This window comes from Halichoerus grypus, chromosome 12, assembly GCF_964656455.1.
Source record: "Halichoerus grypus chromosome 12, mHalGry1.hap1.1, whole genome shotgun sequence".
NCBI lineage: Eukaryota > Metazoa > Chordata > Mammalia > Carnivora > Phocidae > Halichoerus > Halichoerus grypus.
In genome coordinates, this window is record NC_135723.1 from 57,402,092 (window position 1) to 57,474,180 (window position 72,089).

At 43.7% G+C, this 72,089-nt stretch overlaps 1 long non-coding RNA gene, 1 other non-coding gene and 1 pseudogene across 2 annotated transcripts; 1 reads left to right on the plus strand and 2 right to left on the minus strand.

Annotated features, from left to right (window-relative positions):
- The first annotated feature begins 9,189 nt into the window (after positions 1-9,189).
- On the plus strand, positions 9,190-9,292 carry LOC118529404 (U6 spliceosomal RNA). Its single transcript, XR_004914112.1, has one exon. It is a non-coding gene; the product is annotated as a U6 spliceosomal RNA (small nuclear RNA).
- A 2,241-nt stretch (positions 9,293-11,533) lies between these two features.
- LOC118529405 (U6 spliceosomal RNA) lies at positions 11,534-11,602 on the minus strand (annotated as a pseudogene).
- A 15,689-nt stretch (positions 11,603-27,291) lies between these two features.
- LOC118529390 (uncharacterized) lies at positions 27,292-53,975 on the minus strand. The gene is made up of 3 exons (XR_004914095.2): positions 53,822-53,975; positions 28,430-28,498; positions 27,292-27,510 (listed from the first exon to the last, which is right to left on the minus strand). It is a non-coding gene; the product is annotated as an uncharacterized LOC118529390 (long non-coding RNA).
- Between the last annotated feature and the right edge of the window lie 18,114 nt (positions 53,976-72,089).

The following is a 72,089-nucleotide window of genomic DNA, read 5'->3' on the forward strand; positions in this document are numbered from 1 at the left end:
TGGTGGTTCTCAACTCTGGCTGTACCTTCAAATCACCAGAGGAGCTTTGGAGAAATATCAATGTACTAGAATCCATTTGGAAAGGGGACTGGCATCAGAATTGTTTTGAAGTTTCATTTGAAGTTCTGCAGGTGATTCTGATGCAAAATTATTGCTGAAAATACAAGCCTAGACAATCTAAGCTCTGTTTTCTGTGATCATGTATTCATTTTCCTTGGTACCTGTTCAAATTCCCATTACTGCTGTATTCCATAGTATAATCATGCTTGTTTTAATTTAAAACTAACATTTTGGGGCACCTGGGTGGCTCAGTAGGTTAGATGTCTGCCTTCGGCTCAAGTTGTGGTCCTGGGGTCCTGGGATCAAGCCCCGCGTCAGGCTCCCTCCTCTGCGGGGAGCCTGCTTCTCCCTCTCCCTCTGCCTGCCGCTTGGCCTTCTCTCTCTCTTTCTCTCTGCCAAATAAATAAGTAAATAAAATCTTTTAAAAAATTTAAAGCTAACATTTTAAATTTATTATCTAGTAAAAGGACACTCCAGGAAGATGCACCATATTTAATTTGTGTATAACTCATGGCTTTGCACCCTCAGATGTGTAGTAGCCCACTTTGAGAGACCCAGGACTAGACTGAGGATGGTCTTTAAGGACCCTTATTTCTTCAATATTCTTGGTGCCTATGATCTGTCTTCCATAGATCTTTCCACCATATTCATGTGAGAAATGAATTCCTTACGGCCATACTCATGTGAGAAATGAATTCCTTAGATGTGTGTATCCTTCCCTGCTAACATCACCAACCCTGGGCCTTCAAGGAAGTTCAATGTGTATACTAAAGGTCAAAGTCAAAACAGGGAGTGGTTGGTGTAGGCCCAAGGAAAGAATCTGAATTCTCAACTGCTCCAACAAGTTAACAAAAGAGTCTTACCCTTAGTCACATTGGGAAACATCAATACTGTTGAGTAGTTGATACCAACTTAGATCTCTTAGAGCAACCCTGGTATTACTCTAGACAAAAACATGGCAAATGGAAGTTTTTCTCTCATGCTCTTCAGAATCCCTAAAAGTGACCAATATGCTCAGAGTGTATTCTGCCAGCTTAATCAGGCCTGCCCACTAGGGGGTTAGTACATTACATGCCCCAAACCATCTTTCTTCTCTCATATAGCTGCCCTTGGAATAGGATTTGATAAACTAATTCTCACTAAAGTGTCAATGACTGATGCCATGTACTTAGTTCTTTCCAAGTGTAGTATATTACAACAGGGCTGCATTTCCTTAATCCAAAAGAATATGGCTTTAAGGTAGAATTTTACGCATGAATGGCAAGCAAGGAAGGGTATAGTTAGACCTAGACCAGGCTTCCTGGACCTCCTCAAATAACATAGCTCCTCTGGCAGCTGGCCATATGTTTGTCATTTAAGCAACAAATAATGCTATCATCAAGCAAGTCTTTGAACATATGAAAGCATGTATTTAAAAAATCAACCAACCAAATAAATGAAAAACCCAAGGATATCATTTGAATTCCTACTCAAATTGCTCAAAGATGGGAAGATGAATTAAGGGTGCTTCAGGAAAACCTGGCAGATAAACAAGGAGTTTAACATTAACACTGTGAAAATGAGTAAAGAAGAAAAGGGTGGATTGAAGTTAAGAAGGATCTAAGCATAAAAGGCAAATCTCTGGCATTCCCCAAACACTTCGGATCCAAGAAACCAGCTAAGGGAGATAAGTGAAAGATTTAATAGAGAAAGCAGCCAAGGAGCCAGGAGGAAAGGGAGTAGGTGCTGACATGCTGTGCACCCTCCCCCTCACCAGACCCTGGGTACTACTACACACATATGTCCGCCCAAAGGGAGCTCCTTTTTCTCCTTTGTCCATCTGGAGGGAATGGTGCTTTCTGATTGGTCTATCAGAAGAACACTCTCCTAATTTTCACCAAGATTTCCTATAGGCCAGCAGCAACCCTGGAACCAATCCCAGTTAACCTGTTGTCTGTATGCAGAAAATTTAAAAGCAAGAATAGCCAAAGGAAGCAGAATGTCACAAAAATTCAGACCTAGACCCAACAAGGAAGGCATTAAAAAAAAAAAAAAAAAAAGCAAGCAAGCAAAGGAATTGAGATTGGTAGAAGAAACACATTTAATGAGTCTCTGAAATGTTTTCACGAGGTCAACCCCTGCCTGGAAGAAACGAAAAAGAACTGAGGCGACCGACCTAGCTCCCCTTCCTGCCAGGACTGACCTATAATTTGGGAACAACGTAAAAGGCCCGTGCAGAGCTCAAGGCGGTGCCTCTTGAAATCTACAGGCCAAAGAAGTTGCCCTTTTTTATTTTGCTAATTTAATGTGAAAGTGAGATAGGCTCCTTTGCAACTTTGACAGCGAGCTTTCTGGGAAGGTGTCTAATATTGGACATAAAATGGAGACATGAATCGATGAGACTCATTAATATTCATAGACAGCAGATTAAGGTTGGTGGGAAAAATTATTTATGAAACCGGGGTATTGTCTTCCTCTCACCAAAAGGATTTTGTTTGGAGAGAATTGCAACCGGGTGACAGGGCTATGACAGATTAGGTATGAATTTGCAGATTTCTTGGTTTATCTCCCAAGGAAAAGAATCTGAAGCATTTGCAAGCAAAAAATGTGCTGGGCTGAGAGCAGTAAATGCTTCAGCATCGGGCGCGGGTAGGTGTAATGAGGTTCAGACACCGCGGGCATGATGGAAAGTACTTGGAAGGGAACGAAAGAATGGATTGAGAGTGTGGTTATGTAACAAAGGAACAGGCTGAAAGCAGAACAGGGCTCAGCTGATGGCAAGAAAGGTGGGGGGATGAAACATAGCATGTTCCTTTTTTATTATGCATGTGGGGGATGGGTGATAGCACAAACCTGAATAATATAATATGTAATTTACAATCTTTTCTCACATTAAATATGTATTTGTTGTGCCATGAGAAGCCTTTGTGTTGTATCTGACTGTACTTAGTATATGCTGTTTTATAATTTAATAAAGACAAGAGTGAAAGTCAATGAGTTAGGAAGGTGTCTCAGATCCTCAAAGAAACTCTGTTAACAGTACTCTTTACTTACACAGTTTGAGGATTTATTGCCAGTCCCTTATCTCCGTGAGCCCTTTCCTCCTTTATCTTTCTGATCCTTTACAGGCTTGTGGAAGTAAGCTGTAGACATCTGCTGAAATTTTAAAGTGACAGGTGAAATTTCTTTTTTCCAGAATTAAGCATTGAGAGTGGCAGAGTGAGAACCTTAGAATAAGACCTTGAATTGTTCCCTAGGGCGTACAGCATGCCATGGATTTTTTAAAAAGGGGTTTTCTGTTGATTGTGCTTCAAAAAACTTAGTCCCCTACTCATGGGCCAGCCCATCACAATTTGATGGTTACTGTGATGTTGTAAACATAATTGGAGAAGAACAAGTGGCTGTCCACTATAGATTGTTTACCCACAAGGCTTAAATTAAGTAAGGTCTCCAGATCAATTAAAAAAAATTTTTTTTTAGGTGGATACGAACAGATGAAATTTAAAAATGTGTTCCCAGGAATTTGATAGGCCAGTCTTCGAGGACAGGAGACCTGGAGCCAATCTAAGCAGAGCTTTATGCAAAACAGCACAACAGAGGCTACAAAGGGGAACGAAATCAGGGTTTGAGAGCTGGAAGAATTCTCAGCCGTGATCTGCCCTAATATCTTCATTTGGAAAGTGTAGAAATGAAGACTGATAAAGAACTCAGCCAAATGGATAAACAATGCGTGGGACATCCATACGATGGAATATTATTCGGTCATCCAAAGAACGAAGCCTGACACGTGCTACACCATGGGCGAACCCCCAAAATATTATGCGGAACAAAAGAAGCCAGACATCAAAGGTCACTTATCTTATGGCTCCATTTGTAGGCCATGTCCAGACTCGACAAATCCGTGGAGACAGAAAGCAGATTGGTGATTGCAGCATCCAGAGGGAGGGAACGTGGGGGGTGACTACGAACAGGATGGCGCTTCTTTGTGTGGTAATGAAAATGTTCTGACATTATAGGGTAGTAGTGGTTGCATAACCTTGTCAATATGTTAAAAATCCACTGAACTGTACACCTTAATATGGTGAATTTTATGTTCTATGAGTTTAATCTCAACTTTTTTTTCAATTGAGAAAAAAAGACAAAAAGAAAAAAAGAAGAGGGGGCTTGACAAAAACGTTTAGCAAGGACTGGAGCCCAGCCTCCTCATCTGAAAGGAGCATCCTTTCTATTCATAGACCCTCTTCTGGAATCATGTTTTTAGTATATAAAATTAACATATAATAACAAAGACCAATTATATCAAAATGAAATTACCAAAATATTCTTAAAAAAAAAACAAAACCCAAATGTGTGATCTAGTACCGCATGCTTTTCTAGAACGGTACATTAAAGAACAGTAACTAGCAGCTGGTCTGGGCCCTATTGGCATTTCTAAGTTGTGATGAACATATGTGATTCTACACAATGTCCGCAACAACTGCAATGGGGTATGAAATCTGTGATTTCTATTAATGACAAAATCACAGATACTAATGCTGGTTTCTTGCTGACACTCATCATTAAGGAAATGCTAAGTTTCCGTTAGAACGTAGTGAAAATAAAAATACATGTATTTTTTCACATCCGGAATCATAGACCCTCAAATTATACATATGGGTCACTTGGGGGTTTATAGACCCTGTTAAGTATCCCTACATTGCACCCCTTTGGATGGTATCCAGGAAAAAGTGCAAAGGACTCAAAATATTTAATAAGCCCTTCTCGTTTAATTACCTAGGGAGGATGGTTTCCAATCTCGGCCACTGGCGAACAGCAAAAGTAACATCTAAGGAGACTTCTTGTCATTCTTTGAAGAGCGCATAATAAACTACCCGATTTAGTAGGCAGGTAAGTCCCCTAAATGCAAATAGGTTTCATTGTGTTTGTGCCAACTCTCAGGTTGTAGGGAAGGCTAGGGCGCTGTCTGCAGAACAATTCTGGGGTTCTGTTTCCTGCTGGGGTGTTGGTAAATTATGCGATGGATTCATGTGATTACTGATGTCTGCTCCTGAGCCCAGAAAGAGGAGTGGTGACCCCCTGATCCTATTAACTCCCAACCCTAAATGCTGAGCACTTCTTCCTAGACCTGCAGCCTATCTCTTAATGCAATTGGTGCCACCAGGAGCCTGGGTTTAGCAATTCAGTCCTTAGCAATGCTACACCAAACGTGTGATGTTAACACATAAGGTAAATTAGCCATGCAGACGTTCGGCGTGGCTTTTCTTTTTAACAACAAATGCCGTTGTTTATTAGCATGACAATATACTACAATGAAATGACGCTTATTAAGAAGCTATCATTTGGAGAACGATATCAACACGCGGAAGTACTGCAGAAAACATGATACTTCTTATTTAAAATACTGTTAAGCTCTGCTTTTTAATTTACTCAAGCCCTGCCGGTCCTCTCAGAACTAATCGAAACTCACAGTGAAGCTTCCAGGCACCACCAAGAGCCAAGGTTCTGATCTACAGAGTCAGGAGGCTAAGTGCTTCCCCAAGGCTGTGACTTTCCCTCCGACGTGCCCGGGGGTCACAACTTACCATGAAGCGGGTTTCTGGGCATCTGACCAACAGGTGGCTGCCCTCTAATCTTGGGTGATGGTCCTGGTCCTATTGCTTTAGTTAGTGAAGGTAACAGCTACCCGACCCAGACCTGCAAGGGAAGGCGGCTTCTGGAGCTTGATTCTGTACGTTGTTCTCCTCAGTACACCACACAGATGAGGCAAATGTGATGTGTACGCATATGCAAATGTGATGTGTTTGATCTATGTGTAATATATATATCGTGTGTGTGTGTGCGTGTGCGCACGCGCGCGCCTATCTCCACTGTCCTTCTCCCTTTGGAATTGCTTTCCCCCCACTGTTCAGGATGAGAAGGAAAAGAGCATCCAGTGAGCGGATGGGTAGTCATCTCAATTCCCTGACCCTTAACTTTAAGTCAGTTTGACCGGACAACTTAGTTTGGCCTTCTGGCTTCGACTTAACCATTCTTCAGAGACTCTATTCCTCCAAATAACCTCGTTGGCAGTGAATTTGACTCCTGATGCTTCCGAAGCTTGAAATGGTAGTGTGTTTTGAGATTGGCAGGAAGCTTTCCTCCATCCATTTCATCCCCCTCACTTGTGAGTTTGAGGCTCCTTTGATTTTTGACACTTGGACCAGCTTCACGTAAAGTGAGAGCCCCTCCTGGGAGGCAGCAGGAGAGTGGAGATCCAGGGCCTTCCCCCCTTTCTCACTCATCCAGGGCAGACTGCACTAACTGAACACAACACTCTTTCCTGCGAACCTGGGGCTGGCCTCAGAATCCTTCTGAACATGATGGAAGCCAACAGTGGAAGTCAATGTGTAAGGGGAAACCTACTTGCCAACCTGACATTGAACCCACGTCAATGAACAGTGAAGGCATGAGGTTTGCATAACTGATCACTAGCTCATTGTGCAGTGGAAGGCTGTGTCCCCCAGCTAACGCTTGAAGTTCAATGTGTGTGCTTCTTAAGCAAGCAAGTTAGATGCTCCTGTTTAAGGGCTTCTCTTAAACCACAACAAAATATCCACCTTGTCCATTAATCTCTGTGGGAGAGCCTAACGGAGAGGACTGCTGGAGGGTGAGACGTGTCACTCCGCTGTGCACGGGGAGGTGCTCTGTTCCTCAGGCATGTCAAGCAGGTCCTGCCACAGGTCGGCCCCTGTGTCCCTCTTGCTCAGTGCCCTGCCTCCTGGCCCCTGGGGTTTGCCCACCCCAGCCCCAGCGCTAGCTCTTCCATTTTCCCTAGACCTCCCCGGCCTTCTCTGAGCATCATTTGCCCACCTTTGCAAGAACCGAACTCACTCCTATCTCCCGGTTATCTTTGGGAGCAAGCACAGTTTTCTAGCACACCAGGCATTGTGTTAATCATTAGTGGTGTATGATGTTTCACTATCACAAAATCCCCCTTCTCTCTTCACAGCCTCCCTGATCATTATGTCCGCCATTGGCCATTGGAAGGTGTCCCCTTGCTTAGTAGAGATAATCCCCTTGCTGAACAGAGGTACTCATTCATACTTTTGTACCCAATAACCCTCTGTCATAGATGACTCTCCTGGAGCCGGGCTCTTCTCTCCAGTCCAAAACCATGCCTCCGCACAGTCTCCACCCCTGCACCGTTAACCTCTTGATTGTCTGATATTTCAGGCAGCGAAGGGTCAGCCACTGCTGCTGAGAGCAAGTCAGGCAGTGGGTCAGTCCCGTAAACTAACGGCTTCACTTAGCTGCAGCCTTGTCTTCTACACAAAAATCTTCTCTCTCAACGTTGTAGGCTTCTCAGGGTGGGGAAGAGAATAAGGAATTCGTCCTCCCCCTGTCAGCTTTCACCCAGGCAAGGAGGGTATCTGAATGGGAATCTGAATCTTAGCTTCAGTCTTCTGGAACACAGTTTAGGCTGGGGCCTCCTGAGCCTCCTAGCTAGTAAGACTGACTTGGGAATCTGAGAGTCTGTCGGTGGGGTGCGGGAAGTACAATGGTGTGCAGTGTGGGGTGCCACCCTCCCCCCCGCCCCCCCGTCCCTGCCAGCCCAGAGAAGTAAAGTGAGCTCAAAACAATTAGCCAAAGGGATCAACTGTCTGTTTCCCAGACATGGCTTCTGGTTAAAGCTACAGCAAAGTATGAAGGTGCCAGGCACGAAGGAAAACATGGATAATCCCAAATGTTCACATTTCCTCAATTTCGAAGTTTTCATGGTGTCTTTCCCACAGCCGTTGTTCCAATAAGCAGAGGAACTGCTGGGCCATGGAAAGGGCCCTGGCTTTGGAATGAGAAGACCAGGGATGTGTGCTAGCCCCTGCACTTGCTGGTAGTGTGACCTTGACCAAGTCCTGGGCAGAGCAATCTCGTGGAACCAAACTGCCCCACTGGTAAACAGGGAACCATTAGAATGTCTTGTTCTCTGTGGCGTTATGAGGTTCCAATAGCGCGAGGTAGACTTGAACGCCAGTTATGTGCTGCAATTTGCATTACAAAAACAAGGACTTTTTCCTTTTTTCTCCATCATTCAATAGCCCATGATCCTCCCAGGAGCCCCTCTCCCCCAGCTCTCCTGCCTTGCTGTATCCAGCATTTGCCGGGGCCACCCAAGGCCCGGTAAGTGGGGTGCTCAGTGGGGTGGGTGGGGGGTGAATTCATGATGCCTCCATCTCGCCCATGCAGATGGGTAAGGCAGCTGAAATTAATGACATTCCGAGCCACTGCAGTGCTCATCTGCTTAACAATCCAATTTCTAGGACATTTTAGAAGTTGTTAGCTGACTGCCAAAAATGAGGATCATTAAAAATAGATTCACAGCTGTTCAGGAAGCCAGAGATATAATTTTACCTTCATTATGCCTTATTGCAGATGTTATTGATTTAATCTCATTGCATTTTACTGTGTAATATCAATTCACACTGTCTTTGACTTGGAAATTAGGAACTGTATTTATTCTTCTTATTCTCATAGCACGGATATGCTGAGACTGACAGCCACAATGATACCAGGTTCCAAGGTGGTGGCACCATTTGGGCAAAGCCTAATTGTAGGGGTGCGGAGCTAATTCCATGTCATTGCCCACGAGAAAAATCATCTAAAGATGGGGGTCACTGTGCCTTTTAAGAGTGGGTCTACCCACACAAATAATTTAAATAAATGAATCAAAAGAACACTTGGTTTGGCTTGCATGTCACCAAAAAAGTTGGTTCAATAAATCTTTCACTTCTCTGGCAATTCTTTTATCCTGAAAATTTCACATTGAAAATTGCTAGAGAATTTAATCTGAAATAAATTAGTGTACATTAGGACATTGTTTTCCAAGAGGGGTTTCTCAGAACATTTGTCTTGAGATACTCTATGATTTTTTTTTTTGAAAAAAGGTCCAGGGGCCCCTGGGTGGCTCAGTGGGTCAAGCGTCTGCCTTTAGCTCAGGTCGTGATCCCAAGGTCCTAGGATCAAGCCCCACTTCTGGCTCCCTGCTCAGGGGGAAGTCTGCTTCTCCTTCTCTCTCTGCCCCTTCCTCCGCTCATCCTCTCTATCATTCTCTCTCAAATAAATAAATAAAAATCTTTAAAATAAAAATTAAAATAAAAATTTAAAAAAGGTCCAGTGCTTGTTTGGCACACATATACTAAAATTGGAATGATACAGAAATTAGCATGGTCCCCTGTGCAAGGATGACATGCAAATTCATGAAGTGTTCCAAATTTTTATATAAATAAAATAAAATAAAATAGGTCCTAAACCCAAAAAGTCTGGGAAACACTAAATGATAAGTCCTTCTATTAAGGAGTTACAGTATATGTTGGCATATTAAGGTTCCAAGCACGAAAGAAATTTGCTTACTTTGTTTAATCCAGCGTTTTCCGAACTAAAGTGATGCAGAATCGTTTGTTCTCCCCACCCATTTACATCTCTGAGTGCTAGTGTGTGGAGGAATACCATTTGGGAATCACTGCTTTAGGACAGTACTGGAGGAAGGAAGGCCAGCTCATCGCTAGGAAGTCCCACACATTTGTTGACTGCCAGTATGGCCGCCATCTTGAACCTAAATGAGCCATTCCTGATTTACAAAGGTTTGGTTCATGAACTTTTTGACCTGAGTGTCTGCGGCTTCATCTCTCTCTTCCTTTCCCTATTTCACTGTCTCAGCCTCCAGACTCAGGTTCCATCCCATTCACTTCCAATTTCCAGCCTCCCCACCACCCCATCAACTCTGCCCCAAGAAAACTTGCCAAGCTCATCACTCACAGGTGCAGAGGGGTTCAGGGAGGCCCATGCCTACTCTATTTTTACTAGATTCAGCCATTTCCTCAAGTAAGTAGCTCTATACGAGTGAGAAAATTTGTTCATATGGTATGCTCCAAAGCCTATATGACATCAAGTATAAAATGATTCCAAATTTGCCCTATTTTTTTGTAACATGAATATGTTTCATGGCCTTTAGCAACTCATTTAGCCACTCTGTCTTGATGAGTGGTTGGCATAGCACGCCTAAAAATGCACAAGTGTCTGTCTATATTTATAAGGGCTTAGAAAAGAGCCCCATATTGCCAACAATGGCATCTGAAGGGGTTCCATATGCACCACTTGGTTTGATGAGCTCACACTGCAGGTTTTACCAACCGCAGTGGACATCATCAAGGATGGTGTGGCCCAAGGAGTTTTACTCCCTTTCTGCCTACTACCTTGCAGACTTCCAGATGTCACTAGCTTCCAGGCTGCTGAAGGTCTGTGGGGTCCTCATACATTTATGTCTATGTCACTTTCTTTTATTTCATAGAAAATATTATCCCTTTGATCATGACGTCTAACATTTGCTACCAGGTGGCAGAGAATGTTAAGCAACTTCATTACTATCTCTCTCTAGCCCTTCCTTGCTCTTCCCCACCGCAGCTTGGCTGATTTCCCTACACCCAGCCAGTCCCCAGCGGTGACTTAGTATCACTTCTCAGGATGACGACCATGGGCAAATTTTGGGCAGGGTTTAGGCCCAAACCAGGGTTCAGAGCACAGACCTGATCTTATTTGGTACTTATTCCCCACAATTACTAACTCCCCAATAACAGACAACTTGTGCCCCACCCCTGGATTGTGAGCCACACCATGCCTGGCCTTTTACTTCTCCACCTGTCCACAGTGGTGACTAGCACTGAGCTCAATGCCTACTAACTCATTGCTGGTTTAGCCTCTCCCAGCCAGTAAGGGATAGAGCCAGTGTGGGATTCAAAGTCTCTCGATAGGCAGATTCATCACACTGAACCAGTTCGTCCCGAGGTGTGATTCTACAGAGCGGTCAGCTTACTCCTCCGTGGGCCGACTTCATTCTCACAGCAATTCCACTCTAGTAACGTAGGTTGAAAAGCTAGCTGGGGATCATAACTGCATACATTGTTGTGCCACAGAAAATTATCCAGATTTTTTTTTTTTAGCAATATAGCTTATGCATACAGGTTCAAGAATGGTGTTTGGGGCAGGCAGGTGGCACAGCTATATTGACAAACTCATAAGGTCATAGGTGTTCCAACTTGAAAGAGATCGTGGAGGACGTTTAGAGGAATTTCTTATTTTTGTAGTCAGGAATTTGAACTCCAAAGACTGGCACAACACAACTAATTGACTAGGTAATGCTGGAGAATTCCTTTTTACATAAACCCAAATGGGAGAATTCATTTTCCATTCCTTTACTGATACCTATTTTTCTTTCCAGTATTTAAGTTATGTTACATTTTAGTAGCTCTGATGTGGTTCAGAATTATGTCCCTTTTGAAATCAAACTAAAGTGAAATCTCCAAAAAAACTCTAAAGAATCTGAGACAATGACAGACCACAAAGGAAAACTCAATTTGGACCCATACTTGAATGTCCTGAAAATTAATGCAAGAGCAAAATATAACTAATCTGTACACTTGTACAGAAAATAGGTTCAGGACCTACTTTATTTTATTTATATAAAAATATGGAACGCTTCATGAATTTGCATGTCATCCTTGCACAGGGGACCATGCTAATCTCTGGTTTGAAAATTTGTGGTCACTGTGAGCGGTTGAGGTTTAGACTTAGGAGCCAGAAATACAGAGCAAAATATAACTAATCTGTACACTGTACAGAAAATAGTTTTCCTTCCCCTAGCATACTTATATAAGTATATTATATAATCATATACTTATATATGACAGACCCAGACATATTAAGAAAATAATAAAAAATAAAAATGCTTCTTTACAGGACTTAAGCTACTCCATTAACATTGCTACTAAACAAAGGAATAAAAAAATAAGAAATTAAACACAGGCATTAAGAAAACTAGCAGAGCGGCGCCACCTAGTGTCGATAACCTGAAAAAGCATCTGCCCTTCCCTGCGCCCTCCTGTGGTAGAATTTACCATTCTTCGTAGTCAGGAAAGCGAATTTTATAAACATTGGTTTCTTTTCTCCGCTCCAGATGGGAGATGGAAAGAGATAGCATCTCAACACATTTTCTTAGCAAGGTATACCTTCATTCACTATATTTAAGACAAAACTACGGAGATCCAATTTCCCGTTGATCACACAATCGTCTTCCTTTACACATGATTTCAAGTAAACTGTACTCATTAACCTTTAAAATTTGAATAATCTTAAAAGATGTAAGCCCTTCAGTTACCAAGACATTCTGTTCACATGAAATTTTATGAACGTCATCCCTGTATCAACATTTTAGTAACACTTCAAAGCCAAAACAAACTTTAATTTAAAAAAAACTAATTTAGAAGTAAATATGAGAGAATATGAGCCAGAAATAAGATTCATCTTCCTCTGTGCCTCGGTTTACCTATCTGTAATGTGGAAATTGTTCTGACTCCAGTCTACCTACCTTCCTTTAGGAGTGGGGAGAGTTGCCATTGATAGGATTACATGAGATTGTCCATGGATGCTATCAAAGAGTAGAAAGTATATGATTTAGACAAAACTGAGACATTTTGTTATTTTTATTAAGAGTTGAAAATTTTGGTGTTGATCTCTAACATCAGCACTGCCTGAGTGAAGGAAAGAACAGTGAATGAGAGAACTAGATGAACTTTACCAATCCCATGATTTATCCTTGGATAAGTCATTTAAGTCTGGACTCTGTTCTCCATAGGGCCTGTTTTGGTTCTAATATCCTACAGTTAGATAATACGATTGCAATCTCTCTGCCGCTGTCCCAGCACAGGCCCTCATTACCTCTTATCTGGACTATTGCAATATCTTCCTAACACATCTCTCCCAGTTCCAATCCATCCGGGCAAGTAATCAAGGAAGACAGGTATTTCCAGCATAAATCTTCCTAAAGTGTAAGTCCAATCATTCCATTCCCCTGCCTAAAAGCCTGAAATGGCTCCCCATGGCATTTTGCAGGGCAACCAGCCTTTATTGGCATCTACTCTGTGCCAGACAGTATAATTGGTGCTTTCCATGCCCAGGGTCATTACATTCATGCAATGACACTTTAGTTTGGCAGGACATACCCCATTTTCATGGGGGAGGAAGCTGAAGCTCCTAGTTGTTCAGGGAACTGATTCAACTCCCAGTGAAAGAATGAAGAGTCTGGAATGCAAATGCAGGTCTCTGGTTTGAAAATTTGTGGTCATTGTGAGCGGTTGAGGTGTAGACTTAGGAGCCAGAAATGCTTGGGTTGGAATCCAGGCTCTGCCAAACATGGTTACACATTGTGTGACCTTTGGAAATTTCCTCACCTCCCTATGCCTCAGTTTCCTCATCAGTAAAATGGGTGCTTAGTGAGTGTTTTGTGTTACGATTACCACATTTTCTCATTGAACTAGGTATGAAGTTCCTCCCTTAACATTCAAGGGGCTTTTAACCTTCTGTTTTTTTCTCCTACTACTTTCCTAAGAGTCCAATGCTGAATTGTTCCAACCCCTCCCAACCCCACCCTCACCCCCCATGCTTACAAGTGTACTGACCTTCCCCCCAAGGTCTCTGCTTTTGCTACTGCTGGTGGTCTCCCTCTTCGGGAAGTCTGTTTCCCCCTCTCTACTGACCCCTAGTGGTTAGCACAGTGATGGGCATATGGCAAGCACGTAATAAATGTTAGGTATTATCAGTATGGTGGTAATTGGTGGTATTATTAATATTCTTCAAAGCCCAATGCCAAAGCCACCTCTTTCATGAAACATTTTCCAATCCTCATGTGAGGTGTTGTCCTCTTCTGAGCTACCTGATTGTTGCCCTACCTATTACTTAGCACACTCTCAGGTGATGCTGACCAATTCAGTACTTGCCAGCCACATGTGGCTATTGCCCTTGAGATGAGGCTGGCCCGAACGGAGATCTGCTATAGGTGTAACATAGATCCATATCCAAAGACTCTGTATAAATAAAAAGAAGTATTAAAAAGTTTCATCAGTATTTTAATTTTTATTGATTACATGTTGAAATGGTAATATTGAACATATTAGGTTAAATAAAATATATTATTAAAATTAACCTCACCTGATTCTTTTTATTTTTAATTAAAATTACATGCATGATTTCCATTATATTGCTATCAGAGAGCACTTTTCTAGGGTACAGTTATTTTTAACTGTTCTGGTTAGAAAATGTAGTTCAGAGTCATGGTATAAAGTTGAGAAAATATAGAAAAGCACAGGGTAGAAAAGGTGGTGTGTCTCACAACTCAGGAAGAAACACTAATGTATATGTTCTAGGATTTTTATTTATGAATATATATTTTTTGGTAAAACGTATTTTTTGACAAAGCCAAAATTATAACCTAAATGTTTTGTTGCCTACCTTTTCCATTTGTCATAGTGTAAATCTTTTCTAGTTCATTAAATCTTCTTCCACAGCTTCATTTTTTTTTTTAAGATTTTATTTATTTATTTGAGAGAGAGAATGAGAGAGAGAGAGAGAGAGAGAGAGCACATGAGAGGGGGGAGGGTCAGAGGGAGAAGCAGACTCCCTGCTGAGCAGGGAGCCCGATGCGGGACTCGATCCCAGGACTCCAGGATCATGACCTGAGCCGAAGGCAGTCGCTTAACCAACTGAGCCACCCAGGCACCCCCACAGCTTCATTTTTAATGGCTGCACAAGTATCCTGCTCATGGATATACCATACTTCATTAAGCCAATCTGTGAACGTGCCAGAGATCGGCAGATGCTCACCAATCCTGTTTCCTCTTCTGGGGCACAGTGGGAGATTATGTTTCCCAGCATCCCTTGCAGTTAGTTGTGGCCACATGACCAGGTTCTGGCCAATAAAATGTGGTCAGAATGATGTAAGCCATATCCAGCCCATAACAAATCAGGCATTCCTCTTTGCTCTCTCTCTCTCTCCATTCATCTGTTGGATGAATGCAGGGGTCTAGATGAGTGCTTTGAAGCTCTGAAAGATAGTAGAACTACAAGGTAGAAGGAGTCAGGATCCCTAAATCACTATATGGAAAGCCACCGAACAACCACCTCCAACTGTATCATGAGTGAAAAATAAACTTGATCGTGTTAAACCCCTGAGATTTGGTATTATTTGTTAGAGCAAGCTAGTGTTAATTCCCTTAACAACGAGTATGGCCATTTGGATTACTTCTCATTTTTGTTACTATAATCCGCAGCATTAGGATAAATTCCTAGGAGTTGAATTGCAGTGTCAAAGGATATGTACATTTTTACAACTTTTGGAAACTGTTGGTAAAATTCCCTTCATATTTCTTGTATTCCTTAGCAGACAGAAGCCATTTGATACATATTCACTTCAATTGCTTCTAAGTATCTTGTAGATAATAGGTATGTGTTAAATACTAAACAAATGTACATATGCCCAAAGTACATATGTAAAAGGAAATACTTTCCATATAATGACTCCAAAGTATAGATTTCAGAAACTGCATGAATTGTATAGATGCCTTTAAGAAATACAGGTTATAGAAAAATGGCAGCAAGTAACATCAATGTGCTTGGCTGAGAACTTCTTTTAAAAAGAAGGTGTGTTCCTTTCTAATTGTCATGGTGAAGCCATGAGGAGAGTCAGCCAGTTTGGGCATATACCTCCCACACCAGGGGTTGCTGATATGCAGTTGGCCACTTGCAATTTTCTTTTTCTTTTTTTTTTTTTTTGCATCTTTTTGTTCCTCCATGGGTTCTCCGTATGAATCTCATTGCATATACCTGTGCTATGCATTTTTTCATGTATCACAAATGGTGATTTATTTGTAACTACATTTAGTCCTTTAAGAGACATAAATATCAGATTTGGGAGGGGTGAAGTTAAGAGTAAATAATTCTTAAGATTCTTTCCACATCTAAAATTCCACGAAAGGTTCTGCAAAGAAATGAATTTAATTATGTAGTGCCTGGGCCTACTCTGAAAGAAATCACTGACCAGTCTGGAGGCCAAATTTTAGTCTATCGGAAGTTTAGTTTTCTAGAAGCCCAAGCAGTAACAATAGCCTATCTTTCTTTCAACCACAAACCAATGCTGTTTCTTCGTGTTAAAAATCATTGAAATAACTCCAACCCCTCATTACCCAACAATGCAAGTTTATGTGCAAAATTCTTTCAGAAGAATATGGTTTCACTTTGAGTGGAGTTGAAGTTTTCAAGTCCTCAGGCTGCTGAGAACAGCAAAAACCCAAATTCTAGTCTTCCTGTAATGAGATAATTCTCATGCTATTGTAGTAAACACTTTTACTGAGGTCAATGAAAAAACCTACTACATTCTAAATAAATGGGTCCACCATGGCCCTTGATCTTATTTCTGGAAATTCTATTAATGGTTGAGACACAACAACCACAGAGGAATGAGAATAAAATCCTATCCTATTCTTTCTTGAAGGAAATTGGAGTTATAGACAAATGGATTTGAGAACACCCCAAGATAACAAACCAGCTGCACAGTTAAAAATATTATCTTTCTATGTGATGCTAAACAACATTGCTGGGTTTGTTTTCTATAGCTGAATTGGCCTGACTGCTCAGCTATTTAGTGTCACAAGGGCACACCTCGTTGTGGACGATGAGGAAGGAAATAGTATCTTGTAACTAAACATTATGTCTTTTGAATGGGTCAGAAAGAGATGGGTTTTGGGGGAGCAAAGCTGCTGGCCTAAGCATTTCTTTGTTTTATTTGGACCTTTTCTGTTCTTCTGTGGTTAAATGGTGTTCTTTAAACAATAAACCCGTCATCTTCTCAGACTGGCCCGATGGCAGGGCTCTAGGTGAGACATGTTATCCACCACCTTCCTTTGCAATCTCTCTCTCTTTCATACTCAGGCAAGACCAAGGCTAAGAAAGGTTCCTCTGAAGGACAAGACCCCATCAGGCCAAAGAGCAAGAGCTGAAGTGTGACGCATGAGTAAAAGGAGGCACAAGGAAGAATTATCTTATTTCCTGTGTTGACGATCTTCCACCTCCCTACCTCTCCTCCCAGAGTAGAAGTTCTATGAACCTAGGGATCTCATTCTCCGGCACCTAGCATATGCCTGGCATATAGAGGATGCTCACAAATATATTTTTGAAAGGTAGAGAGGTAAGAAAAAAGAGCCATGAAACTCTTCCTGGACAAAATTTTTAAGAAATAACAAAATTGCCAGATCTCCTAACACCTGGGTGGTCAGTATTCATTGACCACCTATAATATGCCAGATGCAACACCCAAAATAGAAACAAGAGTAGAAGCAATAACAGAATAAGATTCCAATCATTTTCTAGTCAGAAAGCAAGTTTCTAGCTTACATCAACTTATACCTGAGAAATGGATCTCAAAAAAGGGCAGAAAAATACTCCTTGACATTAAAGTAAAGCATGTGCCTTTCATTACAAGCATGCTCTCTGCTGTTTTGCATAAGTGATTTGCCCTATCTCTAAATCAATTTATGGTATGAGAACAGCTACCCAAGCTCCTATCAAATGACACACTCCAAATTTTCTTTGCCATTTAGCATACATTTTAAATAATATAGGAGCATTGAGACTTTTTTAAATAAGGAAAGTGTTTCAGGGGTCCATATTGCATTGTGTTGATCATCAAGAGGATGGCTAGGCATGGCTCCTTTGGACAACTGTGGGGACAAAGAGTCGAGGGAAAGTATAATTCTTTTTTTTTTTTTTTTAAAGATTTTATTTATTTATTTGACAGGGAGAGACAGCCAGAGAGAGAACACAAGCAGGGTAAGTGGGAGAGAGAGAAGCAGGCTTCCCGCCGAGCAGGGAGCCCGATGCGGGGCTCGATCCCAGGACCCTGGGATCATGACCTGAGCCGAAGGCAGACGCTTAACGACTGAGCCACCCAGGCGCCCAAAGTATAATTCTTTTTTACTGTAAAGAGTTTTACCCACAAAAATCACTTGGCCTTTTTATGGCTCATGCCATGGGTGATTCCTCCTCATTCATGGACAAGCACCCAGCACTAGGCCCTTTGTAGGTCTTCAGTAGATACAGCGTTTATCAAGTTTAGCAAAATCCTCCCCCTCTGGCTTGAGCAGCTATCTCCCAGATGCTCTCTCTACCCTCGAAACAGGCTCATTGCCCTTCTCGTCTCCTTTCTTTGTCCGGGACACCTTCATTTTGGCTTTAGCTATACACGGTACTTGGGAAAATGACTGCCCTAATCATAATCTTTAAGATCTCTACAGAAAGTGTCTATAACTGGAATTTCCTCATTACTTTAATGTCCTTCTAGTCATAGCTTCATGGGCCTATTATGTGTAAATTAGAAACACATTATTCCACCAGCAAAGCTTTTCTTTCAAATGCATAGAATTTTATAACCTGTCACAATCTATTAAATTCCAAATTGTTTGTACTGAAACTGACTTTTTTCTGTAAGAAGATGTCAAAGGATCTTAATTTCAGCTAATTTTGGCAACCAAAACGAGTCTCCTCTACTTAATAGCTGGCAGTGGTCTCTGCAGTAAAACGCTTCCAGGAACAATTGGAAATTACTAAGATAATAGTGTGTTTCTTTAGATTAGTATCACCTCTGAAATGTGAAGCTTTTGCCAATTCAAAGCTCCTTTGCTGTCTTTCTAAAACTGAATTTCCTGAAAAGTTCTTAAATATTAAGAAGAGTTGATGTAAGTAGACAAGAAGACAGCAAACAGGAAAGCTAATGGACAGACTGTGAGTGACCTGTAGAGAGTTCTAGAATTTCATATGGGCTACTTCCAAATAAGGGAAAACTTGGCAGGCATGAGTTTGGAATTCTCTTTAGTTTGTCGCTCTTTTCAGAGCCCAATACTACTTTTATTACTATTGCTCTATGGTTTCATGACCATCAACTGGAGTATTTCCAGAGATGATATGTTTTTGGGTGGGAAAAGCATCATTTCCTTCACAACCAGCTCATTAAGTGTGATGTAAACTCAGCACTGGAGTGAAGAGTTTGCCATTAGTCATCTGATCTCTACTTTGGATGTGAACTCAAATAGCTAATACCAAGGAGCTACTGTGGGGCGAACCAAGGAGAACTCTGTGCTTTATGCTTGATGAGGAGTAACTAACAATAATAGCAAACGTTAATTAAATGCCAGGCATGTCAGTAAGTGCTTCATGTGTGCTAGCTTATGTAATCTGCAAACTATAAAAATAAAGAAATACAAAGCCTCTGAGGCAGATTGTACTGTTATTCCCATTTCTTTTTTTAAAAAATTTTTTATTGTTATGTTAATCACCATACATTACATCATTACTTTTGATGTAGTGTTCCATGATTCATTGTTTGTGTATAATACCCAGTGCTCCATGCAGAATGTGCCCTCTTTAATACCCATCACCAGGCTAACCCATCCTCCCACCCCCCTCCCCTCTAGAACCCTCAGTTTGTTTTTCAGAGTCCATCGTCTCTCATGGTTTGTCTCCCCCTCTGACTTCCTCCCCCTTCATTCTTTCCCTCCTGCTATCTTCTTCTTCTTCTTTTTTTTTTTAACATATAATGTATTATTTGTTTCAGAGGTACAAATCTGTGATTCAACAGTCTTGCGCAATTCACAGCGCTTACCATAGCACATACCCTCCCCAATGTCTATCACCCAGCCACCCCATCCCTCCCACCCCCCACCACTCCAGCAACCCTCAGTTTGTTTCCTGAGATTAAGAATTCCTCATATCAGTGAGGTCATATGATACACGTCTTTCTCTGATTGACTTATTTTGCTCAGCATAACACCCTCCAGTTCCATCCACGTCGTTGCAAATGGCAAGATCTCATTCCTCTTGATGGCTGCATAATATTCCATTGTATATATATACCACTTCTTCTTTATCCATTCATCTGTCGATGGACATCTTGGCTCTTTCCACAGTTTGGCTATTGTGGACATTGCTGCTATAAACATCAGGGTGCACATACCCCTTTGATCCCTACATTTGTATCTTTGGGGTAAATACCCAGTAGTGCAATTGCTGGGTCATAGGGTAGCTCTATTTTCAACTTTTTGAGGAACCTCCATGCTGTTTTCCAGAGTGGCTGCACCAGCTTCCATTCCCACCAACAGTGTAGGAGAGTTCCCCTTTCTCCACATCGCCGCCAACATCTGTTGTTTCCTGACTTGTTAATTTTAGCCATTCTGACGGGTGTGAGGTGGTATCTCATTGAGGTTTTGATTTGGATTTCCCCGATGCCGAGCGATGTTGAGCACTTTTTCATGTGTCTGTTGGCCATTTGGATGTCTTCTTTGGAAAAATGTCTGTTCATGTCTTCTGCCCATTTCTTGGTTGGATCATTTGTTCTTTGGGTATCATCAAGACAGTATGGTACTGGCACAAAAACAGACACATAGATCAATGGAACAGAATAGAGAGCCCAGAAATGGACCCTCAACTCTATGGTCAACTCCTCTTCGACAAAGCAGGAAAGAATGTCCAATGGGAAAAAGACAGTCTCTTCAACAAATGGTGTTGGGAAAATTGGACAGCCACATGCAGAAGAATGAAACTGGACCATTTCCTTACACCACACACAAAAATAGACTCAAAGTGGTTGAAAGACCTAAATGTGAGACAGGAGTCCATCAAAATCCTAAAGAACACAGGCAGCAACCTCTTCAACCTCAGCCACAGCAACTTCTTCCTAGAAACATCGCCAAAGGCAAGGGAAGCAAGGGCAAAAATGAACTATCGGGACTTCATCAAGATAAAAAGCTTTTGCACAGCAAAAGAAACAGTCAACAAAGCCAAAAGACAACCGACAGAATAGGAGAAGATATTTGCAAATGACATATCAGATAAAGGGCTAGTATCCAAAATCTATAAAGAACTTGTTATTCCCATTTCATGGAGGGCAACCCTAAGGCTAAAGAGGGAGAGTTAAGTTTTGAACTTAGGTCACTCTTCAAGGTTTTGTTTTAGAAAAAGTCATCAGTTTCTCCAGTATGAGATGACCTGGATCACAGAAATGTTGCAGATACTGGAGCTTTCTTGTTGGTGCTGGTAGATCTCCTTGAATTTATGTGGCCACAGAGCATTTATTCTCCATTAAGTAGGGGTGGTACATGTCTGAAGATATTCCTAAAGCAGGACAGGCACTGTATTCAAAACAGACATGTTATAGACAGATTCTCAAGGCATTCCAAATGACTGGTCAATTCAGTCAATTTAGGACTGAACAATTCAAACTGATGGGTTGTCTTGGCATTGTGCCAACAAAGTTTCAGGCAAAAAATCAGTCAATTTCTGTGAACCCATCATTCCAACTGCTTGGCCCTGTATACCTAAACTAATTGCTGGATGTTTTTCACTTTTCTCTTATTTGTTTTTTACATTATATGATTTTCCTTGCTTAATTTTCCTATTTCTGTTTGATAAATCCTGTCTGAATAACTCTGAGCTTCTCATTAGAACCATTTTACCAATTATGTTCATGGCAATGCCAAATGTGGGTGTACTTAATTTACGTATTGGTAGTGAAAATAATGACATTTCACCCAAAATAATAGCATATGTTTGCCATGTTTCATGGATTATAATCCTTTTATCTGCTTTTCTCTGAATGTGGTTTGCGATAAAATTCATTCTCAGTAATAAAGTCTCCCAAATGAAATTCCCTATTTTATACTCTTTTATGTGACCTGAGACACTTGAGCAACACGTCCTTTAGAAGAGATGTAATTTGAATGCATTGCACTTGAACACAGCTGTCTTTTATTCAGGTGACCTTTGGGTTGCAATGAATAAAAATTCAGTCAAACTAGATGAAAAACAAAACGCACTTTTTCAGGAAAGTGAAAGATTTGCCAATTAATCAGAAAGCCAATTAATCAGGACATCCTTTTACAAAGTTCTAGCTCATCAAATTTCACTTTTCCATTTGTCCATTCATCTACTCATCCATTCCCTTAAGATCCACTGAGCATCTATAATGAGCCAGGCCCTGTGGACACATGAACAAGGGCTCCACGATCCTTGCTCTCGGGGAGTCTTGTCAACCCTCTCCTAATCTTCCTTCCTTCTGAGCATTTCTGTGTGTGCTATTGAAGGGTTGCTGGAAACTGGTGCAAAAGATAGGAGTGCAGTGAGGAGAAGCTGTAAAATGGAAAATCTCATTCACTCTTAAATCTATTAAAGATTAATGTTGGAAATCCAAATTGTGCATTGGTTAAGATGAGAATATATTTCTGTGGAATGCACTACTCATTGACTTCAGGGCAAATACATTTCAAAGCTTAGAAAAAGAACTGAGCTCAGTAGTCACTGAGACAGACCTAACCATTTTCTTGGAATGATACTTAAGGCTCTAATCAAGGAAATCTCCTAACCTAGCTTCTGTTGTTAGCTTTTTCTCCTGTCCAACTGTGTGGCATCCTCACAACCACCCAGAAGGCTGGTAAAAGTCCAGATTTGTGGACTCCATCCCCAGGGTTTCTGGTTCCTGAGGTCTGGGAGGGAGATTGAGAATTTGCATTTGTAGCAAGTTCCCAGGTGACGCTGGTGCTGCTGGTCCAGGGACAAGATTTTGAGAAACATTATTATAAATAAATGTTACTCAAAATGCCAACTTCAGATGTGAACTCTTCATTGCTAGTCTGCAACAAGATGAGTACAGGAACTGAAAGGAAGCAGTGGGAATCTTTTATAATTTGACATTGCCGTGACATCCAAGTGCATGATCAGTGGGCCTATCTCACTGAATAGGGCAGAGATGAGCTCCGGGCTGTCAGCTTTACATTGTGAGTCACATGTGTACAAGCTACATGCTAGATATGCACAGGGAGCCCATATTTTATTCTGCAATAGATTGAAAAGAAAAACCCAGGCTGTTCACCATATGTAGTTTGAGAAGCACCACTCTCTAAACCATCACACCATACTGCCTCATTTTTAAAAAAGTGGTTAATACACAAATGAGTCAGGGCATTCCTTCTCACACAGTTTGGGGCAGGTGGGAGGAGGAGGAGGAGGCCATGTCTCAGCCTGGTGCCCTCTGCCTAGGGAGGCCCAGAGGAAACAGACAAGGCTGTTTTGGGTGTGACACCACACACTAGTGGAGTGGGTCAGCCCAGGGGCCAAGGAGATCAGGCTTTTTTGAGGCTGGAGGCCTGGAAAAAGAAACTGGCCAGTCAGAATTTAGGATTTCCAACCCTCTACAAGGGTGAAACTAGGTAAGAAGGAAGGTTGGATGCTTCCAGGTGAGATCACTATGGGTCCCTCAATTGCAGACAGCCAAGAAGACTCAAGACCCAGCACTGGTAATTCTTTATGGTCACAGAGTCATCTGATCCCAGGTCTGAGAAATTGACTTCATACCTGGGCTTAGCAGCTTGGGTATGACTATGTCTGTGGATGGAGACCAAGAGCAATCCCCATCATGGATGCACCCTAGGGAAAAGGGAAAACAAAAAAATCATCCTTTTATCTCAGCTACTTGGGCTGGCATTTTCTTTTACCTCTTCAAACATTTTTATTAAAATTTCCAATGATCTGATTTCTGTCAGGATTCAGCTGTTCTTGGCCTTAAATTCTAGGATCCTCTTGGGCGGGCAAGACGGAAACCCATGTGATGAGGCCTCCATGATTTCAAAGCTTGATGAATGTGTCTCAAATTGACTTTGCTAACTGTCTTTTCAAATAGATCTCCTGATAGCTTTACGATTTTACTAGCAGTGATTTATTTTTTAATATTTTGCACTTCAAGCTCTGATAAATTCAGTGTTCTTTCTAAGCACTTGTACAAATTAGACTGTAGTTAGAGGAGGTTAGCATTTTTCCATGTTCAATACGTCAGGGCCTGATAAGCATGCACTGCAGCTGGCTATTTGCTTTTCTAGTCCCCACTGACGTCTGCCCTTCTCTAAAGCCCTCCTTGGCTGGAGTCACCCCAAGAAGAGGCTTTCATTACCCTGTATCCAGAAGTGGCCATCAGCTTTGTTCTAATGGCCTCCAGTCACTCATTTGAAAGAGTGACCTTACATCACCAGCTACCTCCCAGGGCCTTGTCCTTGGGGCCAGAAAATTAACTGCCCCAGAAATGCTGCAGACTGGCTGAGACACAGAGAGACTACCAGGCTGCTGATAAAGATGTGAGTTTCAGGATGATGACCCAGAGAAGCAGAAAGGACTGTAATGTGGGCGGTATGCACTGGTCAGGGGTCAGCTCTGGGCTTGATGCCTGCCATATCATTTAGAATGCTTTTGATTACAAGTAACAGAAAAAACACGGCGAACTGAGATAAGAGCAAAGGAAATTTAGTGGCTCATATTGGTCCAAGAGACAGAGCAGGCTTCTGAGTCGATTGTTCTAGGGGCTCAAGGACATCAGCGCCTCTTCTCTCTACCCTACTGTTTCAGTTTCGTCCTCAAACTGATTCCCTAATTCCCCTCAAGGCTGCAAGAGTGGCTGGAGGTTGCCATCGGGCTTCCTCAGGAGAGGCCCTCAGAAGAAGAAAAGGGAGAACTGGTTCTCACAGCCAGTGCAGGAAAAGCCAGTCACTTCAATATGATTGGCTAGGGGATATGCCCTGAACTGATTGGCTGCGGTCTGGTTTACCTGAGCCAATCGCAGTGCAAAAAGGATAGGACTTCTGTGGTTGGTTTAAACCAATTAGAGTCACTCATTGGAGTTAGGGGTGGACATGATGGCTCAAAACCTAAAGTGTGCCACACCTCAGGGGAGGAAGGCATGGCCGGATGTGGGCAACCTCCACGTGGTCATCCTGGCTCTGCTACTCTCATCCCCTTCATCTCCTCATTTAACCTCTCTGAGCCTCTGTCTCCTCATCTGTAGATTGAAGATTACCTTGATATCCACCTCCTTGTTGTAGTAGAGATTAGGAAAGAGAGAAGAATAATAAGGAGTTTTGCACTGCCCAGCAAGCCGTTAAGTACCCAGTGAAAATTATGAGGGAGAACATCAACGGAAGTAGGTGCACGTTACATGCTTTCTTGGGCTGGTTTCCAACAGCACTTCCTGCTTAGTGGATGTGAGTGAAATGGCTGTAAAAGGACAACAAAGACTGTTCAGAGAAGACATTTATGCTGATTTATCCGGACATTATTTAGGTGGAAAAAAAACTCAAACCAGGCAGTTCTAATACATGCAGAGTGTGTCGCTTAGTGAGTTTAAGCATAATAGTAATAATGGCAGTAATTATAATATTAAAACAAAGATGAAATGAAGAAAAAAAATAAAACAAAGACAGAAGGGGAGTAGCTGCAGTTCATCGAGCACTGCCGAGTGTTGTCCTAGGCACCCGACGTGAGTCGTGAGCCCTTGACCTTGGCTTTATTATATCTATTTGTACATGAGCAACGAAACTTTACCTAAGCTAAGGTGTTTGCCTGAAGTCAGTAGCCGTTATGTGACAAAACCTGGATGTGAACCCAAATTACTATGATTCCAAAGTTCATCTCATGTCTGTATTTCAAAATTACTTGCAAAGGAGGGTGCCCTCATTCATTCATTCCCCCACTCGGGCTCCCAGCAGCTGGCCCGGGGGCCCCTGCCATGATTGGTGTTGGGGAAAAGAAAGATGAATAGGACCCAGCAGTGCCTCCAAGCACCAGACAGTGTCCGTGTCCTGGGATTCCTGGCTTATTCGAGGAGTTCCCAGGGCAAGGTTGTCTGGAGCAGAGTTTTGCGCTCTTTCTCAGTCAAATGAGAACTGTTGAATCACTAATGATGATGGAGGCACAGCGTGCTCCACGGCTTGCAAGACACAGGGGGCTGCCCTCTCCCCCCAGCTCCCTCTGCCATCTGCTGTCCTCAGTGAGACAGTTTAATCTTGAGCTATCTCAGGGCGAAGGAGGTCGGACCGTCAGAGGTCACCTTAACTCTCCATAACTCTGCTCCAAAGAAATAATTGTTTCAGAGGAAAATGGCTGTGACCAGTCAGATTCTCCTTTTTTCAGAATCTGGACTAGATGGAGAGAATGGGTCTTGGGGGTTTATATTGTTGATTCTGTTCAATTCACCCAGCTGTGTTGAGATGGCCTCTGTGCTAGAGATATGCAAATGAGTATCACAGCGCCTCTGGCCTCTGGGGTCCACAAGCTGACAGAGTAGACAGAAGCACATAGAATGTAGTACGTATTAGAATAGAATTGTCTGGCATGCCTCAGTATGACTGAACAAGTTGTTAAAATTTCGGCAAATAAGTCCAAACGGATGAACACATGCTGTCCTGACTGCCGATCCACCTGCCCCATAGTATCCATCTTCTACCTTTTCTGCCCTGACCCCTCCTCAAGGATCCTTCCCACGTAGTGGCCCCCAACTTCCCCATGATCCCTAAACTTCCCCTGCCCCAGCACCGCAGTGGCCCTATGTTTTGATTGGTCGGCATCTGAGCATGCATGGAACATCTGTTGTGGCCTTTGATGTCTGGCCACACTTCAGCCATGCTCCCCAGAACTTTCCCCAAGTCTTGTCCCTTTACCCCCATCCTGCAGTTATCCTGCTCTGAGTGCCAAGACAGCCGCTTACTGCTAATGTCAGCCCAAAGGAGTAGATATGGGTCAGAAATACAGGACTCCCACAAATTGAGGTCTGCCTCCTGGGAATCAGCTTTAGTGTCCTCTGGACTTTGGTTTTTGTAGGAACACAGGACTCAACAACCAGATGGCTGGATCCTTTTATCTGGTGATTGGAACTCTATCCATTAGGATACTTTCAGCTACTAGTAAAAAAAAAAAAAAATCAAACTGGCTGAAACAAAAGGGAAAATTCAAAGGAAAAACACTATGGATCCCAAGCATGGTTCTGTCTCATTGTCTGAGTGATCACAGTGACCTCAGTGTCCGTGTTCTACCGTATTCAGTTGGCTTCAGCCTCAGGTGGACCCCTCTCATTGTTGCAAGATGGTGGGCAGCAAACAAAATCAGAAAAAGATTGTATGTTCTGGTGTTTTTATCCTCAGAAAAAAGGAAATCTGTCCCCATAGCCCTTCAGTTGGCTCATCCTTCTGTCTCATCGTCAGAAATGGATCACACGTTCCCTCCTGTTCAATGGCCAATGAAAAGATTGCAGTCACCATTGCTGGCTTTTTCAATCAAGATTCCCAACTCCTTCACCAGCAATCAGGAATGTTTGCTACTAGAACCCACTGGAAAGAGAAAGGTAGAATTGGGGAAGATGATGTTGGTGAGTGAGGTAGGGAACTTGGGGGTATGTCACTAGAAATCAGCAATTAAAAGGCAGAGGATTTTGTGGAGTAAAGAAACCTGGTTTGGAATGCCAGTATTACTTAGGCCATTGTTTCAGTTGTTAATTACTATGTAACAACCACCCCCAAACTTCGTGGCTTAAAACAACAACCATTTATTATTGCTCACTGGTCAGCAGATCAGCTTGGTGGTTCTACTAATCTGGGCCAGGCTCATCTGAGCTCATCTGGACTCTTCCAAGCATCTTCAGGAGGCTGGCTGGGGTAGGTTGGTCTCAGCTGAGATGGCTTATCTCTGTTCCACATAGCCCCTCATCCTCCGGCAGGCTTTTCTGGGCTGGCTCATTGGACGGCTCACCTGAGTTCCAAGAGAAAGAGTAGAAGGAAGTGTTGGAGGTCCAGGCTCAGCATCGGGACACTATCAGCAGAACCTCATTCTAATGGCCAAAAGCAAGCCATGAAAGCAGTCAAAAGCTGCAAAATCACATTGCAGAGTATGTGCAGAGTGTGGATCCTGGGAAGCGTGAAGAATGGTGATCACTTTGGCAATCAGTCCACCATCATGACCTTTGCAAGACATTTCTTTTCTCTACACCACCATTCATCCCCTCTAAAATGACACTAATAATAGTATCGACCTCAAAGTCTTATTTAAGGATCAAGTGAGAAAATGCATGTAAAGTGCTTAACCCAGTGGTGGGCACATAGTAAGCATTAAATAAGTACTAGCTTTTATTACACTTGTATTTAGGATTGTAACTAGTCTTATTATCATTATTATTATGGTTGTTTTAATGATTATTATGATTTTGAGTATCTGTCTGCTGGGTTATGTCTCCCCCTAGGATACAAGCCTAGTGAACTGATTTCCAAAAAGCCCAGACTTTATGGAAATCCTTGCTGACTCCCCAGAAGCCTGCTAATCAAGGGAGGGTGATTTCTGAGAGCTCCCCATCTGCCTTCCTCCTGCTGTTTGGTGAGTGCCGTTGTCTCTGGGTTTTTGCTCTGCTGGCTGCTTGGAGCTCCCTGAGCTCTGTGGCTCAGTGGGAACCCTCCAAGGAACGGTGGTTAGCTGCTATTTCAACAGAAACCACTAGTTTTTGGAGGAAAGGAGCAGGGAGCAGGCTTCACTCCCGGGACAGCTGATTTTCTCTCCTTTCCGCTGTTCTATCTGTGCCCAGTGCAGAACTCTCTAGAGGGGATAATAGAGTTCATGGTGCCCAATGTGGACTGTGAGTGAGGGAAGGAGAAATCTGGCAGCCTTGTCTCACACTTACTCCAACGCAAGCCTCCAAGAGTTAAAACCGGTTGGCAATTTCTTGGAAGAGGGAATTTGTCTCTTAAATCTGCAAAAGAGAAAAGTTTATTGTTTCATGTTTTAGGGGGTTTTTGTTGTTGTTGTTTCTTATGGTGGTTTTGTTCACAATGGAAAAAAAAAAAACCTCCCAGTGATGGTCCTGTTGTTTATAGGCCACGCAGACTCCGCGAGCACCAGGGAGCAAAGGTGCAGGGGCTCGTTCCACGAGGCAGCTGCTAATTTCATTTGCCACCACGGTTTTCCCATCTGCTAAGGGACCGGCCCAGACAATTTGCCATGTATAATTCACAGTCCTTTGTAATTTCAGCTCAAGCCGAATCAACAGCTTGATCGAAATGCCATGGTGAGGATTCAGAGGGGGGTGCTCCCATCTTTTGTCCTCACTCCATGCCAGCGAGGGCCCTTCCCTGTGCACACCTTCTCTCTGTCCCGCTCTCCGAGTCTCTGCTTCTCGCTCCCTACCTGGTATCACGGCCGGCCCAGTGCTTCCCGGTCTCCCCCCTTTAGCAGGCTCTGTATCTCTGCCTCACAAATGGACTGCCACCGAGGCCATTGTCGGGGCTCCACGAGCTAATTGTGGCTCCCACCCCCGCCTCATCTGGCCAGGGCTAAGATGGATGCTCCATTTGCATTATTTATGTCTTTCCTTGCGTTCCAGTGATGTGTTTGTGCATAACATATGTAAAATTCTGCTGACATGGGGAATTCATTTGGTTCGAGATGTTCAAAAAGCAGGGCGGGAGGCGACCTGGTTTGTGTAAATTCACAAGCTATCAGACAGCTTTGCTTTCTTTTCCCTGAGACACGGAAGATGGCTCCTCATGAGAGTTCTTTGGATTACACTTGACAGTCAGGTGAGCTCTTTTGCTTAAAGAGCTTTGTTTCCATTTGGGCTGTCAGTCTTCCACCTTCAAATGGGGCCAGGTGAGGGACTGAGGCCCATTTTGAAGTTCAAATGCAAGCCTGTCCCTGTGTTGCAACTACAGCCAGAGAATATCAGAGCCACAAGGCCTGAGAGCATCTCATTTAATCTCTTCCTTTTGTAGAGGAAGCCACTGAGTCTGAGAAGCAGAAGGTGGCTCGCCAAGCAGCGAGCCAGGGTATATCATGTGACTCAATCCTTACCTTCCTTCCAATAACACGTTGTTACAAGGGGGCAGGCACCCTTCCAGGCACTTTACTTACTGTCTTTTAATCCCCATGAAAGACTCAGACACTGGGACTTGCTATTCTTCTCATTTCATAGAGGAGGAAACTGAGGCACAGAGAGGTTAAATGATTTGTCCAGGGTCACATAGTACTAAGCAGCAGAGCTAGGACTCAAACCCAGGGAGCCTGGCTCAAGAGTCCCTGATCTAACCACAGTGTTCCTCTGTCCTAAGGCGTCTCTGAGCTGCCACGTTGATTACAGAAGGATGCTCAAAGCCCTCACTTTGCAACATGAGGCCTGCTATGATCCTGCCCCTTCTGACATTCTGAGCTTCATTTCTGCTACTCCTCAGAATGTAGAGTTGGGAAAGGCAGTCTTGTGCATGTTGTCTTTCAACCCCTGCTCAGCCACAGAAGAATGGGCCTTGGACCTGGAACATTTCCTTAACAAGACATGGGGAGGCCACACAGCCTCCGCGACTAGCTCTCCCCGCTTCAGAGCATTGTGTACTCCTTTGTACCACTAAGTGCACACGTCAGTGGCCCTCAGGCACAGCCCAGAACTCTGTAGCTCAGGCCCTAGGGGAAGAGAGAGAGTCATTTTGTTGCAGCACGAAATGGGGAGTGCAGTCACACCACCCGTGTGGGCTGCTGGGTGGCTCCATGGGCCATGGTGGGCCTGACCATGGCAAGGGGCTGGATCTTCTGCACGCTCTCAACAGAACACTCATTACATGAACTCAGGCTTTCTTACCTCCCCAGCTGAGCACTGTCCTAGCCCATTTTCTGATGTTGTAATCACTCCTTAGGGCGCAGGTGATGGACGGCAGAGCAACCAACTCCCCAGTGGGCCGGGTATGAATCTGCCTCCTCTGTGGACCAGGGCAGGAGGAAAGGACACAAAGAAAGGGCCAGCCCCTCCCCCTGGGGTCAGGTGGTACTCGGGCTAAGGGTACCTTCCTCAGCTTCACCTTAACCTGACTTTCCTACCATATTGGAGCAAGGGCTCTAGCTGAATATTATGAGCCAAATATCATGAATATTATGAGTTTATTATTGAATAATAAACCACTTTTTATGACTTATAATAACACACATTGCAGTATTACCACAGTAAGAAGCAATGGCAATTTTACTAAGGAAACTCCTAGGAGATAGTCCTTAAGTTCTATAGACGACATATATTTCATACATATAATTCTGACACACTTCTACATCGTGTTATGGGATGTATTCAGAAACTATGATTGATAACTATGTTCTCTAAGCCAGTTATTTCCAAATGTCAGTTCATAACAAAGCTTTCACAGACCCACAAAAATAAGGGCAAGGATATAATGTGTGTGTGTGCACTTCTAAATTTGTGAATGTCCTTTCTTGGGAAGCAATGTCACTTATTCAAAGATGGTAGGCTCTTGTTCTTTTAAAATTATCAAGGGCAGGGGCGCCTGGGTGGCTCAGTTGGTTAAGCGACTGCCTTCGGCTCAGGTCACGATCCTGGAGTCCTGGGATCGGGTCCCACATCAGGCTCCCTGCTCAGCAGGGAGTCTGCTTCTCCCTCTGACCCTCCTCCCTCTCATGCTCTCTGTCTCTCATTCTCTCTCTCGCAAATAAATAAAATCTTAAAAAAAAAAAAAATTATCAAGGGCAAGAGGAAAGGGCAAGAAATTTCTTTCTTCTGTGAAATAACAGTGTTCATCCTATTGGGAAAGTCTCGAGATAATGTATTTCAATTTCTTCATTTTTTTGATATTCTATTAGATTCTTGGTTTATTTGCTTTATTTAATTAACTCATTCAAAAGCTAAGCAACCTCTGTGTCACCTCACCGAGAAGATGATCCATGCCCTAAGCTCTCTGGTCCAGAGTATCTGCTCAGAGCTGGTGGGGCTCGGTCCTCTGTCTCTCTGGCAGCCTCCTCCTCAGAGCCCTGCCTCCACCCAGGCTCTCGTGCTCTCACACAGCTCATGATGGGCCTGTCCTGACATCCCCTTGAAACAAGAGGCCTATAGCCCAAATGACCCTCCACTTTTCTACTCTTTTGGCCCCGGGTCTCACCTCCTAGTTGGGGGGCAGGTATAGGCAGCTGTGAGACTTTGCCACAGTATTTTCTTAAGGCTTTAGCATTATAACCCAGGGCACTCATTGCTCCAAAGGGTAATTTCCTATCGTGGAATTTCAGGCAGTGAGGCCAAGTGTGGTGAAGGCTCCAGGCAGCACTGGAGAACTAGTCTTGAGCACTTCAAGTTAGACCCCTCGGGGGCCTCCTGAATGTCCGTCCTTGACCCAACCTGGCTGCTGGAAACACCAGACCACCCGGAGACTCAGCCCTTCCCTTGAAGTCAGACACCGAAATCATTCAACGGCCTGTGGAAGAAATGTGTCGAAGGAATAAGGATCATCTACTGCATCTAACCGCAAATTCTGTCTCCCTTTGTCTGGCTCACTTCTTGTCGACCCCCATCTCCCTTTCCACTCTTCCTCCTTTATCTTCTCTTGCCACAGAACATTTTATCCAAATAGTTGAAAAATGTGTGTAGTTTGTATATCCACACATTGATATTCTCTGTAGGTTCTGTGATCTCTTGTGCAATGTGGGGATGGCTTTTGAAACTTTTATAAGGCTGAACTAGCAGGAGATCAAGGACATTCAGCTAAGTACACAACAATCCTTATTAAAATAGAAATCTTCAATTTTTCTCTTGAAAACTTAGAGAATGGCCACCAGAGGCCCAAAGAGGAGGAAGTATGTGTGGAAGAAGGGATATGAAGGAAAGAACCAAGCAATATGGCTTATGGAACCCGTAGAGATAGAGTATCTATCAAGTTATGGTCCAGAAAATGTTTTTGCTCTTCTTTTTTTTTTTTTTTTTTTTTTTTATTTTTTTTTTTAAAGATTTTATTTATTTATTTGAGAGAGAGAGAATGAGAGAGACAGCACATGAGAGGGGGGAGGGTCAGAGGGAGAAGCAGACTCCCTGCCGAGCAGGGAGCCCGATGTGGGACTCGATCCAGGGACTCCAGGATCATGACCTGAGCCGAAGGCAGTCGCTCAACCAACTGAGCCACCCAGGCACCCTGTTTTTGCTCTTCTTAAAGCATTCGGTTGTACAATCTGAGAGAAGTGTTCATTTGTCTTGAGAGATATGTGCATTTAAGACAACAGACATGTCTGGAACTCAAGCTGTTGAGGAGATTCTGGTAGATGAGCCCATGCCCACACCAGATATGTTTTCTATGCCATACCACCCCATAATATGACTACTCTATGGACTTGGGATGACAATGCCACCATTCATTATACTACTAAGGGTCCTCTTCTGCTTCATTACTTCTCAGACTTGGGGAAACATACAGCTGGAAGTAGACGAGAGGCCCTACCTCCATCCCCACTTCTGTAGTTGGTCAGGAAGCCCTGCTTGGTGATCACAGCTGCTTTCTTCCATGACCCTGTCCATGGTCCCACTACTCTCTGCCCTCAGCTCAGCTGGATAGGTTCTTTGTCTGTGGGATGACAACCTTCCATCACATGATCTGCGTGCTTCATGGCCTTGCCTTTAATGGGTTGCCTCAATTTCCCGTTGCCAGGGATCATCTATCTGAATTCTATATGATATCATTATCTTCCATCTTTTTGATATGAGGATGTGTGCTTACCTGCCTCTGTAGCTTGCATAGAAAGGCAGATACACACTGGAATTTAAAACCTTAGGAAAGGTACACAAGTGAAGTATCGTTAGCTAAAATAAAACATTGTTGCCAAAAAGTTGAACTTGAATCTGGTCAAACTTCTAGATTTAACTAATAATTTACAGGAAATTCAGGGAAAAGGGACCTGATATTGTTAATAAATTGGAGAGAGAGAGAGAGAAGTTGAGATTTAAAGACTGAAAGAGACTTAAGAGACACATCAAACTATTGCCATGTATAGACCTTATTTGAATTCTGATTAAACCAAAAACCTCTTCCATCTCATTAGAAGGTGAATATTCAGTAACTTACTTTTTGTGTTTAATAATTTAAAGGAAAGTTTATAAGAATAGATTGTTATTGGTTAAATATCAATGGTAGAATTTTAAAAAATATAGCATTATAGGCAGAATGAATAAAAATATCCACTTCAAATCACAAATGTATTTTTGTTACAAAACAGTGAAATAGAGTGTTCAATAATATGACTTTTAAGCATAAAAATACTTTCTATTAGGATGAAATTATGAAAGATGAGTAGAAAATAAATGAATTATGAAAACTTAGGAAAATAAAGAAATATAAAATTTCAAGAGTTTCTTTCTATATTAAAAAAAAAGTAGTGAGCTGGGTATCACCTGCTCTGGTTCTTAGATTCTGTGGATACATTTAAAAGGATAATGTAGGGGCACCTGGGTGGCTCAGTCAGTTAAGCGTCCGACTCTTGATTTTGACTCAGGTCATGATCTCAGGGTCCTGGGATCGAGCCCCATGTCTGGCCCTGGGCTCCGCAGAGAGTCTGCTTGGGACTCTCTCGCTCCCTCTGCCTCTCCTCCACCCACACGTGTGTGTGTGTGTGTGTGTGTGTGTGTTGTATGTGTGCGTGCTCTCTCTCTCAATAAATAAATAAGTAAAATCTTAAAAAAAAGGATAATGTAACAGTTTTGTTTTTTAATGTCAGTATTTAAAACATGCCAGACATTATGTCCTCTGTAACTGCTATAATTTGGGATGAAACTATTGAGATGCCTGCCTAACAGTGTGACAAGGGTACACAAGTTTCAAAATTCTTTCAGGGGAGACACAAGCGCAAGAGTTTGAAAAGCCCCCATGAAATCCACCACTCCTCACCCTGTTTGAATAGGAACTCCTTCTCACACACAGCACTTCTCGGCAGTGTTCAGAACGCATTGCGGGAAGCCCCCCTGAGTACCCTCCACGGCCTCTGCCTGTGGCCCTGCGGCGGCAGATGTCTGCTTCTCAAGGTCAGTCATTCATCCCTTCACTTACTGAATGTTACTCGGGCAGGTACTCCGTTCAAAAGCCTGTGCCGGCCCCTCGGGAAATAACCTCTGGAATCACATTCAGTGTTAAATTCTTTATTTAAGTCCTTCTGTGACTGAGGCTAACACCGACCAAATTGTTCCACTCCAGCCTGACTCTGCTGAATGAAAATAGTGAGAGACGCATGCAGTGTCCTCTTGAAAACAGAAACGATCTTAGGATGGCCTCGCACAAGCATTAGACGTACACGAAAAAAAAAAAAAAAAAAAAAAAGAGTATTTCGGAAGGCGGGTCAGTGTTCCAAAAATTGAATTCTCCTCTTAATTAAAATGACTTCTTGGTTCTCTGGCAGGACCCCTGAAAAGGTGAACTAAAAGCCAATTCATGAGGAGGTCCATGTCAGAAAATATCTCCTTATTACTGGTGGAAAAGAACACACGCGCACATACTCAAGTAAGACAAGCGATGAGTCATATCAATATTCCAGATCTGTCCTCTGTGCCCCCAGACTTTGCAAATGCTCCGAAGATTATGTGTACATGGAGTTCTGATCTGGAGATGATTTACCTGCGGCAGGCTGACCAGCTCTGTTGAACAGAGTCAGCTGTATTTTGGGGGGCTTAGAAGATGACATTAATATTGCCCATATTTATCACGGAGAGGAGACACAGAGTTGCCAGCTGCATTTCTGAGACATGAGGGCTCAGTCATGTGTGTGTGCTGTTTTCCGGTGGATGTGTTAAACCCAGCAAGCTATTTTTTACTCTCGGTTATGTATTTATATGCACCTGCCTTCCTTAAACTACACACACACTCATTTGCACACCCTGGCACACTTCAATGTGATTCTTGCACACAGCTATCCCTTCTTTGATTGTTCAAAGAAAAAAACCCCTGGGGATAAAAACTCACTATTCCTTCCTGAACAACACACGAGGTCTGACTCCTCTGGGGGTAGATTGGTGAGATGCAGTCTGCAATCTAGTTTTTTGCTTCTTTGTGTTTTGTTTGGTTTTCAGCAATCAGAGAGCCGGCCCCTGTCCTTGCACAGTGATTACTTAAAGCATCAAAAAGAGATCTGATCCACTGTTCTCAGAAGCTGACTCTAGGCATCATAGAACCCGAGGATTTCTGCTTGTCCCCTTTATTTACTCATCCTTTCAACAAATATTTATTGACCACCTATAATATACAAAGCCCTGGGCCAAGTGGGGGGCAGAATTATGTGTATTCCATAGATTCTGAGCCATGCATTTTTCAACATCTTATTGTCTCTGAATTTGGGCTGTTTCCATGGCAATGCCTTTTTGCTCAGTGGCACCCAAATGATTCCATGTCCTCCAACCAATGGCCTCTTAGATTTGATGGGAAACTACATTGTCCGCGACTTCCCTGCTTTCACCAAAAGGAGAAATATGCACAACAGGAGAAGGTAAAACTCCCAAATTGGCAGACTTTCCACTTATCAGCTCTTGCAGCAAAAAAAAAAAAAAAAAAAAAAAAAAAAAAGAAGTCTTAGATGCTTGTGTGATTTGAAGGTGATCTGTGTGTTTCATTTACTCACGCTCTCCATGGCCTTAGAAACAGATCATAACTGAGTATGGATTATCTATTGTGATTCTGTGGTTCTTAAATTCACAAATGACTTTTTTATGGCTGTAGAGTGAGTGTGTGTGTGTGTGGGTGGGTGGGTGTAGTGCTTTCTAACAAGAAACTTATTCGGCAATTGATTTTTGATCCATTGTTGAAGCCATAATTTGAGGAGACGGTTTCTTAGGATACATCGATAGTATGTCAGTAGAAACTAGTTAGCATTATTTTTAACAGAGTAAAAGAAAGGTTTTTCTGTTAATACTATTCATTCAAACGTTATTCGAGTCCCTGTGATGGGTCTGGCACCACAAAGCACTGTTAGGGGACAGAAACAAACGGGATACTACTTTTGCCTTCACAAGACTTACAGTCTAAAAGAAAAGGAAAATCTGTAAACTATGAATGGTCACATAAGGGAGAATAAAATGAGTCAGGTAATCAAGACCCAGGGATGCCTACGTGAGATCTGTATCATTCCACAGCAGTACACTGACTTTCAAATATAACAAAATGAAGGTAGCTCCATTTCCTCTGAAACGTGGCTACATCAGGGACAAAGACCCCAGGGGGAGCTGAGAACAATGTCCCAAAGCAGCCCTTCCATGGTTGCTACAGAGGCAGCTCCCTTCCGTGAGGGAGGGGTGGCGAGGACTATTTATTTTGGAAGCTTCATTGTCAGCCCAATTCTTTGTGCTTCCTAGAACTGCTGTCATGACTTTCTACCCAATGATAGGTCTTACCAGTAATGAATTTATGCCCTGCCTCTCATCCCAAGAACCTTGTCCTCTTTCTTCCCTGCTCAGCTTCTCCTTGACCCTCCCAATGCTCTCAATCCCTTGCAGAATCCTTCAATCTCCTCATATAACGCCACCTTCCCTTTTGTTGAACTCCAAGCTCTTCCCGGCAGGAACTGAGCCTGTGTGACACAGAGTAGACCCTAAAAAGAAATGTTGCTGTATCAACGAGGAAAGAAAGGAAGAGAAAGAAGAGAAGACAACCCCTCTTCTTGACTCTCTGAGTTTACTAACCTGAGGGGAATTTGGGACCGGCCACAAGCAGGACACGGTAGCTTGGACAGCAGAGAAAGTCCCTTCTGGGCTTCCCTCCTAGAAATATCCGGAAGCAGTGGATCTCAACCAAAACTTGTGCCCCCAGCACATGTGACAGTTGATTTTTCACATGAATGACAGATGGTTTGGGACCTAGTCAACTCACCTGGAATCCCCAGAGTGTTGACTTCCAAGTCACTTTTCTCTCTTGGTGTACAAGTGATTGAAAGTGAAGTGAGGGAAAAAGATAATATTGAATCCACTCTCACTTATGGGGAGAAAGGCTGGTCACTTGCAAATTTTGCTGTTGTATTGTTAGTAATGGATTTCTTGAGACGAACTGGTTTGTAGACATCCCAGAACCACCAGCAGCTCCTTCCCCAGCACACTGCCCACCAGGTCTGACCTGCCTCCCCCCCACCCCAGGGCAGACACGGAAGACAGAACCCAAAGCAGCAGGAACTCTTCCCTCACCCAGTATCCGAAAATGGTATCCAGCTTTCTTCTTTTAACTCCTAAAATATCGATAAACCTGTCAACAAGAGGTTGACAGGTTTATTGATATTACCAGTTTAAAGAGAAGATCACCCATTCTAAATATGTTCCTCTCATTGAAAAATAAGACACAAAACCCTTTATTTCCAGTACGCTCAGGTTTAGGCTACTTGATTTGTAAACCATCAGATCCTTTAATAATTCTGGGGAAGTGAACTGGCTCATAGCCCTTCACCAGTGATGTGGAGGTGCTCATGTTACAGTCTCATTTTCCCATCCTTCTCAGCCACGGGCTTCCTCACCCATATACCACACCCTGGTGCTCACTAGATAGATAGGGTTGCCAGGTTCAGCAAGTAAAAGTACACAGTTCCCGGCTAAATTCAAATATCAGTTAAACAACAAATAATTTTTTAGTATGTGTATGCCTTATGCAAATTTGGGACATACGCATACTAAAAATTATTTGTTGTTCATCTGAAATTTGAATTGACCTGAGCATTTGTATTTTATCTGGCAATCTTATCACCAGAGACCTTTGCTTGGGATTCACCAAACACTTTTATATCCACCATTTCTTCTGAGCAAAGGGATTGGAAGTAATAAGTACCAGTAATGGTAGCAGCTCAATCATTGGGCAGTCTATCGAAGGAGAAGGATGTGGAGACTTCCTAGCATCGCAGAAATCCCATATGGGCACAGGTCCAACTTGCCTGTGAGAAAGAAGACCAGTCATAGTGATAAGGGAAAAGGGAGACAGTGGGCAAGGAGGTAACAGATCAAAGGGGGGGCAGAGCATCTTCCAGGGACCACAGCAGACACGATGTGCCAGGCTACCCAGAGTGTCACACCAGGAAAAGCCGACTCTGTCCAGTCCTGGTTCCTCCCTGCTGAGTCTCCAAGGAAAGTGGAGAACATGACAGAGCTTTGGAAACCATAATATTCAGACAGAAGACCTCAACTGATTTTCAGCTTTCTTCCCTTTGCATCTTGGCCCAGGACTTTGACACAAGTTCTCATAAAGACTTGGCAAATATCTATAGGTGGGAAATGGTTGTAGGTATCTTGATAAGCTCAAAGAAACAGTTAAATCTGAGTGTGGATCATTTAATCACAGTATCTGGAATATATAAACATGGCACGTATTATCTCCACCCCCCCCTTTTTTGTGGCCTCAAAATTTGATCCAAGTCTGGGAGTTAAAAAGTCCCATTTTGTGTAATCAGGTTCTGGTTGAACATGATTGCTGAATTATTTTAAATTGAAGACACATGTCTGGAGGCTGAGCTGTGTGTATTATTTCAGGATGGCGTCCATTAGGTCTTATCCACAGGGGCTATCTTCAACTTTTGCCACATTCAATGCATTCTTTATACATCAGTATTTGCAAAATGGTGAATCATATATAAGGGAAAATTGGAGGGAATATGGTACTCGTTAAAGGGTGATTTTTTGAAATTATCTTGAATGCATTATTCAGACCCACTTCTAGTCTCCCCTGCTAAGGGTCCCAGTGCTGATTGGAAATTTTCTGCGGGGAAAAAAAAGAATATTTTAAAGACAATAACAATGCATAAATAAACAAAACCCTGCAGTTGTGCAAGACCCTTTTGCAAGGCTACATCTTTGAAAACTTTACAACTGAATCAACATTTACTTTAACTCCTTGTCAGCCCCCAACACTTGAAGTGTCTTAATTGCAGACCTAAATTGTTGCCACAGCCATGGACTTTTTCCCTTTGAATGCATGTGTCCCTGAACTGAGACTTTTGTCAGACTTTACTTCACAAGGGCAGACAGTTGATTTTATAAATTGTTGCATCATGTCAAGGGCTCCTGAAGGACTTGAAGGTCGCTGGCTCTCCATAAGGAGCCGTGGGGCTGAGGGAAACCCCAATGCTGAATCAGTCTCTCCCAACGTGCCCCCACCCCCAGAGACGTCCTCCATACTAAGAGCTGGGGCATCTGCTGTGTGGTTGTTGGTTTTCACTGCTTTAGTGAGGTATAATTTCCACACCATAGAACTCCCTCATTCAGAGTATACAGCTCAATGATGAGCAAATTTACAGAGCTGCGTACCCATCGCCACAACCTAATTTTAGAACATTTCCGTCATCCTTCAAAAGAAACCTTGTGTCCATTTGCAGTCATTCTTCATACTCACCTCCAGCCTTTAGCAATCACTAAGCTACTTTCTGTTTCTACAGATTCACCTTTTCTGGATGTTTCATATAAATGGAACCATATAATATGTGGGGTTTTTTTGTTTTTTTGTTTCTGTCTGGCTTCTCTCACTCGGCATACCTTTTTGAGGCTCACCCATATTGTAGTATATATTAGTACTTTGTCGTTACTGCTGAAAAATATTCCATCATATAGATACACTGCATCTTTGTTCACCCAGTCCTCATGACATGTCTGTCATAAATTGGCAGACATTTATTTGGGTTGCTTCTACGTTTAGGCCACTATGAAAAATGCCGCTGTGAATGTCCATGTACAAATAGGCATTTTAAAATGAATTTGGAAAACATAAAATAACGTAAACTGAATTTGAATGATTGTTAGTGTCATCCACAGTAAACTGTAAGTTGGATTTACTTTTCATTTATTTAAGGGGTTACCCATGCTTTTGTTCAGGCCGCCTTTTGGAACATTCCAGAACAAAGTAGGTTCCCGAGTACTTTAAGAAATTTTTATCAGAGTGAGAACCTTAGTAATTCCAGGGCGTGAAGTGGTTAAGAAAAAGGAAAAAAATCTGGAAATTTCGAGACTAAAAGCCACCCTCAGAGCAGCCTCAACTCCTTCCATGCCAGGCATAACCTGGAGTTTAAAGAACTCAGAGCCACACATGCCGGTCACACAGACCTTCCTTCTGGCAGCCTCGGCGCACACTGCCTGATTTCTGAAAGTCCTGCTGACTTAAATAACGTGGAGGCTACTCAGGGAGAAGTGAAGTTGGAAGTGGCAGGGAGGTGAACAGGTCATAACACGGGAACGGAGTTGTCAGGCTTTGTTTATTTTCATGCCTTCTAAGGCTTCAGCAACTGATAGGAGACACTGGCAGTTCTGTCATCGAAGAATGAGCGTTGCACACGACGGGGAAGCCGCTCTATCGAAAAGTGCCCTTGCGAGTTGCTCCCCAATCACCCACGTAGAGCCGTGAAAGACCCATGTCAGGAGAAATCCCTTTCCAGGAATCATCATAGAAAGCAGGCATATAAAAAGCCAAATGGTTTCTAGAATGTGGTACTGATCAAAGTCAAGCCCAGCATTCTTGTCCTGGCATGTCGCTAACCTTCTCTGTGGCCTTGACCAGGTCGCTAACCTCACTGGGCCCTGGTTTTCTCATTGCAAAACGAACGAGTTGACATCCTGATTCTTGCCTACGGTTTTTTTTCTCCATTCAATATTCTGTTTCTCTGGCAACTTTGAAAACTTATACTTTTGAAACCCACATTTAAAAAGTTAAACCAGTATTATCATCCTGTTAGCAATCAACTTACTGATGTCAAGAGACACGATCTGGAATGCCAACTGGTGAATAATTAGCATTTGGAACACAATTTTTTTGAATGCCACACAGAGTCCCAGGGGCACTCCAACACTATATGCAGATAGGAAAACTGTTGTTGATTTTTCAACATATTCTCCTGCAAGTCGTTTAGCTTCTTTTGTGTCAGAGTTGGGAATTAAACCAACATTTTAGGGCTTCCAGACCTTTATTGTATCAATTAATCCGGATTGCCTGGGAGCAAGGAAAATAATCATTCAAGGGCTTGTGTGAAATAATCCACCATAAAAAAAAAAAACAAAAAACCTCTGACTCACTGGCCAAAAAAAGCCATTTTCCCCCCCTTATTTTTTGTTTTCCGGTTTAGGTTCTTATTGGAATGGTGAGATCTTGCTGGAGAAAGGGGTTGGAGGGAGTTTCGTTTCAACAATAGGTGGTAAGACTCTATTCTCCCAAGAAGGAAGAATGTTCCCTGCTGAGAAGAATGCCAGCCAGTCTTTTACCCCTTCTTCCTTGGTGGCCTGTGGTCTGTCTCTTACCTAGGAAGCAACGTGACATCTCCTGCCCAGCCTCTCAGACACACAGCCAGCTGTTGAAGGTTGACACTCCTTTCGTTAGGACTTTCAAGTACATCTCTTAATGGGAGCAGCAGTCTCTGTCCACTTCCCTACGGCGAGGACCCACCATGGGGCTTACAGGGTCTCCTGTCCTTTCAACTGCTCCATACAGAGCATTCCAGGGCCCTGGCATTCTGACTGTTCTTCAAAGCCAGTGACCAGCCCCGTAGTGAAAGAAATCTGGGGACAGATGGCATGAAATTGAAATCACATCATCACTAGCTTCTCCCAAATGCTGGCCTGTTACTTTGGCAAAGCTCCACAAAGCTCCGTGGCACTCATGCTGATCTGATGGAGGCCTGCATCTTGAATGTGGATGCCTGAACATCAGGGCTGGTAGAGAGGGGGCCCATCAAAGAGGAAATTGCATTAATGTCGTGTGGTCCCTCCACGGCCCTCAGAACCACATGTGCATTTGAAGAAGTCCACACGCCACCAGACAAATGAAGAGGTCTCTTTTCACTTATAGACCCATCTGTTGTTGAAGAACAACCCCATAGCAGGGAGAAGCCGTTCTGTGTTGGAAAGGGAGCCCAGTCCTTGAGATAAAGACAGCTGTAAAGGTTTGTTTTGGTTTGGTTTTCTGATTTTCGTCTTTGAATTCAGCTGAAAGGTAATCTGGTGAGGCCGTCTGAAGCCAAGTGCACAGCATGGCAGGGAGACCCCGACTTTCTCTTTGGATTTGCTCTGGATGGAATAGCAAATCATCAGGGGAGGGGAACAAATTGAGAGGAGGAGGAAGGGCCCTGGTGCACACTGGAGGGATGGTGGGGATTTACAGAGAAACCTACGCTGTGCTGGTCTCACTCCTTCCAGTCGCCAAACTTTCATCCATGCACCCAACAGTGTATGGAAGCAATCAGGACGCTTCGGTTGCTGGCAATCCTAGCCCGATGGTATTAGTTTATTTTTATGGTGAAGAATTATACTTCCTCCTCTCTTAAATATTGCAAAACAGTATGAATATTATATAAGTCTATAAACATAAAAGTATTTTAAATGGCATATTACATTTCTTCCAATTTTTGCTCAAAAAAGCAAACGCAATTATTAAGAGATTAATATCTTTTTCTACCCCAGTGTCATTCCAAAAGGAGGGAGAAAAGCAGGGGATTTGAGGTTTGATGATTTGTATTTAAAAATCCCTGCCTCTCCACCTATTACTTGGATGATTAAAAAAAGTCTGAACCTCAGTATTCTTATTTATAAAAATCAGCATAATAACAATAATTATTATGATGATGATCGCAACTTTAAATGATTATTATGAAAATGAAATGCTTTTTAAATTGTAGTTATTTATTATTATCTGTAGGAGGATAAAAAACCCAGTAAATTCACCGAAGCATCTGGAAAAGGTCTGTCTTTGGTACAGGCTTGTCATTAGCATGAGATGCAGAGAAAAACTCTGAAAATACCGAGATGAACAGTGAGCTGGTTTGAACAATTTCCTTGTCTGCAGTTCTCCTTCCGCTCATGTCTCCAGGACATCCTCGCTCCTCCAGATACTTCTCTGTGCTTCGTAAACGGGGAGATAGTGCTGTCAAAGAATTCCACATCATGTCAGAGAAAATCCCCCTGCCATCTCGCATCTCTTCCAACACCCTTTCCTTGGAGATCAGACACATTTTCCTGGCAAGATGTTCATTATTCAGATGTTGCTTTGCAATTTCCTTCAACTCCTGCTCTCCTGCAGGTTAAACTATTCCTTTCTTTCAGGATATAGGGAAAACTTTGAAGAATGAGAAATTGGAGTCAATTGTGGATAAAGTTCTGGAATAGCACCAGCAAAAATAGACTTTGCAATATCGTCTTCATCGCGGTTGATTGCAAATGATTCATCACTTTCTCACTCATGTTATTATAAAAAATACTGGAGTCCTGAATTTCTAAATTAATGAAACCCCTTATCGACAACACACTCTTCGTTTAATAACTTATTCCTGACACAGACCCATTGTAGGAACATCTATTGATCACATGCTTAAATGAATCACAGTACTGCATTTCTACCCATGGGGTCCAAATTACCCACGCCTCTGTCGGTCGGCAGTACCCTGAGGTTTTCTTTGGTTAATTCACAGGGAGAAGCTGGGAAAGATGGGACAGGAGACAAGCAGTATGATGCTCAACAGAAAGGGGCCCTGAGTTTGGACAAAAGGAGTCTGAGGTGGCACGTTATTTAAAGAACTATATCTTTTTAAGGTTACACACTGCCAAAAATCCATATGAAAAGTACAGTCTCTGGATTGAGTTGGGCGTCATATGGATAAAGTAACGAGATGCTCTTAAAATCTTTCATTTTCATCTGGATGTTATAGAGACAAGCAGTTGCTTTTGCAATCCTGCTAGCAAAGCATTCTGAAGCTTTTCCGAAGGGGGATAGTCAGGGATACTTTTGAAATGTTGAGAAAGATCCCTTGTCTAAGATAAAAACAAATACAAAACTTTGCCCAACAACTACAGGCATTTCATGGATTGCCTGGATTTCCTATGACAAATACCCGAAGTACTTCTCTATCTCCTGAATTTACTCCCTTCTTAGCTACTTTTCACATGAATTATGGACATGTTAACAATGGAGAATCTCCTGACAAAAAAAGCCATATATCATAAAGAGTCTGTGATATTCTTTATGCGAGCGATAGTATTGATAATTAGTATGGTCGTATGTGATAAATAGTAACTTTTTGTTTCCAAAGCTTTTTTAGCCCCAAATACACAGCAGACAACAAAGACATGACCCTCTATTACCTTTTAAATGTTATCAGTTTAATACAAAAGAAATCTATTTTCTGGAAATGATTCCCCAATTCTTTGCTTTCCAGAAAGGATCTATGTCTTTGTATCCATCCATCTGTTTATTTCACTGTCGGTCACCAATGTAACAAACTCTTTCAGAGAGAAGAAACAGGTAAAATCAGCTTGGGAGAACAATACCAGCTAGAGAAATCCCAGATAAAGAACGAAACTAAAGCATAAAATAATTCCTTTCTGTAGCAAATGATTCCAGGCTAAATCTCTTCCATAAGAAACAAATTTTCCATGCAAATGAAACCTGGGTTTTATTTTTAAAGTATAGTGTTCTATTATTTTTGAATAATGAAAGGAGATGTAATATGCCAGCATTTCTTCCCCATTTTATTGAGAATTAAGATACAGCAAAACTCTTTTATAACATACGTCAAAAGCCCAGAAAGATCTTTTAAATTTGATCAAAAGTTTTCACTTAAATAAATCAACTTTTTGAAAGATGTTATCTTATTCTGGAGTGAATAGTTGCATAAATCCATACTCCTCTTTGTTAACAATTTTAAAAAGTATTTCTTAGTGTAAAAAAACAAAAGCATCTCACAGCCAATTTAAACGTTGAGAATTACTTTCAAACAACCAAAAATTATAAAAAGGCATATGTTGGTTTTCATTTTCACCAAGTAAATTATGGTATTGAAAATACCTAGGTCAAGGGATTTCCTCATGCCACAAAGCCTCCTGTGTTATTTACCGAAGAACCAAAAAAGAAAATAATTACATTTGGGCAGATTATATAGGCGAGAATATTGTTTAATTGTACTTTAAATGAAGTCTCCAAGGTGGCTGCTTTATATAAGAAAAGAACCCACAAACATAAATTTTATAAGTGGGCTGTTCTGCGTTTGTGGAGGGAATGTTTCCTTTTCAGAATTACAGATACATAAAAATCATGCGTCTCCGCTGGTGAAAGACCAGTAAACGTTGATGTGTTCTGTAAAAACTTAAATGCTGGAGGCCAATACTCACAAAATTTAATGATCTTTCTGCTAATAAAAGCCAACTTCTTAAAAAAAAAAAGCAAGGAAAAGAAACAAAACATACACATTCTAAGTGTAGTATTTCCAAATTTCGTAGAATGGAGTGTGTGAAATCACCTACTTTATATTTTTAGTTTGCTCATGTTTTTAAGGTCAATTCTATTCACAGAAATAAACGGGCGTGTGAAATAAATACAGATGTGCCTGGGTCATCTTGTCATGCCTTGCTTTGAAGGAAACCAGTTCTTACTGAAAAAATGACAATAAGGTAAAATAAGAATGAGAGAAAAGCCAAAGCAAAACAAACAAACAAAAAGAGGTGGGGAGGACAAAGCCCCATAACAACCCACTTTCTTTTATATATGTTTGCCATTAAATTCAGGGATTTTATGCACTGGGTGCTTGATCAATATCCACCATGGACACCTTACTGGTGCATTGTATGCTAAGTTTCTCTTTCATTATTTGGAACTCAGCACCGTTATCTCTTAGAATCGAATATTCCACTGGGTGGTAGGATCCCCTGGCTGGCTCACAAAATTCAGAGTAACCCACAATTTAGCTTGCTCTATGTACGAGTAGTGTTCACGTGGTTGTCAGGTGAAACAATTTCTATAGAAAAACTCATTCTCCAAACCATCTCAGGGTTTCAGTACTTCCACCATGCGGGCCTAGGAGTGGCTGGGGGGAAGGGAGGAGGGAGAGACACAATGGTTAATTTTGATGACTATGAACTCCTAAACTCTCTAGGATTGTCTAAGAAGATAAAATCACGACTCTCCTACAAATATAAAAAGAACTTGTGTCAAAGATTTTTTTTTTTAACTCATTAGTTAATGAGGGAACAAGTAAGATGTTGCCATCGGGTCAAAATTCAAGGAATCACACATATATGGGCAATAAGGTATGCCGAGATAAATGTACATAGAACGGCAAAAGGGTCTATCCATACAGAGAGCAATGATCAACTACATTCTACCAGGCACGAGTAATTTGCATTTCTATAGAGAAGACTCATTTTCATTATCACCAGTTTTCTACAACTCGCAGAATTATAAAAAAAAAAAAAAAAAAGCTGGAAAACAATGAAAAGTGGAGCTCAATGCACAGATGCATCAGAAAGGACACTCAGCAACTTCTCTTCCATCTGCCACAAAGTGTTTGAGGATTTTTCCTGACACTGTGTGTAACATCAGAGTCTGTCCAGGTCAGTCATAGCCCTGGTACTGTGAATTGGGTAAGAAATGCTGAGTTCCAGACAGCAATCCCCCCACTGTCTATTGATAAAGTCCATACCAGGGCTGCCCGACAGAAACACAACGCAATCCACCAACGCAGCCGTGTGTGTCATCTTCTATTTGCTGGTAGCCCCTACAGGGGAGGGCCACCCTACGCCGTATTTAAAAAAGAAAAAGAGCCAGTTACAATTAATTTTAGTAAAACGTTTAATAAATGTATGCAATTATATCATTTCAACATGTAACATATAAAAGAATTAATAAGGTACTTTATCTTCTTTTTTTCTTTTCCTTATAGTTACAAACTTTCAAAAGCCCGGGTGTATTTTACACTCACAGCACATCTTAATTCAAAGGAGTCACATTGCAGAGGCCTTACTAGCCACGTGTGGCAGTGGCCCACCAGACAGCACAGCTCTGTATAAATCAAACATTCATGAGCGAAGTTTTGCATTTTTCAAAATATTAATTAAAACGTTTAGGTCTATCTCAGCCCTTGCTAGCCCCACACCATTATTTTTAAGGTAGCCGGATTCTCTGATTTCCTCATTTTGGAATGAAGCATGATCAGTGCTAGGGGAAATGATAATTTGAAGTGGTTGTCTAGTGTGGCCCCGTGAATTTTCTCATTAGCAGCTTGTACTGTTGTCTTTTCCGGGGGAGACGGGGCTCACCCCTGTGACGTGAGACAGAGAGCGATGAGCACACAGGGACACAGCGATAACCACAATAATAAACATAACATTGCTTTGCCTGTCACCTGAGTGTGAGAGCGCCCGTCAAAAAAATTAACTTTTTTATTTTCTTATCACCCTTGTGAGGTAGAGAGGAGGGATGTTTCTCATAATCCCTCCTTCACTGAAGAAAGACAAGAGACACTTGGCTTCTTTGCAGGGGCGTAACTAAGCCCTAAGGTGTAGCCACCTCAGCATCTTGTCTGTTGTATAGACCTCCACTGGGCACAAATCGATCCCATTCAGAGTTCTGCCTCCCGAAGCAGGAGAGGCCCCTCTCCACGGCCTCCTTGAGGCTGCTGCAGGACGGCATCATGCCAGGTTGGGTAGGAGCAAGGAGATAGAGGGCGGCCCCTGCCTCTCTGTGGAGCCACAGCAGGGATGGTGTGGGGAACGTCCCTCTTTAAACCGACATGTTCAAAATCTCTATATTTATTTACTGCTTTTTATTGGGACTTCTCCCCACAGGGATTTCTGAGAAAAGAATGAAAGTCCCAGGGTCAGACAACCCACTGGGATCCCTCATAAAAAACTTTATTTCAGATAGTTCTGAAGTAACACTTGGAATTCTTCCTTTACTAGTATAGTCTGGTGTTTTATATAATCTGAGCCAGGAGAATAAGCCATGGGGCTGTGTGTGTGTGTGTGTGTGTGTGTGTGTATGTGTGAGAGAGAGAGAGAGAGAGGGAGAGGGAGATAGAGAGAGAGAGACAGCCAGAGACAGAGGGAGGGAGCAACAATGAGAGAGAGAAAAGCCAAAGCCTGCCCTGAGACCCAAGACATTTCCCCCTTCCCCATTTTCTTAGGACCCGAGGGACTAAAATCAGTGCCCAGTGGCCTACAGATTGCCTTTCGATCCCCACCCCCACCCCGGCCCCTACCTTCTCTTGAACTTTCAGAAGAGCCTGCAAGTCATTCTGCCCCCCACCCATCCAATCAACCATTTTGTCTCTGGTGGCTGCCATTTGCAATCGTCACCTCCCTCGCGTGAATGGCACTTTTACCACCGGGGTGACAGTCATCCCATTCAACTGGCAGTGTTCATCTGTATTTAACATTAGCTGCTTAATAGTAACCTATTGAAGCTCTAGGCCCTATAATGTTTGAATAAGGAGGGGCAGCGTTCAGAAGAGACGACATGTGCTGAATTCAAGAAGGGGGCTATTGCTTTCCTACTATAAACAGAATTGATTATAAAACCAGAACCCAGAAAGGGCTCCTCACCCTTCATTCTGGCGTGAGGGGGTTTCGTTTCTCTGCAAGGCCTTCTTTGAGTGCTGGCTTCTCCAGGTTTTCACTGCATTCCAGGGAGGGAGATAGAAACCAAAGCAAACAAAGTGCCCCCAAAGGACCCTCTCCTCCCTCCAAAAAGCTTCTATTTTTAATTCTCTGCAGCTTTTAAAACAGTTGAATGGGGAGGTTTCAACAGTCTGTGGTGGAAGAGAATTCCTGCTTTCTCTAAGGACGCCCACTTTAGATAATCCCAGCTGGCTACGGGACCCCAGGGCCTGGGCTGGGCCAGCGGGTTTTCTTGGCAGGTCCTTTTCAGCACATTCTGTCATCACAAAGTAACTCGTAACAACTGTGTTGTCCTCCCCCCAAAGAAGTAGAAAGCATGTTTTGAGCCGCTTGCTCACTGCAGGCAAAACATACCTACTTGTCCCCTGAGCTCTAACGCTAAAAACACGTTTCACCAGTGCCTGGGATGTCAGAGGGGCGCTTGACTTGCAACCAGGGATCCGTAAGCTCTCGGTGGGGCTTCTCATTCGCCCCACAGCTGCGCCGCAAGGTGGGTGGCGAAAGGCAAGCCCCTCTTTGTCAGGTGGGGAAAGGCGGCAGACCCACGGAACCCAGCAAGGGGGTTCCCAGACACGTGTGGAGGATGTGAGCAGCAGAAGTGAACATTCCTTGCGCGGCTCTGTCTGGTTTGGGGCTTCGGGGCCACTCTGTCCAGAACACACGTCCCAGGGTGCCATCCGTAGGCATCAGATGAGCGTTGTTGCACCCGCGCCCCGATCCCCAGCCGTCTGCTCTGCTGCCCCTCTGGTCCCGGGGCCGGGGGACCACGGGAAGCCCAGAATCTCCTCGGCTGTCCTCTCCATGATCCCAGGCTGCCTGCATCTGCAGGGCACACTCTCAAATGGACGTATCTAAGGCAGTTGGTTGTAGAAGGTACTAGACCCAAATAACCTCTCAGGGTTCTTAAGGACAGGACTTGAAGGGTGGCAAGGAAGCACCAGATTAGCCGCGGGCATGAAGGCGATGAGAAGGGCTTCAACCGAGTGGAGAATTAGACAGCCCGGATTTCAAAGTTCTCTCTGCCTCCTAATGTTACAGCCATTAAACCAAGAATTTAAATCCTTCGCCAGAATGCTCTATTTCCTAATACAGATTTCTTACTTGGCAAAAGACTGCTTATAAATGTCTCCTCCTCTTCTCTCCAGCTTTCAGAGCTCAACCAAAGCCCATTTTATATTAAATAAGGAACAAAGCAGTAGGAACCAAGAGAACTAATGTGTCTGGCCCATCCCCTGCCCATTATTTCATCTCAGCTCTGAATCCAACGAAGCCCTATTAGTAAGTCAGCCCTGAACTTGCTGCAGAAACTGGGGGCCATCTGGAGCATATGTTTTCAATTCATTTACACTTGACTCATCAAACCAGGCTGCCTTTTTAAAAAGAGCTATTTGATGTTTCAGGAATTATTTCCACCTTTTAAAAGAAACCTAGAGTCTTTTCTCCATCCACCACGGGAAGCTGCAGAATGCTAGAAGAATAGAAACTCAAACGCAGGAAGGTTCAGGGACGGTTCAAAACTCAAAGCCATGAATTTAGAGAGGGTTCAAAAGTTGGCAAAGTGAACCCTCTCATCCCTGCCCACAAATAATAAATAACAATCACAACAAGGAAGAGGAGAAAGGGGGAAAGCCACTGGAAGGCCATAAGTTCTCCTGTCCTCAGCCTTACAGCTCTCTCCAGTAAAGCAGGGCTTCTTCAGAGGACCTCGGTGCTGCTGCCGCCTGCAGGGAGCTGCGCTTGTCTTCCGTCGTAAATTACCTGGCCGAGGCTAAGCTTTCCGCCGGGTCCACCAGACAGGCAGCTCTGCAAGACCCATCACCCGGCGCTGGGCTGCTTAAATTATCCTTCATCTGGCTGTGACATCTGAAAAGCTAGAGGGAGACCGATCACCCCCGATCTGACCTTCCCATACCGCTAGGGTTTTCTTTCTTATAAAGGACTGCACCCCCAGAAACAGACACGGCAGCGTCCTATATGCAAGCAGAACTAGGGGGAGGAAATAGAGCTTTCTATACACACATCCCAACAAACAGTACGACGTTTTCAGACTCGTCCACGCTAAACTAAAGAATGTCTTTTTTTTTTTTTTCCATTGAGACGTGACCCTTGGTCCTTCCCCCACGGACTCAGCCATCCTGATGCTTCCAATCATGAAGTAAGGACGCGAGGGAGGGCTGGAGGGAGATTTAAGTTTCCCTTCATTTGCCCTGTGCCATCAACAGCCTCGCTGCGGCTTTCCAACCATATTCGGATGGCTACCCACAAGGACGGCCACGTGGCCGCAACCATCCTCGACTTCGGGAGTAAATGGCAGCAACGCCTTGAAATGTGATCAAGCCTTGAGAGCAGGTACCAGGCCAAGAGAAAGAACTCTTCTCCATAAACAGTTCCACAGTAAATCAGAAACCCTTTTCTTCCATATGTCACCTGACATGTTTAATTTGTCTGCTCTGACAGAACTGTGGCCGGCAGAGTGGACCATTGGTGAAATCAGAGCGGGCCTTTGTGAAGACGGGCGGGCCAGCAGGCGTGGAAGGGCACGGCGGAGGGTCCCCGTGGTGGGCATCGTGCATACATGCCCGTGGGCTAGCTCCGTGTGACGGGGTACGAAAGCCGGGAACGGAGATTTCCGGCCTTACAGGTTTGCAAACACATCAAGCCAACGGGCAGACACAGGATCAGTCACATCGTCCAAGAAATTTAACTTTGTTCTTTCTTCGCCTGCTTCTCCTTGGAATTCTGCCTTTGTCATAAATGCGAGGAAATAACATAGATCCATTCATTTTCGTTTCAGCTTTTTACTTCTGGAACACAAAGATTTACACCAGAGACGGGAAAAATGTACTCTCTCCAATGTCTGCACCTCCTCAAGGGGGAAGCCAGTGGATTTATTAGCGTCAGGTTGGTTAACCTTGGATCTGGTCATACAATTTGTTGTGGAAGGAAGAGCTCTTTACCTGGAGGAGGAACCCACCTTGATCTGGCCAACAAAATGGCTTTTGAATACCTACACTTTATTTATTTAGGAAGAAGGATCCTGGTTACTAGCTATGAAGCCGAATTCTCCCTTTCCTGAGCCAGTTGGGATGCCCTATTATCATGGCATCAAAGAAGAGATTATCTTCACTTCTGAATCTATATGGGAAATAGACCATTTATTCCTATCTTGTGAAGTTGGAATAATTTCTCCCCACTGTTGCAGATGAGTAAATTGAGACTTGGACGGAGATCAAGTCATTACCCCAAAGCTACCTAGTGGCAAGACCCGCATTCAATGTGCCACTGGTGATATACATGTACCTTAATTCTTTATTTTTGCCCATTTCCTCTTTTCTATTTTAATATAAGGAAAATGTAATACACACACATGAAAATGCATAAATATTCAGTTCTACAAATTCAGCATCTGGATCAAGAAACAGATCACTTCCAACCCACAAGCCTCCCTCGTGCCCTCCTTCATGACTCACCCCCTTCAACAATTATACTCCTTTTCCCTGTTTGTGCCAGGGACCCAGGGTGGGGGATATCATATTTGGTTATGAGCACATGCTGTGGAAGCAGCCGTCCTGGGCTGAAATCCTGCCATACCTTTTACAAGTCACTTAACTTCTCTGTCTCAGTTTTCTCAACTTTAAAACGAGGGGATTCACAGAACTACCTCACAAGGTCATGGTGGAGGTGAAATGCTATAGTACCTCTAAAGGGCTTAGATCAAGATAAATAGAAAAGCTCAGGGCAAACCTTCAGGAAGCACCAGCTACTATTATTGCCAGAACATTAGTTCCCACTCTCAGAGACTGTCCACGGGAGACTAGGAAGGTCCGATACTAGAGCAAAGGAGAAGAGGACAGAGGAATTCCAAGCAAGCACGTGCTGAATGTCAACAGAAGAAATAAACCCATCTCTAGTTTGTGGAGAGGATTCAAGCCAAACAGGATGAGGAAGAGCTAAACCAGACAGCTTTCCAGTTGCCCAGAATCAAGTGTTCTGAGTAAAACTATTACTTGGAACGTGCTGCTTTATACCTGTGAAAAGCACCTGCCAGGGAGGAGTAGGCACACACACTGTTCCAGACCATCCAGGAGCTTCCCGTGACCCTCACCGTCTAGAATTCAATGCGTACTTTAAACTTTCCTACAGCAGAAAGAAATGGGCATGGAGTCTTTTCTACCCAATTCACAGTTTAGTTCCTGGCATAACTTTTTCAGTAAAATAGATTCAGGCATTTTTCCACAGCACATTTTTTAATATTTTTGCACCACTTGAAATTTTTTTTTTTACCCATTTAATTTAGAACTTCTCAAAATTCTCTGCAGTGTAAATCAAAAGGAAACAGCTTGTTTAAAGCATAGGTTCTGAGAAACCAGAAGCCTTGGGAAAATAAAAACACAAGATTGAGAACTTGCCCGGCAAATTTCCTTTTTTTTCCCAGCCCAAAGGAAGGCACTTACTGCAACATCTACATATTCAATGAAATACTTAATCAAGTTATCAAAGTTAAAAAAGAAAAGAGAGAGAATAATAAAAACATATTTCAAGTAATACTGAGAATGACAAGCGTATAATAGCAATTTGAACCACGAGTTGACTACAATAAAGCATTAGCACAGTTTAGGTTCCCAATAAGTATGACAAAGATCGAGGCCTGATACACTGATTTGTTCAGTTAAGACTGGGTTCAGGAAAACTCAAAATGGATTAGAAGAGAGGCTCAAGCTTGAGTCCTCTCTCCCTCCCCCCCCCCCCTTCGTCCTCACCCTCCCTCTCTTGCCTCTGGTTTTCCTTTTCATATTTGATTGTGAGATAAGCACACCAGAGATAACTATTAAACTCTACCACTGTGCACTCTCCAGTCCTGATAGATCTTTGCAAGGCCATAGAGATAATGTTACTTACAGAGCTTTTCAACAGCGTGGCCATGTTGCCGGCCAGGCCCTCTGTCTGATGGGAACAGAACGCTTCCTTCCTGGGTGGCTGGCTGGGCTGGAACAGTACATGATGTTCAAGATAAGACAACGGAAGTTCCAAGCACTGAGCTTGTGTGGTTTAACCAAATGAGGTAAAACAAGAAATGGAAGGACAGTGAGAAGCTGCCTTATATGCAGCCTCGTGTCAGAGCCGGTGTGGGGATTTGGAGTCGGACAGCATCTCCCTCCGTCCTGGTGGGATGGCCTTGTCCCTGCTCCTCAGCTCTGCAGATAGAAATACGAGATGAAGCAGCTTTGTTACCTTTTAGGGATGTTGAAAATACCAAAGAGATCATTGTAAAGTGATTCTTAATGCCCTTGAACTTGCTTTGAAAGGTAAAGTAAATTGAATTTATAATTTCTAGTCCGGCAGCTGAAGAGTATGTCCACCCATTTCTAAAACCAGGGATTACTGTCTGATCCCTTAGAATCCTCCAACACTTTAGACAATTGCACTCACTCAGAACAGAATGCTGGCTGTCATGGCAGCCGTGGCCACTGGCTTCCAGACGTTGACCCCAGCTACCCCAACCATGGCCCACACGACCAACTGTCTGTCCAGAAGAAGCTCTCATCACCACCACCTTCTTCTGAACCTTGGGTTCCTCATCTGTAAAATGTGGGTGATAACAGTATTAGTTCCTGCCTCATGGGGGTATTTCTGCTCAACCTACTGCAACCTACAGGTGAGCAGGGTGATAGACGTACCTGGCCACAGCTGGCTCTGTGACCCTCAGCAGGTCACTTCACTCTCTGGCTGTCCATTTCCTCATCTGTAAAATGGGAAGAAGAAGACCTACCTCATAGTAAATTCAATGGCATAAAATTTTTGTTTTGATTTGGCTTCTCTCGTTTTGACTCACGTTTTCAGTCTCTCTCTTGTTTGTGGACATCTGACAGGAGCCAGTGATGCCCCTGGCTTCATCCTCAGCTCCCCTCCATGGACACAGCTTAGATTCTCCCCTTATTGGTCAAGGGGCTCACACCAACTCAGGTCCCACCTACCTGGCTAGAGCTCACCTGGGCCTGATCAGGGGAAGGTGGGGTGGGGATATGGACTGACCCCCGTCAGGAAGCCATTGCTAAATAAACAATGGGATCTCCTCAGCCCCTAGACTCTCCTCCTTGACTCATTCCTTATGCTGTCTTCTGGGATGGTGCCCTTTGCCTGGTTTTTCAGGTATTCCTCTCAGTAAACCATTTTTGAGCACAAACACCAATACAGATGTATAGATTTATACATTATACACATCCAATGTTCTGCTGATATGTTTTGTGCATTCCAAAAACACACAAGCAGTTCCAAAAGGCCAAGAGCAGGCCACCGGCCAGAGTGAGCTCCCATTCTCAGCACAGGAGCATCACCCCAAGTCAGGTCAGTTCTGCGGGTGAGTGTCCTGTGTCGTCAAGCAGGGCGCCTGCTCAGAAGGGTCCCTGGCTTGGTTAAATCACAGATGTCACCATCTTGAAATTCTCAAAATTTTTATCCTTGAACTTGTGCGGTCCCATGGGACAAGGGAGCGTGCATGTGAGCAGAGGAGGCATGCACAGTATGGGTGTCCCCCAGTCCTTGCTCCCCTATTCACACACGGCTTTGGCAACGCCTCACGGGCACAGCATTCTGGCGGGCCCCGCATGTGTTGGTGTTTAACGAGACTCAAACAGAGTACAAGGTAAGCGTGTTATGGAAGCCATCTGCTTCCAGAGTGTGGTAGAATGTGCACATTTCAAGAAGTGAAATAAAAACAATTGAGTTAGTTTTGTGAAGTGTTTCCACTGTTCTGGTAAGAATTAAATTCGTATGCATGTACGCAGTATGAAAAACAAATTGCATAATTTCAGTGATTTTGCAGACAAGTTAAGTGCTCTTCTATCCCCCATTTAAAATTGGCATTCCATGATATAAAGATAAATGGTATAATTCATGCTAATAATTTAAAATTTTAATTTTTGTTTACTTAAAATGACATCAGACAGCAAATAAAAAAGACCATGACAAGTTAAGAAAGAGACTGTGAAGAAAAGAAACTTTTTTCTATTTTAGTACCTTCAGTGCCCTTTCTTTCTTGCTCTTGGAATGACCAGCTTTGCCTCCAGTCCCCTGACCCATGTCCAAATGACGAACCTATTTCTATCCAGAGTGAGTTCACCCTACTCCCTTCTCTCACTGGAAGAAAGAGAAGATTCTGCCTCCGTTTTGCCCCAGGAAGAGTTCTGTCCTCTCAAGACCACGGTTCATACATCCAGTTGCTTTCATGCTTCATATTTCATTCATTCAACAAATATTTGTGTATTTATATACTTAAAATAATGAGATGTTAAGTATTCGCCCAAGAGAATAAGTACTTCTCCCACCCTGTTTTTGACACAGCGGAAACTTCCTGCCGCAATGGAAAGATCTCAGTTCAGAAGAATATTGCTAAGAAACTCAGGGACTGAGCCCTAAGTGAACCACCCCTTGGCATTCTTCACCCACACCCAGGAGCTAATGATTTCCAGAAGTGGCCATTGCAAAGAATTCATAGGAACATGGGTCACTGTGTCAAGGATCATGTCAAGAAGAGAAGGTCACCAGTTCCAAATATTTCAGAGGTGAGAAGGTCATTTTTATAAACACCGTATCCTTCACATTCAGCACACCAAGGTATGTGCTTTGTCACAGTTTGGTGGGCCACCAGCTGTCACCGACAGAGCCTCCGTCCAAATGAAATTTCTCCGTCTTCACCAGCCAGATGTCACTCTCACATCTTGGTTGACCGCTTCTTCCAGGAGTGGACACGGATCGGGCTTTTGCCTGTGGAATTGACTGAGTGGTTCGGAAAGGGTAGTCCAGGGACCTCTGGGGCTTCTTGAGATCCTTCCAGGGGGTTCATCCTGTTAAAATTATTTTCATATAATACTGGAATGTTAGTTGCCTTTTTCACTTTCTTTCTCTCATGAGTTTACACTGTCTCTTTCTAGAAGCTATAGGACGTGAAGATTTCATTGCTCTGATAGCTAATGAATGGAATGGGGTATTCTTGTATTTCAAAGATTTCTCCATTTTAATTTCCAGTACAGCTAATATTTATAAATGTCAGCTCTCTTAGGTCATCAATAATTTGGGGTCCTAAGTCCAGAACGTTTGAGAAAGGCTGGACTAAGTGAAGTTAGGAATCTACCACCTTTTCCATTTCTCCAAAGACGGATCTACTCTCTCCTTCCTGAGATAATTCTTTCTCACAGAGCCAGCAGTTTCCAGCAATCCTTATAACCCACTAAGGAGATTGCCATGTCAATGACCAACGAGCAGATGAGGATAATTCAGCCTTGGTCACTTTGGCAAGCAGAATACTGAAGGTGGAGGGCTCTGCAGAGTGACTCTTCACGTGGCACAAGCCACGAACTATGTTTTATGTAAGCAAGGGGATTGAAAATGTCTTTGAAGAAAGAACAGTCCAGTATATATGAATTTTTAAAGTTCACTTAAAGAATATAACTGGGTTTCCCCAAATCATAAATTAACTAATTAATTAATTAATTAACAAGTTAGATAAATTGCATCCAACAGAGCATATCCCTGGAAAAGGAAATCTCTACTACTCCCTCAAGAATGTCTTACACACACACACACACACACACACACACACACACAGAGGAAACTTGTCATGGACACATATGGTATTTAATCCATACCTGTTATAAAGCAACAATGATTTTACCTTTTCATGAACTGTGAGTCATTCTGCCCTAGAGAGGGCTTTCGGAGCTTCATAAATATTGATCATACGTCCTAAATTCTAACAGGCAGTTTCCTCAAATATGAATGATACTTCTCAACTTCACTCTTTATTCTCCATATTCAGTCACAATGTTGACCACCATGGAGGGAAAAGACATGCCATGTAGACGGAGACTCCTGGTAACTGAAGCTGAGCCACTTCGAATTCCAAGTCTGTCTGTCTACCTTCCTTCCTTCCTTCCTTCCATTCATTCATTCATAACCATTTCTGAACAATGAGCCAGGAATTCTGCTGGGCCCTAAGAGCAATGACAAATAAAGCAAAATGTGCCCTCAAAAGAGCTCACTTCTCCTGGATGTTGAATAGAATTTGTTCTAAAATTGATCTCAGTGGCCTTTAAAGTGACACATGTGAAGAAAACATTAGAACTTCTGATTTGTTATCTTGTGTATGTTTTCTAGTATAAATAATATATTAGTTTAGCAGCACATGCGTATATTATAAATTAAAATATACAACCACTGAAAGTGAGTACCCCCCTAAATTTTTACTGACAGGGTGTTGCAATTCAGAAAGGTTAGGGACACGGCTTGAACATGCCTTGCTAGGCCTTCTTTTTTAAAAAAAGAGTCAGTCTGTGGTCATCATGAACACATCATTGGCTGTTCAGCAGCTGCCTAGGAGTTCATCATAAAATTAGTATATGCTCTTAGCTGGTTGGTCGGTAAGGGAATTAAGAGATGATAGACTAGATCTTTTCTTTTGTGGAAGCAGCAAGACCCAGAGCAGTAACTGACTTGCCTAAGCCCTATCCCAATTTGGTGAAGGAGTTAGCAATGTTTTTAAAAGTGTGATTCTGAGTCACCATCACAGTGGGAGAGGCCTCGTGGAAATGCAAGATGCTGACCTGAGGATCTGGACGTTTTGGATCCGAATCTCCAGGGCCAGGGCCCCCAGGCTCCAGGCTCTGAGTTTACAACAAGCTCCCCGGGAGATCCCCGAGCACTCTGGGGGCTGCAGGAGTGGAAGGTGGAGACCTGGCCAAGGTTCCCGAGCTCCCAGCACCAGGCTCTCTCCTCCAGGCAGGTTGTGTGCTTTTGGAGCAGGAACTATGGTGTTCAGGAACAGGTGTGCAGTGCGGTTTGACCCGAAATAAATGGCTGTGGGTTGCTGATTTTGCTAATTCTGGGACTGTTTCTCAGGGGCTTGTTTTTATCTCTTCCTTTGATGTCAGGCTGTTTGCCATCATTTCTCACTGCCTTCAGTGTGATCACTGCTAATCTCTCTTCCCTCCTTCCTCCTCCCCCCTCTACCTTTCTGCTTTTAATTTGTTGTGGGCTGGGAGTCTACATAAATGGGCTTGTTAGGAGTGTGTGTTAATTAAGAGTCAATTAGACATAGTTAAGTGCATTGCTTTGTGACTGGTGTTTCCGGGGCTGCAAGCCTGCTTTGCTTCCTTCCTGCTTCTCAACTGAGTTCCAGAAGGCAGAGGTTGGGGGACGCCTGACCTCTGGATAAGTGGGGCACTAGGATATTTACTTTCTTGTCACATTTCACTGCTGTCAAAGCTCAGAGAGGCTGGCCGGCCCCTGGAGGACCAGTGTGCTTAATGATTCAGGACACCTGGGTCTGACCCCCCCCCCATGTTTCTCTGGGCTCAGAGTGATTTACAGGCAGAGGGGATGGGATCCAGGAGGCAGGAGGAAGGGCGGCCTCTCCAGGGTGGACCAGGAAGTAGGTATCGGCTCCTCTGAGAAACACACTAATTTCCAGTTCAAGAAGGGTCTAGGTCTGTCCCCCTTTACTAGCTGCTGGGGAATGTCAGCCATGACACCCACAAGGGTAAATCTCACAGGGGGTTGTGGGGGTGGGGGGCACATCTCTAGCCTAGAAAGCACAATCGATATATTTAACACTCAAGTTCGTCCCATGCGAAAATACTGCTGTATTTTTTTAAGACCTTCAGGGGATAACAATATCTGTAGAGGCTAAACTTTGTCTGTGACGCCACTGTTAAATGATGGAAAGACAATCAAGATCGCAAAATTTTCATCTTCATCTTGTATCGGGAAATGAAAACTAATTGTCCTCACAATGTCCCAGGATCCTTCACCCTTCCTTTATCATACATAAATATACAATCTTTTGAGCAGAGACAACTCTTCTGTCTTTCTGAAGTTAAAAAAGGACAAAAAGAAAAACAAAACGGGAACCCAAAGTCAATGTTATTTTACTTCATGGGGTTCTGTGCTTCTTATGAGCTAATTTCTTGTTTTTCCCAAAAAAAGTAATATCTTTAGCTAACATCCCAGGTTGGGACATGCATGACTGGAGCTTAAGTGTGCGTTTATTTTTAAAAAACGGGATTTGAAAAGAGGCAAAAAGCAAAAGGTACTTGTACGCAGGGAGGGATCATCCTGATCCATTTTCAGTGCTTAATTACAAAGCTGCTCCAACTAATTTCCTTATTGTGCCCACAGCTGCTGTTCTTTTGTCACCAGTTTATTTTTCTTTGAAAATCTGAAAGGCATCAGGGCTCGCCCGAAAGTCATCAGGAGCAGAACTGGTGTCCCAGATGCCTCATTACTGGTCTCGTTTACAAGGCTGTTTGGTTGTTTATGTCCTGCATTCAAATAATTTATTTTGTTCAAATCCTCTTGCTTTGAAAATGATTTTAGAACACCGGGCTGTTTTATCACTCAACCGTTCGCCTTGCTGGGTAACAGGAACATCATGGTTTAATCAACATCACAATTTCCCAATAATCTCTGGGCAGGCCTTATTTGGTCAATACCAAAAAGTGTAGCGCTCCAAAGGCTCTTTCACAATGACCCAGGGGGTCTGAGTGTCTTTGGTGGAAAGCAAAAACTTGTTGTTCATATGAAATCGTTGTGACTTTGGAAGATGTTCATCTGTAAGTCTAAATGTCATATGGGATGGCTTAGAACTTGCAAAGGCTTTCCCCTTACAGCCAAGAAGATTGGCTGCTAAAACTAGTCAAGGCACTTGAAGAGCTGGATACTGTGGATATTAGTAAAATGCATTATATTGCAAGAGCATGGCTGAGAGCTTACATGCAGGTTCCCGGGAGGGAGTCAGAGAGCCCTAAGTTCAAATCCTGGCTTGGGCAAGTTTTCTTAACCTCTGATGCCTGAGTGTTCCCAAATGTAAAAGGAAAGTGAGTAGCATCTAACTGCTAGAGTTGTAATGAGAACTACATTAGCTAATGCTTGGTAAGCCCTAGGCAAGAAGGTCAGTCATGCCGTCAACTCAATAAATGAGAACTATTATTATTACTGTTAGTATCGTTTGGCCAAATATTTGTCTCGTTTTTTGGTTCATATCAGTATTGTGAGACACAGTCTAAGCTGATATCAAGTGAAAATTGTTATTAACCGCTTCAGGTGGGTGACTATATAATTTATGGTCCAAACCAGGACATTTGGAGAGTGAAACTGTGCACTCTTAATAATGACGCCAGGACAGTAGGCCTACGTTAGGACCGTCCCAGGCACGGTCCCTTTGCCATAGGAACCTCAAGCCAAACATTATTAGAACTGGAAAGAACCTTTCATACTTTCTGGTTCCACACTGCACTTTTACTGATGAGGAAGATGAAGTCCAGAGCAGTGATGTAACTTAACCAAGGTCACACAGCTAACGATTGAAACCTGAGTCTGAAATGTCAGCCCTCTCATTTTAACTTCAGTGCCTGTCCCACAAGACAGTCTTGTTTCCGAACATCTTTAGCAAGACGGGACACGATTTTTCTTCCTTATCTCTTCTACCGAGAGAGTCCCAAGCCACCCTACTCTCTTTTCCTCCATTTTCCACGGAACAGATCACAACCTGGACAGAACAATCCTCTTGTCACCCTTTTAACCGACATCCCCCGTACTGTTGTTCAAGGTCATTTTCCCATTCTGTTTATTTAGTCATGGGTTGGGAGAGAAAGAGCACAACTGCTCCCTCCCTTCTTTCTATTAAGAAGTTCTTTTAGGACACTCCTGATTATTCTTTGTTCCTTTTCCCTTTGGGATCAGTGAGTTACAATTAATTCTTTACCAGGATACCTGCTTTCAGTCATTTTTCCAAAACATATCGCCGGGACACCTTTGTTTCTAAGCGCCCCGGAAATTGTGCATGTGAATATACATCTTTAATCCCTGTTAATTATACCATATGCATAATATTTACATTTTATAGATTTCAGCAGCTTTCATTTTAGGTATTTTGTTAGGTTATTGAGACGAGGCAAATATTCCATATGCAGGATTTGACTTGAAAGAGACAGGGAGCCAGACGATCAGAAATCACGTGTGTCAGGCCCTGCTAAAGTGCCTCACCAGCCTCTCTCCTTAATGAAGACCGCATTTTATAACCACACTCCCATGCAAATGCAAATTTATGTAGATTTTTTTTTTTTTTAGATCCGAGCTTTTGTACATCAATCTCCATGTTCACTCTCCTCTTTTTTTTTGCCTTGAAAGAGATAATGTGGTTATTCCAGTCATATCTCTCCGGGTTTTATGGTCTGGCGTGCCCATAAAGATGACAAGAGGTGCATTTCCTGGGCAGCAGACTTCCGCTGCCATTCTGTGTCCAACAAGGGGAAGCACAAAGCTAACCCAATGCAAGGGGTCACATGTTTCGCTCCTGGATGTGAGGTTCAGTGAGGAGGAAGGCACCCACCTGGACAGTCACACAGCTCCTGGATCCCGCTGGGGGAATTTCCAGCAACTACCCTTCCACACCCTTCCAAGTTCGTAAGCCTGACACACCGCCTCTCCACGCTGTGTTTCACACTTAGATTTACCTCTAAGGGTACACTACACAGGGATCTTCTCACAGCTCTGATTAAAAGCCCATTTTTGGAAGAAAGAACTAGGACACGCAGATGGCAGATTGTATTTGCTCAGAACCTGGTTAGAATCGAATAAGAACTCAAGACTAGAAATGCCAAGAAGATTCAGTGTAATGATTTCATTTGAGGAAGCAACCTGAGTCATGGTTAAGAGCACAGACTGATGTCAGATAGATTTGAATTCAAACCCTGTCTACACCACTGTATGACCTTGAGCGAGTTACTTAACCTCTCTCTGCCTCAGTTTCCCCATCTGTAAGCTGGGAATGCTTAGAGGCTTTGCTTTCTGTAGTGCTATGAACATTAAATGCAGTGAGGCACGTAAGTCCCTCGGCCTAGTGATTGGCACATCGGAAGAACAAAAGAAACCTAGGCAACAATTTTTTCATACAGTGCAGGGAATAAAAGGTGACTGATATATTTTGTTTTAAAAAACAGAACCCAAAGCTCAGGCAGCAGAGAAGTTCAGACTGTGTGGTCCCTCCCCCACATGGAGACCTGCGGCCCATTCCCCAGCCCCGATCATGCCACCTCCCCATGCAGGTGGATGGAAGGCCACATTTGTAACCATGGCTCCTGGTGGCTTGGGAGACACAGGACAACAGTGCAACTGCTTGACACAGAAAGTATGGGTACCAACCCCTCTGCTTAGCACCGGAGGCCCCTAGTGGGCCTCAACCACATTCTCGGGCTCATCGTGGATTTCTCCCCTTCGTGCTTCCCACTAAATGCTGCATGCTGGCCCACGTCCCCACGTGGACATTCTGTTCTCTCTATTCTCTTTATCTGGAACACCTTTCCTTCCAATCTTTGTCTAAAACCCAATCCCTTGAAATGGCTTCTGAGTGAAGGCCTTTCTTAGCAACTTTTTGTGGAGGTTAGTGTTGCAAATAAGTAATAATAAAAAGCATCTCCTTTGAACACCCCAACTAGAAGGAGTCCATGCTCCTTCCATCCCTCCTGGAGAGCACCAACAATGACAGGTGCCAGAAGCCAGGGACGGGGAGCCTTGTAGGATAGCGATATGTCTTCCTGTCCTGTTCTTTTCAGAAGACCGGAAACTACACGGAGGCACGGAAGCTTGTAGGCGGTGGGAGAGGGATGACAGTGGTCTGGGGAACTGGGCAGCAGGTACAACGGGGGCAGAGACAAATGATGCTGCATACGGGGGCGCCTGGGGGGCTCAGTCGGTTAAGCGTCTGCCTTCGGCTCAGGTCGTGATCCCGGGGTCCTGGGATCGAGCCCCGCATCGGGCTCCCTGCTCCGTGGGCAGTCGGCTTCTCGCCCTCCCACTCCCCCTGCTTGTGCTCTCTCTCTGTCAAATAAATAAATAAATAAAATCTTTAAAAAAAAAAATGATGCTGCCTACATGTGACTCCACATGGCCAGACAGAAGCAAAAAGGGCCGTGGGAGGGTAGAACATCCGCAAAAATGCCCGGATGAGCAGGATCATGCTGACTTGACTTACAGGCCAGGCTTGCCTCTAGCTTGTTATACTGACCATTTCTCTGCGGCGAGATGTTATAACCTATCTTGCAGCCCGTCTTGTAAAGGGTCGCCTGAGGGTTCGTCAGGGACCACAGCTTCGGAACAAAGGGGCGAAGGGTGCCCTCCCGGGGCCACCAGGGATCTTTCCCTAGTGAGGTCAGGAGACAGGATGCATCAGCTCGGGCATGGGACGTTCCCTTTGATTGTCAGCCACAGGGAAACGGCACTGCCTGTGTTGCCCGTGCATCTGGGTTTGCAGCCCTGAGCTGAAAGCCGAGACTCGGCTGCCGAGCTCGCAGCCCCAGCCCAGGGAGCCGGCGGGCTCAGGTTTCACGCGGGCGCCGAGGCCCTGCAGGTAAATTCCAGCGGGTCCATTTGATGTGAAATCTTCCAGCCTGACCAAGAGTCACTGACCTCAAGAGCGGCAGTTTAACCTCCGTGATTTGGTTTATATTGGTAATATTTACATTGGGGACTTGATTAAAGCTGACCTCGTGGTGAAAACGGAATCCAATACGTATTTGAAACTCTCCGGCCTTCTCCCCCCAGTGTCAGGTGCCGTATGTTTCCCTTCTCCCCTAATTGGCTGACTGGCCGCCCCTCTGCCCGCATCCATCTCCCTCACTGACTTCGTGCAATGCTTTCCATTTGGTTCTGTATCTTTGCCCCCCGCCGGTGTGTTTGAAAATTCACCAGGTTCGGAGCTGCTGCTTGGCTGAGTTTGAGGACAGCTCTTCTGTCCTAAAGAGGTCCTATTCATCACGAGGTACAGAAAAGACACTGAATACCCCCCGTCTTTCTGCCCGAAGGAAACGTTCACCCTATGCAGAAACTCAGATATCCCAGCTCCCACCGAGACAAGGACAACGGAGCTCCCGGGGGAAGGAATGCAGTAACTGTTGGGTCAGGATAAGGCTGCTCTTCCTACATGAAAATTTTATTGGTATTGCTTTTCAGATCAATATGTCTGTAAAAGTGAAGGGGAGGCTACTGATAAAATGTTTGTTCGCTGACATGTCCAGGAATTCCTCTGTCCCTCGACTGGCTCAGTTCAGCCAGCATCCATCGATTGACCCCCCCTTCGAATGCAGGACCACCTGCCGCCAGATACGCAGGCGAGGAACATTAAATCTGAGGGATGGCTGTGGGTGTATTAGGGGCGGAGACATGGTAGGAAGCAGACATGAAAACACAGAGGTTAAATAACAACGTAACCCTCCGGGGCGAACACCCTGCTGGCCTGTGCATGTGGAGACCCAGCTTTGCCACGAGCTAACTCTGGTGTCTTTAGTAAGTCACACAACCTCCTGGGCCTCAAGGACTTTCCCCATGAAGCAGGGACCCAGGAGGTAAATTAGGTCAATTTCAGCTTGACAAATGGGTGACTCCACCAGCGTTAAGAGTATGGTAAGACTGAGTGTGAGGAAGTTGTACGTGTGAGGTCTATTCAGGGGAAGGTGATAGCATGGGGGGCTGGTGCTGGGAAGGGCGGGACAGTGCAGAGCCTGGGCCACCTGGGAACCCTGGTCCGACAGCCTTGGGCTGATGGTTCCTGTGGTAACCTTGTGGTATGAGGCACAGATGGTGCATATTCCTGGTAGTTTGGAGATCAGAAGTCAACCTTTCAACTAGGGAGTGTTTTTCTACATCTCAGGCATGTGATTTCATGTCGTCCTTACCACAGCCCCGTGAAACTGGCATTATTGTTCCCATTTCACAGATGAAGTTAGAGGCTCAGAGGGTTAATTTCCTCTGGTCACATGGAGGATAGAAGCAGGATGTGAACCTGGCTTTATCCATCCTAAAGCCCACGCTCTTCACCTGAGCCACAGTGTCGGGCCTCAGTGTTCCCCACTGAGTCAGCTCAACATTACGCCAGTGTGTGCTGCAGTAAAGGAGACAACTATGACCTCACTCACCCTGAACGCCACCCGCCAAAGAAAGCAACAGGCGCACACAGTTCACTGAGGGAGCATCTGGTCTACCCTCCTGCACAATGAGAGAGCCCAAGCTTCTCGAGGAGGTGGGAACAAAGCCAAATGCTTGGAAAGGAATAAAAACAATGCACATAACAATGAGTTGAAAGACTGTATTAAAAGGAAGGCAGGCTAGCAGCTGAAAAATATTCAGGGATCTGAAGCTTTTTCTTTGAATCCAGTAGGGTGTTGGGGGCACCTTGCCTGATATAAAGAGGCAAGGAGATCTCTCCCTGTTCTGCCCTTCAGTCGATCTGGCATCAATAGTCACTCGCAGTTTGGGCTAACCAGGCCACAGCCTTTTGGAGGTAGAGACTCCTCTGTAAGTCACACGTTCTCTGGCAAACTACCCCCCTGGTAGGGCACCCCCAGTGGTATTCACACTGCCCGACTTTGCCACACCTTTGGCAACTAGACTGTAAGTGTGGAACCAAGATGGCGCACACTTGGAGGTGGGCTTCAGGCACTAGAAAGCCAGCTCCACACATCACAGAAGAGCATATCAAATTATTGAGATTAGTGTGGTAAGTTGAAAAAATTTTTTTCAAGATAGAGTTCTTTTTTGTATCTAGCCAAATAATTTCTTTCCCTTTATCTAAACAATCAGAGGATTTCGTTCTCTCAAATCCCAACCTTTTCTGGTCTGTGAAGGTTATTATTGGCTTGGTTAAACAAAGTACTTGTTTATAATAGATAAAATAGATGACAGAGTCATTTTGAAATTACACAGTTGGTGTAATAAAACCAGTTAAAACCTTATTTAAAAAATGTCACAGTTGGTCAAATGTATTAATGGCATATGGTTTAGTTTTCTTTCTTTTTTTCCCCCCCAGAACAATATGTGCATTCTCATTTCACAGAGTAGAGGATTAATGGAGCAAGATAAACTTTCTCCTGGCTTTTCTTCTAGACAATCTTTACTTTCATTAACTGACTCTAGTTTTATTTATCCCCTTTCTATGTCTTGTCTTCCCCATCTTGTCTCTCTCTTCCCCACAGCACCCACTTATGGAATTCCTAAAATTCTGGGTGATGTAAGAGATAAATATTATATCATGTAGAGCATGTTTTAGAAGGAAAAGTTAATGCAGAAATTACACACTGCATAAACAGAATGCCCACCACTGGCAGGCACGATTATTTTCTCCTGTTGGTATTATGAACCGTAATAATAAAGTTAAAAATGTGCCTCAAAACATAATATTTCAGCTGCTTGTAATTGTCATACCAGCAAAGAACATAATTGCATTATTTGTCTCCTCTCAAATCTCTCACTCATCGCTATACCTTTCCCAAGATTTCCATTTCGAGGTTCACTTGGTTATTTCTAGAGAGAATGCACTGGCTGAAGTTTTGGGGTCAGGACTCACCAGCCTTACCAAGTTGTACCTGGTCAGGTGGCTCCTCACCAGAGCTGTGCCTGAGCTTTGCCTAGAGCTGGGAGATGCCATCTTTAATCTACAACCCTGCCATGAATTTGTTTTTTGTCATAAATGAAGCATGGGGCTGTGCTTTAATTTTCCTCACTGCCCTCTGTCAAGTAATAACCATAAATATTGTCCCGAATCATTAAGTCACAACCTGAAACATGATCCTGCCCAGCTCCTGATCAGACGGCCATCTGGAAGATGAAAGAAGTCTATTTGGGTTTCGGAATGATCCAGACTCTAATTTGTAGTAACAGTCTTAACAGGCTGTTTCAGAGACATTAACCAGCAACTTGTCTCAGGTTCTCAAGGAAGGGTCCATTATCCACAGTTGGAGGTATTCGCCTCCAGCAGAACTGTGAACTGTAACTGTTGGAAAACTACCAGCCTCGCTGGCTTTCAATCAAATGCCACGCTCTTCCACGGACACTAGATTTCTACCCAAGGGCAAGAATATATGCAGAGAACAAATGCATACATAATATATCTCCAAATATTCTCTATGTCATAGAGAAAGCAAACATTGCAAGAGAGGAAAACAAATTGCAGCTTCTACAAGCAAACAACAATGCACCATGATAGATATATAATTTTTCCTATTACCCTGAGGTTACTTTTGCAGAGAAAAATAAATCGTTCTCTAATTTTGCTGTAGAAATAATCATGTAAACACTAAGAGAAAGTCATTCTCTATAATCTAGGAAACATGCTTAAACATGAGTACAGCACTGGTCAAAGGAACGATTGGCCAAGCAATTACTTTAAATATCTGCTTCTCCTGATCATTAAAGATGGAAGCAAATCAACAGGAGATGCTTTTCCATTTCCATTTGACTTTGGATTGGAAGACCATGTTTCTTCTCCGAGCTATACATAGCATCATCTTCACTAAGGGAGTGCGTTGAATTTAAATTTTGAGCATTACAAATACACTTAGAATTAAAATGAAGATATTTATTTATAAATGCATGAAGTAAGCGGTACTTTGGGCAATGAGCATGTCAGTGGTGTCTCTCAGCAGAACCAAACCAGTGCCGACGTCCACAAGAGTGTTAGGTCTTCGGGAAAGAAAATTTTGTACCAATTTTCAACAATCTTGTCCCTTTGCCTCAAAATCTGCTTCAGCACCTCTCATTTTCAGAAATTAAATATGTGTATTACCGTATGTTAGCTATACTGGAATTAAATTTAAAACTTAATAAAAAATGTAAGTAAAAATATATATTAACTATAAAAATAAATGGCATGAAAAAGATAGATGAAAAGAAATTTAAATGCATCTCATGGCCTTATTTAATCCTGAATAAACCAATTGCAAAAAAAAAAAAAAAGTCCATGATTTGAGGCAATCATGGAATCTAAACATTGGCTGAGTATTACATAAGATTAAAAGTAATCACTAATCTTGTTAGATGTAATGGTATTGTGATGTTTTTTCTAAACACTTATTTTTTAGAGATACATCCTTAAGTATGAAATGCCATGTTGCCTGAGATTTGCTTTAAAATACTCCAGAAAAATATGAATAGTTATTGAAGAAAGGTGGTGGATATGCATGGTTCATTACCCCTTCTTTCTTTCTACTTGTATATATGCTTGCGATTTTTTATAATAAAATATTTTTCAATGTACTGGTTAGGAGTCTGGAACAGGGGTTCCCAACCAAGGGTGATTTTGCCCCCCAACTCGTCCCTGGACTCACTTGGTAAAGCCTGGAGGCATTTTTGGTGGCCACAGCTGGGAGGAAGAGTGGTACTGGCATCTAATGGGTGGGGGCCAAGTTTGCTGCTACATATCCTACAACGCACAGGACGGTAACAGCCTCCACAATAAAGAATTATCCAGCCCCAAATGTCAATCATGCCAAGACTGAGAAAGCCTGGCCTCGATTATGTCCTGTTAATACACAGTTGATAAATACATAAAATATAGTCTCTGCTTTTATAGAGTTTCCAGTCTTCCAAGGAGAACAGGACTAGAAGACAAATCGCTATCCTACAAAGGACCCCGTCCCTGGCTTCTGGCACTTGTCATCGTCGGTGCTCTCTAGGAGGGATGGAAGGAGGATGGACTCCTTCTAGTTGGGGCTTCAAAGGAGATGCTTTTTGTTATTACTCATTTGCAACACTAACCTCCACAAAAAAGTGCTAAGACAGGCTTTCACTGAGAAGCCATTTCAAAGAACTGGGTTTTATTTATTTTTATTTTTTTTAAAGAGCACTTCATTATTTTTTTTTTCATAGATTTTATCTATTTATTTGAGAGAGAGAGAGCATGAGCAGGGAGCAGGCAGAGGTAGAGGGAGAAACAGACTCCCCGCTGAATAGAGAGCCGATGTGAGACTCGATCCCAGGCCCCTGGGATCATGACCTGAGCTGAAGGCAGACGCTTAACTCACTGAGCCACCCAGGTGCCCGGGACTGGGTTTTAGACAAAGATTGGAAGGAAAGGTGTTCCAGATAAAGAGAATAGAGAGAACAGAATGTCCACGTGGGGACGTGGGCCAGCATGCAGCATTTAGTGGGAAGCATGAAGGGGAGAAATCCACGATGAGCCCGAGAATGTGGTTGGGGCCGGGTAGGGGCCTCCGGTGCTAAGCAGAGGGGTTGGTACCCATACTTTCTGTGTCAAGCAGTTGCACTGTTGTCCTGTGTCTCCCAAGCCACCAGGAGCCATGGTTACAAATGTGGCCTTCCATCCACCTGCATGGGGAGGTGGCATGATCGGGGCTGGGGAATGGGCCGCAGGTCTCCATGCGGGGGAGGGACCAGAAGCAGCAGGAAGAAGTAGGATGGGAGTGTGCACGAGAGGAGGCAGGGATTCCATCTATGGAGGGCCTGCTGTGTGTCAAGCCCCGCTCTAGACACATCGCATGCAGCATTATCTTTAATGTCTATAACAAGCTCGAGAGGTAGGTGGTATTAGCCGCATCGTATAGATAAAGAGACACCAACATGGTGAGAAATGTGCTTTTCCTAAGGTCCCACAGCTCCTAAGTGGCTTAGGTGAGATTCAGAGCCAGAATTTCTGACCCTAAAGCCACACCACGAGTCTCACCTCTCCAGCGCATCTGCACACGACCATAGCCCCAACAGTGACAGTGAGCGCAGTGCTCCGGGCTGGAAGCCCGCTGCTGGCCTCGCGGTGGAGGTGGGCAGGCCTGGTGAGCACCCACCCAGGCTGGGGCCGGGGCAGTTGGGCCAGGAGGGAAGGAGCAGTCACCACGGTGTGAAGTCAGGCTGCCTGCCCAAGGGTGGGCAGCTGTCTCCGCACTGAGGGGGCCGGGGGTGGGGGGCGCAACTGTGCATCTCTGGCCAGGGCTATGTCTTCAGCCCCAGCAGTGCACTCGTCTTGGGGCTTTGAGAAGCTTACGGTACTTGAGCATTTGGCCCAGGGGAGTTATCAGGAGGTAGAGAAGGAGCAGGAAGGCTGCCAACTCCATGTCAGAGTTCCCAAGTGGAGCCCAGGCTAAGGAGCCGTTTGGGTGGTCCAGAATTGGTGCTTTCCCAAAACAAGCAGGGGCGGTCTCTGTTCCCGGCAGCCTCCCACCGCGGCCCTAATTCTGCACCCCCGGCGTCTGCTTGGGCTTCCAGAGCTCGTTAGTGTGCACGGAGAGGAAGCTGTCCCGTCTGGGCAGAGTGGGTCCGAGGAGCAGGTGGGTGGGACGAGAAACGCTGGAAGCCACCCACTCTGAGGGACTCAGCAGAGAAGGACTCCGGAGCCGGCTGAGGGGCGGAGGGTGCTGGCTCACCCACTGCATACACTTAGCAAATCACACATGCCTTGCACACAAATTTCAGGGCTATGACAAAGACTTATTAGGGTCAGCCAGATCTGGGTTCAGATCCGGAAGCAATTACGGGAGTGAATGGTGCTAATTTCAGAGAAGTTACCTGTGATGGGCGGCTGGCCTGCTGTGCATACCTGACAATGAGAAACCGTACTCAGGTCAGGGGTTGGTGTTCAGCCCCTCAGACCCCTCGGGATAGGGCAACGGCTTCGTCGTTCTTCTTTCCTTAGCTACCAGCCTTCCTCCACCCCCTGCTTCCTGACTTACATGGAACCGTTCTTGATATATATTTACAGGACATTGCCTGTGAGCCAGGCTCGGTGTTGTGTGTGTTACCCTCCCCTGACCTCAGCCCTGGGAGGCTCTGGGGGACACCGAGCAAGCTCACGATGCCCGGAGTTTTGTGTCTTCAGACTTCTCCAGTCTAGAAAGCACAGTGAGACTCTCCAGAGGGAAGTGACCTCGTGGATTGTTTGCTATGCCCACTTTCTGTGGGGCGGCTCCAGCAGGCTCGAAGATGGCCCCTCTGAGGATGACCCTAAGGACCGGGCAAGGTGTAAAAGTCTGGAAAGAAGGGACATGATGATCTGGAAATGCCTTCTTTTCATCCCGCTAAAAGTTTGGCTTTGGTTTGGAACGAAGTTCAGGTCAATGTTGAAGCTCCCTGTCCTGGGTCACCCCAAGCTGGGAAGGCAGCCCTTCAGGTCTGCTTTGATACAACCAGAGCTGGTCTCCTTGTCATCACCCCGTCCTGACCTTTGGAGGCTGTGCTGTGATGTTTTGCTTCTCCTGATGTCAGTTAAGCCCTCTGGTCACTGGCCCGTTATGGCCCTGTCTTTCTGTCCAATCGGCCCACGCCAGTCCCCTTGTGTCCACCTTCCCGACGCTTGGCTTGTCTCTGTGCCCACAGCAGCCGTAGCTGTTTTGCA